Raw genomic sequence first — 71,791 nt, 5'->3', positions numbered from 1 at the left:
TGTCAAGGGAGGAGCTAAGAAAAGGCTGCACGACACGAACAAAAAACGCAACTGCTCAAGCGCGTACTTGGGTTACTTGAGGTGGATGAATAGCATCCATGTCAGGTAACCAAAAGGTAACTTTGGGTTACCTGAAGTAAAGGTAACCCAAATGTACCTAACCCAAAGGGAACCCAATTATTCATTGTTAATAAAAACATTTCCCACGCACAAATTTCTCTTACGTGGCACACTGTGCTGATCATTCTTTTGTATTTATTGCAGTATAAATGTTCGAATTCAGTAACAATTTCACTGTATGTATGAAATGCCATCTCAAAAAGTTTAACGATTTATTGCACTTCTTACACGCCTGCAGTTTTCAAAAGTTCTTACTGATTGTACACCACTACTGCTTTCGCCGCATTGCTTCCAGCATCTTGTTCCTCTTAATTTCTTCTAGGCTGCGCAGCAAGGCTTCCTCAGCAGTCTTGTCTAAGTCGTCTGTGAAATACATGGCTTGTTCGAGCTGCCAGGAACTGGACGACTTCACCCTGTGTGTGTCTTTTTCTGCGTCAATTCGTTGAGTTCCTGGCAGCGCGAACAAGCCATGTGTTCGCACCAACTAGCCCCCATAGCAGCTCTACTTGTCTGTGAAACATTCTTCGTGCCACTGGACATCCTGAGATGTTGTGCCATCACCCGGTTTATCTGCCTCCATGTCTCCGTGATCAATGCATAAGTTATGCAGTATGCAACAGGAAATAATGAACTGTTTCAGCCACTCTATAGTGCGAAGCTCAAGGTAGATGAGTTGACGGAATTTTTTTAGGTTGCTAAAACTGTTTTCTATCAGCACCCTCGTTGCTGAAAACTTTCTGTTGAAGTTCTTGTGCTAATTTGATAACCCGCCACAGTCTCTGAAAGGAGTCAACAGGTACGGCCTGAGGGGATAGGCGGCATCTCCAAGCAAGTGGTAAGCACCGTTTTTGCATAGTTTGGGAAGTTTCTTTGAAACCGATGAGGGCTGGAGCTTCCAATGGAGGTGCCAGTGAATTTTCTTTTGTGGTGATAGACGGCTTGAAGGGTTAACAAAAATTAGTGATGGCTGTCACAGTAGGTGGAAGCGATCTTCTAAGCTGGACATCGTATTTTAATATAGGAGCCGTCCAGACAGCCAACAACTCCAGGTATTCCAGACACCTGGAGGCAAGAGAAATGTTGTAGCCACCGATATGAACAGGAATGCATTAAAGTGCGAAAGTAATAAAACATGCTATAACACAAATAAATTTTAAAACATCTTTTCAGTGGACAGTTTTTCCAAGTTGGAAGGAAAGGACACAAGAGAGGGGCCCATGGCGAGGAGAAAGTCAGCCACTCTCAGACGTACTCTGTAAACGAAGCTCTCTGATAGATCAAAGTGGCTTGCCACCTCCCTCGTGCTTGTTTTATTAGCTGCGTACCTGCAAGTAATTAAGAAATCAAGTTATTTGCAGGGAAGAAAAAATCCGCTTTGGGTTGCAATACTTTAGAACTTCTTATCTGATAATAAGATGAACGTATCTAACGCTTCTGAGATAACGCATCTGGAAATAAGATATTTTGTTCTACGCTCACGCAACAGAGTCTAACATGAAAAACAAAGTTTCACATTCCAGCTGGTGTAAACGCGCCTATGCGGTGTCTGGAAACTGGTGCTGAGAGATTATAGGAATGGCATACGTGCGAAAAATATTTCTGCATTGTTTCAGCGTTCTACAGGCGATTACGCAACAACAGTAAAAAACAGGCAAAGAAATATTGACAGCGAAGCAAACGCCAAATGGCATTCGTGCGCAGTGCATATGACTTGGACGTCTTGATGCATCGCGAGCATTACTTCAAGAATACAATGCGAGTGATTTACATGTCGTCGCACAACAATCGCAAATTCTCAACGAGAAGGGGCGCATTACACCTGAGCTAACGGATTCGCCAAGGGGCAACCTCTGGGATAAGCCAATGAGCGCTGTTTATATTTTTTTCACTAAGGCACGAACACGAGAAATGGACATAGGCAAAATATGTAAGCACAGGTCAACTCACCAGATGAAAGCCAGCACGTGAGTTTCTGCAGGCTTTGCGGCCACTCCGCCGTCGCTGCTTGACGGGCAAGTAGGTGAAGCTGCAAATCTCGCAATGAGTTGCTCCGCAACACATCGCGACAGACGAAAGTGCAAGAAGACGGCGTTTAAAAAACATTTCTGTCCACGCTACCACCACCAGTGTTGTACGCTACGTCATCGTCCGAATATCGCCGAACTACTTCCTAGACGAAGCCAACCACCTTAGGCCTCTTGGCTGAAGATCGCGTCCAATGCCCGTTGGCAAACAGCAGCCTCACACGCGCTGTCTGTGTCCGAAGTGGACTCAGAACTCGTTGCTTCTGAGTCCGAAGTGCTACTTTCTAACAGCAACAACGCAAGCGCACGGCGCGAAGCGTTTTTCTTGTCGTCCGTGGCGGCCCGCGACCGTAAACAGCCAGCCATGACGGGAAGAAAGCCGGCGCTCAACATCCGTCACGTTGACTTCCGGTCAAATCCGCCGATTTCGGCGCAGCAAGAATTCTTGCTCCACGGAGCGATCCGTCATCCGCGGCTGCTCTGAATCTGTCATTGGAACACTCAATTCACGCTCCCAATCTGCCATTGAAATGTGATTGCTCCATGCAAAGCAGAAAAACTTGATCCAGATCTGCCATTGGAATTCAACACATATCTCCTACGCCGACGGTGCATTTAGCCGGGTTAAAAGTTAAGCCAGCTTGTTCGGCTGCTTGTAGCGCAGATCTTACACGCGCGTCATGTTCTTGCCGAGTTGCCCCAGGTAAGAGCGTCGTCAACGTAGACTTGGACGCCCGGAAAACCATCAACAATTCCTGTTAAGGTTTTCTGAAACACCTCTGATGCGGATGCTATACCGAATGGCAAATCTCAGGAAGCGGTACCGGCCGAACGGCGTTGAGAACGTGCAGATTTTAGAAGTCTCCTCATCGAGCGGTATTTGATGGATTCCCGAGTTTGTCTCTAGCGGGAGCACAGCATCGCGCCAGACAGCACGGCTATGTCCTCAGGCCTAGGCATCTCGTAGTGCTCTCGTTTCAGGCATTGATTTAGTTTTCTTGGGTCTATGCAAGTGCGTAGCTTCCCGTCTTTTTTACGAGCGATTGCAAGTGGACTCACCCAGTCCGTCGGTTCGTCAACTTTGGTGATGTGAGCCCGTTCCATGCGCTCTAATTCTTCCTTAAGTGGTTTCTGGAGCGTCAGGGGTACACGTCGAGATGGTTGGACCACTGGTACGGCTCCCCTGCTGAGGACCGTCTTGTAGGAGCGTTTGACGCTACCCGTACCGGTGAAGAGGTGACGGAATTCGTTGTAAATACTGCGTGTATGCGAGGAATCAGTCCGAGTTGCTCGCTTGCGTTTAAGCCCAGGTTGGCCTGTCCCTTGTGCACCGTGAAGAAGTCGAGTGCAGTGGTGTGGTCGTCCACTGTCACTTCTAGACGAGTCAGCCCTACGTGTTTGATTACTCCACCTCCATATGAGGGCTTCAGTGATGCCTCGGATGCATCCTGATGAACACTCCGAAAGGCAGCGAATTTGCTTGCGATCCCTTGTCAATCTTCAGTGTAACTGCGACATTTGGACTTCCACTTGAACCGCCCAGTCACGTTGACTATTCCAACGTCTTACGGACACATTCAGCACTTCAAAGTCGTCTTCACAGTCTTCTACCTCGTCAACTTGCGCTGCGCTTCTGCAACATACGGCAAATTGATTTTTTCGTTGGCACCGTCGGCATGTCCGGCCGTTTGCAAGGAAATTTCCTTTAGCGTACGTGCGTCTGCACTGGAGGCATGTACGGTTTCCTTGACCCTGCCTCTCTTGCGCACAGTTTTTACATGATTTTGCTGGTGTTCCCATATTCCTCGGCGAGCCGCTGTAGCCTCCACTGCCTTGCAAACTTCCTCGGCCTTATCTAAGGTTAACTTATTGTCACTGAGCAGCTTTTCGCGGGTTTTTTATCATCGTTGATCCCGGATCATAGAATCTGTTAGTGCGCCAATGTTGCACTCACGGGCCTGCGTTTTCAAATCCCGTTGGAAGTGTTCGGCTCACCGGGGCTTGACTCATGTTCCGAAAGACGTAGCGCTCATGTACTTCGCTGTACTGTGTAGCGCAGTATTCCTTGAACTTCTTTACAATCGTAGCATTATCCTTGTTCTCACCCTCTGAAAATGCGAAGGTGTTGAAAACTTCGTGTGCTTTTTCGCCGGCAACACTCAGGAGTAAAGCTGCCTTCATCTTGTTCGATCGAGTTTTTGCAGAGGGGTCGGAGGCGATCAAGAAAAGCTCAAGCCTCTGAATGGACAGCTTCCAATTCTTGCTGGTGTCTCCTGACAGATGGAGCGGGTCTGATGGCGCGAGAAAGTCCATGATTGTTCTGTTGTCGCCTTCGTCCGGTGAAGTCGTGGGCTTGGCTAGCCACTTCTGACACCATGTATCAGCTCGGTGATCGAGCGAGACATGACACGGCAGTCTGATGTGAACAAGAATATCTTGATTGGGCGGTCTTTATATGCCGGGCAGAACGAGAAACGGTGCGTAACCTCGCCGCGCAACCATATCTTGAGGGGCGGGTTTGACACGAGGCGCACGCCGCGCAAGATACGATACAGAGATGGTCGTAGCAACAGCGTGTTGCAGGATCTAAAGGCGGAGGCAATGAAGTGTTTCTTAGATGAGAAGCATCTTTTGCTCAGGGCTGTGTCCATCCTTCCCTCACGCGTACGCTCCCCACTGCGCATGCGCCAACTCTCTCACTCTCCTCGCGTGAGCGCGAGGTGGGGTAGAGGAGGTGGCGTGAGCGCTGCCTCCGCTTCGTTTCTCCTCTCCCGTTTCTCTCTCTCCGTCACAGCTGTGCGCTCGTATATAATGCGGCGCGCGCTTGCCCCCGTTGCACTCTCCTTCGCAGCGGTGCTATGGGAGACCAGCGCTGGATAGGTGGCACACCGAAAAAGGGCGCCTGGCGGGGAGTCGCAACACAACTCAGCCGCTCGCATGGCCTCCGCGCTGCCGGCTAATCTCGGAGGCCATGCCGCTCGCGCTCAGACGACCGGCCGCACTGTACCGCGGTGAGCGCACGCGCGTGCGCCGTTCCCGCCCTTCATTTTGGTGCGAACAGCTCGAGAAGTCATTGCACCAGTAATACTGCTATATAGTCCAAGGTTCGGCGAAAACTCGTCAGGCGAGGGGGATTCATTGGAAGAAATAAAACAGACACTCGCCTTGTTCAAGGAAAAACAATCATATATTGACGTTTCGGGGCCGCTATGGGCCCCTTGTTCACAATGAAGAGCATGCAAGAGGGCGTGACTATTTATAGAATGGGTGGCGCAGAGTGCGCATGTATATCTCGGGGAGATTACCCCTTGTCCGGTTAATCGCGTTTTCGGTCGTTTGAATGAGCAGTGATTCTAAAAGTAGCCGTGTCGATAGGCGCTTCTCTGTCGCAATTATGCTCGCAGAATCCCAGTCGATGATGTGGTTACTGTTTAAATGATGATCCGCCAAGGCGTTCGAGCTTGCATTGCCTTTCTTGACATCGTTCTGGTGCTGTTGAATTCTTCTATTAAAATTTCCAGTTTTACCTATGTAGGATGCGTCACAATCTTTGCATGGTATCTTGTAGATAACCCCTGGAAATCTTGAGCTTTCCAGACGGTCTTTCACGCGTACGAGTTAAAGAAAGAACTCGTACGCGTGAAAAACGCTCTACTACAGAGGCCGTTCATAGTAACGCAGACAGCGTCTAAACTTACGAAATGTGTCTAAACTTATGAAACGCGTCCACACTATAGGCTCCCCAAGCATCGCTTAGTGGTGCTGCTGCTCTTGACAGGCAGCGCCATCTCTGGCAGAAAAATAGAAACTGGGGGCAAACAACCCTTCTCTCCAGCGCGCTGCCGCTCGCTTCCGTGCCGTGCAGAGCTCTCGCGGTGCACTTACGGGCCTCGCAATATAATGCCTGCAGTGCGGCTTCAAAAAGATCTTCAAGCTGGACAGGCACTTCCGAAAAGCGAACTTCATAAAAGGAGAAAGCTCGGTAATGAGGTTTACGGTGAAGAGCAGAATATCGACGCCCGACGCAACGCGAAATGCATTTCCCAAGTCACGATTACACCGTGTAGGACGTATACCTCGATGGAAGTCTCATTATGTCATGTTAAAGATACGTAATGGTCCATATGACTCCGAAATGAAGCCGTGCATGCTATCGATGTTCTGCGTTGTGGACAATGAATCATATTATTGTTGTTTTCATACGGCATGCTTGCAGTAGCAGCCGTGTACTTTCGGGAACAAACGTTTGCCTCGTGCACAAAAAAGAACTTACACGGTCATGGCACTTTTTCCTGAGAAGGTTAGAGTCAAGTCCAACGTGCTGCTGAAGCATCACCCGCCGATTAAGACGCGAGACAGCTACCTGAGCTTTAACCACTGTGAAGCAAGTTGAACTGCTAGCCCCGTTTTTTCGGCTCTCGCGTCATGCTTGCGCTCTCTTTTTATGAGGATATTGACTTTACAGGCGTATAAAACCTGCTGCGCGAACGTGGCTACAAAATCGAGCAGATTCATAAGGTGGCTACTGCAAGGTAGCAATTGTAAAGCATGTATTAGGTGCCTGTTATATTTAGCGGCTTAAATATATATCACCCCAATAAAGTGATAAAACAAAGCAAGCCAGCAAAACGATGTCAAGGTTTGCTGGAAATGCACAGTCGTCCATCCGCCCTGATAAAGCAGCCTTGCCGATGCGTAAATTGCAGGCGCCGAAATTTTGACAATGTGCCGAGTTCAGCTCACTTCATCCAACCGCGCAACGCTAAACGCGGTATAAGGCGAGTGTGAATGTTGAACAACGACGGGTAGGGCTCACGAACACGCGCAATCAAAACACAGTGTTGTTTCACCTACAACCGTAACTGGAATTGCACAATTCGAGAAGACAGCGAGTAGGCATTACTGTAGTCGCTCCGTGCATGCGCCGCGTTACGTACTGGTTCAGGTAATCGAAACGAACGAAAGCGATGAACTGACACAGCCAAAACAGAAAGCGAGACAGCGCTCTCAGCCAGGACATACTTGATTCTCCTTACTGCGGTGATCCACGCTTTTCGCCTCTATGTTTCGTGCGACATGCCCAGGAACCGATAGTTTCACACGCGAATCGCGTGCCTTGGTGTTGTCTGAACTGATGTGGCAGGCCCCGACGCAGCAATACTTCGGGCCTACCTTCCGCGGGGTCGCTTCAACTAACGCGGAAATGCAGCTACGCACAGCAAGCCTCTCGGTTCAGCGTGCCAAGCTGTCGGCACGGCGCCCCAGTTCCCCGCACCGACTGAGCAACGCAGGCGCGCGCGTGCTCCCGCTGCCGACAAACAGGCAGAGTCGGCTGCACCTGCCCCCAGTTTCGCTAGAGCTTCTCTCCAGAGCCGCAGCGCGGCGCTGTTGTCGCGCCGTAAACTTGAGCTCGGGTTCTCTATAGCAGTAAAAACGTGCTCGGCAAGCCCCGCATACACAGCGCCTTGTGTTTCTTGTGTGCATTTCTTGTGTACGTTTCTTGTGTGCATTTCTACGCGTTCCGCGTCGTTGTAGCGGTGCCGTGCATTATTATACTCGCGGACAACTTTTCTTGGCAATGAAGGGAAAGCTACGGGGGCGGAGCGTCTGCACATCTACTGCTACGCGAAGCAGTCCGGTTTGGCGCGCGTCTCGTAACGCCGTGGAAAGTGATGGCTAGCGTTGCATTTCGACGCAAACGCTGCTTAACGTCTAAGCTACGGGTAAAAGGCTCGACTTTCTCACGCACGCAAAAACGCAATATGACAACACATAAAGTGAAAGAAATGCAAATATCTTGCTTGTGTGCGCTGCGTTCCGTCTCAAAAAGCTACATGTATAAAATGAAGGAGCATTTTATATATCTCGCGCAGAAAATACGGACGCAATTGTGGGACTGCATTCATTAGCGGTAGGATACGTGCATTGTGGCTCTGTAGCCTTCGCTTCATTGCCAGGAAAAGTTGTCCGCGAGTATAGACAGTTTTAGGCCCGTATTCACAAACCAACCTTAACTTAACGCTATAAGGCTCCCTTTGATAAGGAAGGGAAAAGTGTAAGGATGAGAAAAGGCCGCAGCAACGTTACTAGATACATTCAGTTGTCAAACTCTCCGCTGCCGCCATACTCCGCAGGTGGCACCATTTCTGTGCTTGTCGCCAGATGGCGGGACCGTCGCATCGGGCTCCAGCCGGCGCGGTGTCGTCTGCTCAGCGCAGGCGCGTTTTTTTACTTGATAGCGCTAAGTGTTTTTTAAAGTTTTTTTAGACACTAACCCCCGTATTCAAAAACGCTCCTCGACTTGAACTTGACTTGCAACCGTTTTGGGCAGCGCGTTCGAAACGCGTTTGTGCTGCCTTGGCACAGCCTAAAGTCAGCGCGTTCGAAACGCGTTGAAGGCTGTGGCAAGTCAAGTTCAAGTGAAGGAGCATTTCTGAATACGGGGATTATTGCGTTCATGGCTAGCAAACATGGTACGCTCTATTGCATTAAGCACGGGTGACATGCAACATTTTTTTTTCAAGTACTCATTCACTCCATTTCAAAGCAGATCCGACGGTATTACCTCACTTGTTTATTTATTTTGAATACCTGCAGTTATACATCATGCAGGTATTTATACATACATGCACTTATGCTTTTAACAGTTATACATCCACAAAAAATTATGCACATGTGCATCCCAGTTGCTGACAGTCTCCTTTTCATAGCAATTTAGCACGCTTTCTTGCTGCTTTCACTGGCACACTAGAGTCTCGCTGCTGGCGAAGAAACTTCGAATAGAAATGCATCCGTGTGGTCAAATAAAATTTGATGATTCGCGCACTTAGCTCCTCAAAATGCTCTGTGCGGCCTACCCGAGTCAGAGAACATCCAGACAGCTTTCCCATTATAGTCCAGAACAAATCTCCGAACACTCTGTTACCATTGGTCCTTTTTGAATTACACGTTCAATGCCGCTAAGCATAGATGTCAAAGCACCTGATGGATGCTGCAGTGCACCAGGCACAAAGGATCGCATCTCTGTTAAGGCTGCTGCTGCTGGTACGTGGTTATCAGATATACAAGTTGCAAGGCAATCTTCACAACTGGTGAACTTTCGCGCCTTCTTCACGACATAACCACCAAGGTAGTACAGCGCGCTTGCTTTCGCAGTCGTGCGGCAGTAACTGTGCTGAAGTGTATCAGCTGTCATGGCTCCTGCAATTCTATCTGTGAAATGACCTTGCTCAGCTCTTCCTCCCGGGCTGTCAATTCCTTGTCCGCACGTGGAACTGCTTTGTTCCAAGCTGCGCGAAGACTGACGTCGGTCGGAGCGTAGAAAAAATGTCTGTCCGAGCTGCTTGCGTCCTTGCGGTGTCCGCTCGCGCACCCCGGCACGCAACAAGTTGGCATGGTTCACCCGAACAGACGACACATGATGCGAACGATGTACGAAACGCCACCACAAATGCTGCAGAAGGCAGATAGAGAACGCGAACACGCGAACAGATGACACATGATGCGAACGCAGTACGAAACGCCACCACAAAAGCTGCAGAAGGCAGACAGAGAACGCGAACGCTTGTGCAGCGTTGGCCGGCGCGCGCGGTATTTTGAAGCCCGATGCGACTGCAGCGCCAACACCTAGCAAGTGTGGTGGCGGTTCCGCGCAGTATAAACAAGTTTGAAAACTGTTGGGCCGCAGTGCATTTCAGAAACTCGCCTTATTCGGTTTTAAGGTAGCCTTACGGAAGGCGGCCTTGTCGTGATAAGGAACGAGCATGGGAGCGAGGCTATGAACTTTTGCAGGCTTATTGATGGCTTATTAGCAAAAAAAAAAATAGCTGCATGTTCCTCTAAACAATAAAATAAATACAGGAAAGCATGCCCGTGCGAGTACCGAACAAGCTGCCAACCTTAATTCCGCGCGCCGCGTCTCGCCATGCCGTCTGCTCCATGCGGACGCGCGCCTGCGTCTCGAACCGCCGGTTTCCATGGCAACCGACGGACGCGCGGTTATTTATAGGTAGGTAGGTGTGGTTTGTAGAAGAAAAGGCGCCTAATTTCTGCAGCCCGGTCGGGAGCAAGGCGCAGCGCCTGGGTTATTTATAGCACCGGCAAGCGTGCGTGTGTGTTGCGCGCGTACGTTTTTCTCTCTCCGTTTTGTTATTGAGCGCGCAGGCATTTCTTTTCTTATTGACGTTGCTTGGTCAATTATTCGCCATGGCAGCAGAAAAAAAAAAGTGAATTTTACTGAAGAAGAGAGAGCGCTTCTCATCGACTTGGTTAAGAAGCATCGCAATGTTATAGAAAATAAAAAGACGGATGCGGTGTCACTGACAGACAAGAAAAAAAAAATGGAAACAGATAGAAGAAGAGTTCAACAGCAAGAGCGGCCGCGCACCGAGCAGCAGCTACGCAAGTGCTGGGACAATTTGAAAGAAAAGTGGCGCAGGGCCAAGGCAATTGACACGAAGGAGTTGTTTCGAACTGGTGAGTCGTTTTCGTCGCCTCCTGTTTTTCAGCAATTATAAATATACGTCCTGTAACGGCACGTAACATCACAATTATATTTAAACGTAGCGCAAATGATACTCATTTCGCCGGCTAAAGACTGTGGAGTGTCGACCGGTACGTACAAGACGCGCCTTGGCCTATTGGAAACGTACGAAATGGGATTTTTGATCTTATAATATTATAATTGTTTCACTTGATTTGATTTATGTACATTTGGATCATTGGATGCACTTATAGTCATATTGTGTTATACAATAAATTTTAAGAAATTTTACTTACGTAGTGCGTCACGGGCGTGTAGGATATAAGTAAATAAATAAATAAATAAATAAATGTATAAATAAGCAATCTCTGTAATTGCACTGCACGTCGGATACCAGTAGTTATGCACGTTTATGCTATCGGACAGAGCTGCAGCCAGAAATTTTTTTCGGAGGGGAGGGGGGGGGGGAGCTCAACCATACTTTATCTATGTTCGGGGGCGCATTTGTATGTGTGCGTGTATATATATGCAACCAAATTGAAAATTTTCGGGGGTCTGTATTTCGTGTATTTGCCACAAACTGCCCGATAGCTGTTTGAAATCATTACACCTGTGCACTTTTGGGAAGTGTATAAAGACAAAGAGTGTTCATGCAGCAGGCAATCATATCCACGCTCCGTATCAATTTGCTACCTGTTCTCGTCACAGAAACAAATCATAAATATTTCTCTCATCGTAATCATGTTCCATATATATGGCCAGTGCCTGCTGCAGTAATGTTGTGTAGTGATGCTTGCAAAGAGGTGCTACCTTGCTAATGTCAACTTCAATTTTTGTGTAAATATTAATGAACGCGAACGCTTATTGCAAAGAAAAATGTGTCTAAAATAAGAATTGTTTATTTCTTTCCAGCTTCTAACCACGCCGAAGATTTGGGCAGCCTTTCAGACACCCCAAGGGACCTGGATATGTTCGACCCGGATGTACAAGACGAACCAGCAAATGAAGTCGTATTTTCACATCCAACACCAACGCTAGAGCCATCCTCGAATAATTCGAACGCACTTCAACAAAGCAGAAAAATTTCCCACAGTACTCTCTGTGCTTCTGGTGAGACAACACGCACAGGACGAAAGACAGCTCGAGCATCAAAGCTGGAGGAAGAACTCGAGGCACGTCTAGAGGCTGTTGCGGAAGAAAGAAGGCAAAGGCGGAAGGAACACTTGTTTCGCATGCGCATGATGCGAGCAGATGGAAAAGAAAGAAAGGCAATTAATGACCAAAAATTGAAGAATGCAGAAGCAAAGTCCCTTCTCTTGAAGTTAAAAGTGGAGCTGCTGAAGAAGCAGCTACAATAAATTACATACTTTCCCCCCACCCCGCCCGAAAGAAACTGCCGGAGTGACATAGAATAAAGTTTATTCAGTCATTCATTTATGACAGGGTCGACTGCTTGCTTTCGATGTGTCCTTAGCGAGAGTAGTAGTCCCGAATAATGCGCCTGCGGGCTCTGAATCCGTCTTCCGTGTCCACTGGCTCACCTGGCGGCAATGCATCACTCGGCTGTGCGGCAGAGCCATGTGCTGCAGCAGGGGCGGGCGATGAAGACGACTGCGGCTGCACGACCTGGTCGTCTTGGGGAAGAGGGTCATGCAGGTGCCGGCTGAAATTGTGTAGCGCAGCACACGCTGTTATAACCAGAGCAGATGTAGTTGCTTTGATCTGCATTCTCATGTCGAGGCACGGAAATCTCCTCTTCCAAATGCCAAAAGCCCTCTGCACCGAGCATCTCGTTTTCTTGTGGGAGCGGTTGTACCTGAAACATATGCACTTTTAATTGAAGTATTACACATAAATTTTAGTGAATGCTTTGCACTACTACCGCCAGTTTATTTACCTGAACTCTGCGGCGTTTTCAGGGTCCTTAAGTGGAGTCATCAGGTAGCGACGGCATGCATAACCCATGTCTCCCAAAAGCAGGCCAGGAACATCACCCTGCTCATAGCGAACTCGAGCGTGGCTGTTGTCAAATATTCGGCTGTCGTGGTTCGAGCCGGGCCAGCTGGCCACAACATCAAAAAACTGCAGCCGAGGTCCCGTGATAGCCTGCAAAAACCAGGCGTGATGTCTGCTTGTAAGCCGATCCTAATATGTATTTTTTTTTATTTGTGCACATTCATCACAGCAATCAGGTAAACTACTCTCGCGGTGACGTATAAATGCGCAACCATAACGTCACTCATTTAGCTGGTGAGCCCTGGCGATAAACAATGCTGTAAGGCCATTGAAGTTACTGCGAATCACGGTTCAAATGGAGGTATTATGTCAAAAATAAACTTAGTTTTCAGTTTCAATACATGTCATAGCTTTTACAATTATGAAAAACCACCCTTGCTTCGACACTAAAATTCTATCCTTAGTGCATACGTCACTCGATCGGATCATTAGGCCCCACTTCAGTTGTAATGGCGAGAGGAAAACAAATGGTTTAAGTAAACACGGCGAGTACGGCAAAGCGTGCCGCGAATGGTTTGTTATGTGTATACTGTATAGCGTATAGTTTAGCGTATATATCGTACATAGCTTTAGAAGCCGCACATATATATTTCATCAAATATTTTAAAGCAGCAAACACTATATGCACTTTTTACGAACCTGCACGTTGATGGAAAAATATCCCTTCCGGTAGCGGAAGACCTCCGCATCGTCGCCTCCCGGGCTCTTGATATTGACATGAGTGCAGTCGATGCATCCCGTCACGCCAGGAAAATTGGCAATGCGATAAAATTCTTCCATCACTTGCCCTGCTTGTGTGACATCCGGCAACTTGACGAGCCCAGGGAACAACGTACCCGCAATAACTTTCGTCACTCGTTTAACGATGCGGGACGCTGTCGGCTGAGATAGGTTAACCAAGTCCGCCCTCACAACTTGAAAAGTGCCGGCGCCGTAGAATCGGAGGGCCACCAGAACCTGCAGAAGTGGCGGCACAGGGCAACCGCGACCGTCGAGGCTCGGTTCCAGCGGCAGCACGGAGAGAAGCTCGAGAACCGCTCGCTTCGAGAAGCGGTATCTGCTTAGGAACTCGTCCTCATTGAAGATTTCCGTGGGATTTTCGCGGTCCCTCAGCACACGCAGCGGTATTTGCGCGTACGGACGCGCACTGCGAGCTTCAACCTCTCTTAATAGCGCGACGAAGTCGATCACATCGGAAAAACTCCTTGCATGACCCGCCATATTGCGTCGCATAAGTGCCGCCTTAAGGTACCTGTCAGGCTACCTTATGAAGCGCCACCTTATCACGGTGATAAGGTTAAGGAAAGGTTGGATTGAGGCATAAGGTTTGTTTATGAAACGCGTTGAGGAGCCGAAAAGGTAAGGAGGGCAAAAGGTAAGGATAAGGTTGGTTTGTGAATACGGGCCTTAGTTGAGCGCCCGCTACATATATGTGGACGCAGCTTGTCATTGAGAATGGCTGGCAGGCTGCGTCCGCAGAGCTGCTGCGGATGCTCAAATAAAACTCTCTAACGCGTTTAACAGAGAACTTGTATGCCGTTCGCTTCGACTAACTTCCAAGGAATGTCTGAATGTCTGGAGTCTGAAACAACGTATACACGTAATTGTACCCGCGATTGAGAATAATTTCATTCTAATTTTAGGCAACTCGCACGCAGAGAGTGCGTGAGATCGAAAAGTGCACAATACGCTGGGGATGATAACTTAGTCTTTTATATTTGCGAGTCAACACATTAGAAGAAAGAAAAATTTAGGCGCTTCTTTCTACAGCCGCAGCCGTTTTCTTGGAAAGCATTGCTGTAACTAGCGTAAACTAAAACAAAGCTGTGGTTTTAGTCAACGTAATTATGTGCATGTCTAGGTGCAGCGGTTCATTTTCAAATACTTCGAAGCTTGGCGCTTCTGGTGATTGGAACTGTTGATACTTTTCATGAAAAAAATGGAGGCGGGTTGTAATATCAAATGCAGTGAGCTTAGCTGCCACATTTTCACAGTAGTCGGGGCAGCCAAGCCGTAGCGCCGTCTTCGCCTTAACCACCTTCACAGTATCAAGGATACTGTCTGCATGTAGCTCTAAAAGGCTGAAGCATGTTGTGAAAGCTTTTTCTAAGTCAGTCACAAACTTACAAAGGGGAGCTGCAGGATACAACAGACTGCCATTGTCTTTCATGCGAGTGAACTGAGTCATGTTCAGGTTACCTGTTGCTTCTTTCGTCATTAAAAGTGAATTCAGGCAGCTTTCGCACCCGGCCTTCAGCACGCATTTCCTAGCGACATAGCCAGCTATATAAAATATTAGTCGGCTGTCACTCGATGCTGCAACATAAGTGAAATGGTGAAGTGGTATTTTCTTGAGCAGCGCGCAGTGGCGTAGCCAGGGGGGGGGGGCACACCGGGCCCGTGCCCCCCCCCCCGATATTTTTTTTCGCCATGGCATACAGAGCTCAAAATGACACTCGATCACATCTACCTGCCCAGCCCCCCCTTCAGATCAAGGAGGTGACCCCCCCCCCCCCCGAAAAAATATTCTGGCTACGCCCCTGGCAGCGTATCTGCTGCTTCTACGTTACCAGCATCTAAATGTTTATCTATTAGTTCCTGCCGGCCACTGGGTGAGTTTTGCTGGCCATCATCTGCATGCAAATGGGCACTGAAGACGCCAGGCTCACAGTTTCCAGCAGCAACTGAGTGGGCGAGGTTTTTAAATGTAAGGCAATTCACAGTGATTACGAACTGCTGAGGAGTTGCATGCGTATTGCAACCAGAACATTGGCGTGCAATTCCGAACAGATGCTCGGCTGGATCTTGGCTCAGTCTGGCAGTGATCATATACTTGAAACCTATGCTTTCCGTTAGGTATGACAAGAGAGAGAGCACACCAGACTGTGTCACACGTAATCCTGTAGCCGTCGACTGGCCTAAAAAGCTCTGCTTCCTATTAGTGTGGCTTTCCCACGCACTCAGGAGCGACAAAAAGGAACAAAGCTTGGCAACGTACGAAGAACTTTGACGTAGAGCCTCGGCAGAGAAGCGGGATGTCATCACTTCATTGAGGTCACGGATAACTCTGAAATAGAAATAAAATCTTTAGCACACGCTTGAAATCATTAAACAAGGAGCCTTTCCTGTAATTATAATATGATGAAATAATTTTAAGCAGCAGGTAAAGCAGTTTTGGTACTCACTAAAAAAATGAATAGTTGCTGAAATGTCTCCGCAGGTCTCCTCGGTGCCAGCCCGGTACCATTGCAGTCCCTTTACCAGTTTGTCGCTGAAGAGTTGGAATGCAAGAGACACCCTCTGGACCTCAAAACTGTTGGGATTTGTGTGGCTCGAAGTGATTCCGTGCAGGGCTTGTAATGCCACATTTTTGCCATCGAGAGCAATGGTTCTTCTCACAATTTTCAGTGACACCTGCAATGTAAAACATAGGTTGCAATTACAGTTACTTTACCCGCAGTGCAGTGTGGAAAATAAGTGTTATGAGTTAAAAAAAGCGAACGCTTGCACAAAGATATGATTTAACCTGTCGGCGACACTTACACAGCCCTCCGGCAGACGGTAGTCGGAAGCCAGCAAGCCATTCCGCAGACACTTAATCAAGTGAGGGAAATTAGAGACGAAATAGAGTCGTCGTTCAGGTTGAACAGGGTGCGGTGCGCTACACTTCGTGTTAGTGGCAGACGCACGGATGCCCATCAGCGACCACATTTTCCTGTTCCACGTAGCGCCGTCAGATGTAATAAAGTCGACTTTCAGTCCTGCCTCTTCACACGGAATTACTGCTTCCAGCATCACTTTTGTGAGTAGGGTCCCCTTTATGTTGCCTTTTCTGGCCAATGCTACAAGTACCTCTGTCCATTTTTCAAAGAATGGGACAAAGATTACAACCATCCCATGGTCGCAGACAGTATGCTTATCTTCCACAGACGTAAAGGGGCCGAGATTTACAAAACCTTAAATTTGCCCCCCAGTAGTCACCGACAAATGCTCCGATAACTTCATTTCGTCAACAATTAGGCCTCCATGTCGCTTGAACTCATCCATTGAGTTAGTCTTCTCGTTTAGTACGTCACATACCTTGGTATTGAAGCCGAACCCCGTTTTGTATGACCTGAGATACTTCCTCAAAGTTGTCTTGCTGGGGATGGCAAGTATTTTTTCTTTTCTCATGTGCTCATACAGGGCGGGGCTCTTCATTTTCATCAACAGACACTCCAGCACCCATTCGTTAGAATATATCATGCCATGGGTACTTTTACGTGAAGCAGCTTTGAAAACATGATGCACTGCTTCGCGCTGTTTGGCTGGAAGGCTCTCTATCCCTTTGAAGACTTCTTCTGAAATCCCACCGTTTTTTACTTTCACTGCTGCGAGCTGCATCTCCATGGTTGATATGCGGTTTTGGAGGCGTGCTGCCTTTTGTCTCACCAGCCTTAATCTGCAAATTATGCCTTGATTATTTGACACATGAAGTTTCACGTTTGTGGTCCGCGATTTTCTAGTCTGAAGTCTCTTGCGTAAAGACCTGCACTCTCAGCAAACAACACCTGAAAAATAAAACTTCTTTCACTTGTATGCTGCTATTTCAAGTACTGCGAAAAATGTGAAAAGCAGTACAATTACAGTTAACTTACCTTGCTTGAAAGCCTTTCCCAGGCACTTAGTGCTGAAGGCATTGTCACCAAAAGTGATTGTAGCAGTCTGTAGCTGCGGTGTTAGGATGCGCGACATTTCACTCAGTTCCAGCCTCGTCAAGGCCCCGTTGCAAATCGGGCTCTAGTCAGCTTCTTGAAGCACACGACTCGCCACAGCGACTGAATGTACACTGAAGTCACCGCACAACACACCACATAGAAACATTTGCGCCCGCACCTTCCCTTCATCGTCACAGAATAGCACGGCTTTATCGTGAAACACTTCATGTTTCGGATTTTTCCGTACTGAAGTTGTTGCAAAGAGCACGCCTGCGTCTCTGCCGCAACTTAGGCGGCACCAGAGCTTTGATGGAAGTTTCACTTCTTCAAGCATGCCTACTGTGAAGGGTTCACACTCGGTGAGGCCTTCAGTTTCTCTTATACCCGAGTCACACGGACAATAAAAAGTCTTTTAAGCAAAAAGACTTTTTCCGAAAAGGAGTTCCACGCGCTGTCACACGACAAAGAGCGATCTCTTTTTCAGACGCGGTCTTTTCTGGAAACGGCGTTCGAGGAACTCTTTCATTGCGGTAAAAGAGCAGCCTCGAAACCAGTGGGCGCCAGCATTTATAAAGTGGTGAAAAAAAACCGACATAAAAATAAATTTCCTTTGTCCTAAGCAGCGTAAGAAAACCATTTAAACTTTATTTTTTGTGTACTCTCGTAAACAGGGCGAATGGGTTGGGGCTATGGCCACCCTCATAGACGCGAGCATGGACGCGAGTGAGCGCGGAAAAGAAAATGCCGTTGTGCCATCAGCCCAAGACAAAAAGAAGCCCCGGGTACAGTGGTCTGAGAGGGACACCTGGACATTAATTACGATATGGGAGGATAACCTGCACGCACTGCGCTCGCAGAAACACAACGGGGAAGTCTACGCCGACATCGCAGCAGCGCTCGAAAGAGCTGGCGTTTTCCGCATGAAGGAGCAAGTACACACAAAAATAGAGAATTTGGCGCACACTTACAGGTAAGGGAAATCATTTATGTAAACTTGAAGCGTCGTAAAACCTGAGATCACACAAAGCGGTCTCTTGTTTGCGTTTTAATACATAGGCTGTGGCAATCGGCACACTTTCGTTTTTTATGCGTTTCCCTACATAGCTCAGTGCTGCACCACTCAAGTGAACTGCGGGCGAAGGGCCAGTTTCTTTGCAACCGTTTGGCGTCAGAGAGTGTTGCAGCACGTGCTATTTTGTCGTCACGCGCGTTGAACTATTACAAACCTGCATAAAGTCTGTTGTTGCCTGTCATGACCGGAAACCTGTCATACAACACGAAGGGAATTCTCATTTCGTATGGAACTGGCTAACGTAACGAGGTACCAGGGCGCTTTAATTTTTCTCAGGCTACTTGCGGGTTGTGGATGTGAAACGTAAGGTGTACAATTTTCTCTAGCGATACGAATCTCTCGTGCTTAGCTTTCGTCACATCGCGCTGTGTTTTCCGTGTACTGTTAGTTTTCGCAGGGCGCGCATCATATCTGCCACGTAAAACTTCTTTACTGTTTTCTTCATGTTCTTATTCTTCAGAAAATGCCTGAAACAGCTCACAACTGGGTCCTCTCTGACAAACTGGCCCTTTTTCTTGGAGTTGCACAGGTTTCTGGGCTCCCTACCTGTGAATGACCTTTCTTTAATGCAAGAGGCTGGCATCAGCACAAGCCCCGCAAGCAACAACGCCTCAGTAGAGGAGGTTAGAAAAAAAATCAAAGGCAGCTATGTTCTTGCTAAGCGCACTCAATTCGATCAATTGCAAACAGAAAGAACATGTAAACGATTCACATTAACGACTTATTGCATAACGTATTCCGTTATTTCAACAGATATCACTAACTAGATTTATTACTTTCTCAAAGCATCTCCTTCATATATTTGTAAGTTACGTTATCACAATGAAGCATCATTTAATATGACATGATGGCACACACTTTAACAAATTTCACACAAACAAGAATAATTGAATGCAGTGTAGAATAAAGGCTACTGTGAACGTAAACATAGTGAAATGAATGCGCCTGTTTCGTAGAAAAGTTCAAATTAATATTTACAAGTTACATTATTGCACATATAAAGGCATTTACAATGATATTCTCAGAAAGCCGATAACACATTGGTCGACTCAGTGTTCAAAATTTGTACGAAGCAGAACAGCCATGCAAGAAAGAGCGTGTTTGTTTACGTGCTATCAATGGCTGAAATAGATCTGCAGTTGGCTTCGCTGCACGGATAGCATCTCAGAGCTACTTTCAGAGCACTGTAGGGTGACACTTTGTAGGGTGAGTACTTTGTAGGGCAGACATGACGGTGGGCGCCGCTAGCGTACCAAGCGGATGACGTCACGTGCAACCCTCCTATATGGGCCTCCGCTTTGTCATAACAAAAAAAAAACATTCTTGCCACCATGTCCATGTTTACAGAACTCATACATCATTAAGAAACACAAAACACTGCAAATGCATTTTTGTTGAGTTTTTGATATGCAGCTCATCCAAGGCATGATTGATCCCGCTCGCCGTCACCTGGAGGTGTTCAAGCTGACGTGCCCGAAGAATGTCTGCCATCAGGGTCCACCGCACCTCAGCTGGCAATCGGCCACCACGATGAAAGCTGTGCCCAGGACCGCAGAAAGCGTGCAAGTGACAGTTCAGATGGCCCACGCAAAAAGAAAAAGTCTACAACTGTTGACTTTCAGGAGAAGGTGCTCACGGAATAGCGGCACCCGTGAGAAAAGTTTGAAGCAGCACACAAAGAAGAAATGGAGGCTCGTAGCCAGGCACTCAAGTTGCAGAAGCTTGTAGATGCTATGGTAGCATTATTCAACAAAAAGTGATCCGACTTGAAGCACTTGCTTCTGTGGCTTAGGATGTAGGTGCATTTCCGTTCACCTGGCTGTAATAGTCAACAAGTGCGCGCCTTCTGGTGGTTGCATTTCCAACTTGAGCTTCCGTGGTGCATGACGGCTGTGGAAACTCGATATTTGACTTCTGCACTTCGTTTAGCCACTGTGCGTGGACGTTGTCGTTGAAGTGTTCACAAATGTTATTTAGCATTCAGCAAGCCTTTATTACCAAGCGGGCATTGTCCACATGGCACTCCATTCTCTTTGCAGTGAAACGGAACCTGGCCTTAAGCCTCCCGAACGCGTTTTTACAGCGAAAGCTGTTATGAGATCATTTCACCGGCCGTTTTTGGTGCCGTAGTTGTCCGCCGCCGCCGCCGCCGCCGGTGTCCGTAACCAGTATCGCTCGAAATAAGAAAAAAAAACTAAAGAAAAAAATTCCAGGATGGAACGAGGTTCGAACCTGGGCCCTCTGCGTGGGAGCCCAGTATTCAACCTCTGAGCCATGCCGGTGCTTGAAACTGCTTTGCAAAAAGGTCCTATACAGGCTTCATGTCGGGAAGGAACCACATTAGCATATGCAATATAGCGTGGTAAAAGAGTAGAGTAAGCACCAAGCGTCGCACAGTGCGAATTCTGTAACCAGGCGTCACACAGTGCGAATTGCGCAACGAGTGGGCTGTTGGATGCTTCCAACCCATTAGAAGGGGCTCTGCAATAATTCTTCATCGTCATCACGCACAGCATCAACAAAGTGCGCATAACGCCTTACATGCGTTTAGCAGGTACCACGGCTGTCTGTAGAATGACGAAAACTGGCACAGTGCCTACTGCCCTACTTCTCAAAAATTACAATGATTTAAGCGTAGTGGGTTCCTCGCAAGTGCACTTCTGTTGGTTGCCAAGGAAGCCCATAAGGCTCCCATGCTCCATGATCAATAAAGTCAATTCTCTCTCTCTCGCTTTACGTTTCTCCGGTTAAAGTGTGTAATAAAGCGTGGTGGGACAGTTAAATAACGACCGGGCGTCACACAATATGCATTACGTAACTAGTGGGTCGTTTAAAGCTTCCAACCCATTACAAAGGGTGCAACCATAATTATTCATCGTCATCAACCGCCGCATCAACAAACTGCACATAATCGCTTACATATGGTACCTCGCCTCTCCGCAGAACAACGAATAATGTCGTGCTCGGTGCTTCCCAACTTCCCAAAAATTACGCTTTGTGGCGTAGTGCGTACGTTGCTAATGTACCTGTATTAGTAGCCACAAGAGAGTTTATAACGGGCTCTAGAAATGCCGCTCTTCCAGCTTTCGCTGTGACTGTGCTACGCTTTCCGCGCAGGCCTGGCGTTTTAGGGGCGAAGCTCCTTAAGGCGGCACCCGTTCGTCCCTCGTAGTCGTCGTGGTCGTAGTAGTGAGTAACAAGTCTTACGCTTTGACCTCCAAGGTGGTGCCGGTGGGAGATTTCTCCTGTGCGTTGTTGAACAATAAAAAATTCGCAGCGTGCGCGTTAACTAAAAGCCGAATTCTTCTGTCTCTCATTCCCCATTAGCAGCCATTGGCATGTTCCAGTAGGAAACGTTAGTAGAAGTAGAAGTGTAAGTGTTAGCTAAAAGCCGACTTCTTCTGTCTCTCATTGCCATTAGCAGCCATTGTTTACCTCCAAGGTAGTGCCTGGTGAGATTTCTCCTGTGCGTGATTAAACAATAAAAATTTTGTTCAAAACGCCGTTGATTGATGAAATAAACCAACGAAAGACGCCAGATGTTTTGTAAAAGCAGAACGAAAGAACGCCAGATGTTTTTCTTAAAGTGTAGTAGTAGTAGTTGCATGTAGCCACCTCGCCCGATCGTCAACGGGTGAGGTGGACCGGCAACGGCGCGAGGACGCTGCCGTACGAGAGTTAAATCACACTAAAAGACATACTTTGCGGGCGATACACTCTAGTGAGCTTTCAACTTTTCGTCTTAATGTACATGATAAAGAAATTATTTCTACGAAAAACGCAAGGCACACCTTGAGCAATATGTTTGGTTTTGGGACGCTAAATGGAACCATGAGGCGATGCGAAGCCGGAGCACTTGCACGATCGCGTTCCGTTGGCTTTCGTTGGGCATGCTACCGACCTCGCGTCGTGGAACGCGCGTCCTGTCTTCCCTCTACCCTTGCCTTTATTCGCACAGGGCGAGCGGGGAATGCGGTCGCTCTTGGCGCTCTTTCGCTCGGGAGCGGACTTCTTCCTTGCATTTCACCGATCACAAGTGATAATGAAGGGACCACGTAAACCAACAGTACAATAAAAGTTTGATGTTTAATATATACACGATGTTTCACACTCTTTATATTATGTACTGGGCGCATTTCACGGAAGAGTTTCACGGTTTACAGATGATTCCCTCCGTAGCTTCGCCCCACTCATCATCATTCACCCCGTGGATATGCTGTGATTTTTTTTTTACAGCGAAAGCTGTTATGAGATCATTTCACCGGCCGTTTTTGGCGCCGTAGTGGTCCGCCGCCGCCGCCGCCGCTGCCGCCGCCGGTGTCCGTAACCAGTATCGCTCCAAATAAGAAAAAAAACGAAATAAGAAAAACATTCCAGGATGGAAAGAGGTTCGAACCTGGGCCCTCTGCGTGGGAGCCCAGTATTCAACCTCTGAGCCATGCCGGTGCTTGAAACTGCTTTGCAAAAAGCTCCTATACAGGCTTCATGTCGGGAAGGAACCACATTAGCATATGCAATACAGCGTGGTAGAAGAGTAAAATTTAGCAATAAGCATCGCACAACGCGTCGCACAACGCGAATTCTGTAACCAGGCGTCACACAATGCTAATTGCGCAACGAGTAGGTTGTTGAATGCTTCAAACCCATTACAAAGGGATCTGCCATAATTCTTCATCGTCATCAGGTACAGCATCAACAAAATGCGCATAATGCCTTACATGCGTTTAGCAGGTACCACGGCTCTCCGTAGAATGACGAAAAATGGCACAGTGCCTGCTGCCCTACTTCTCAAAAATTACAATGATTTATAGCGTAGTGGGTTCCTCGCAAGTGCACTTCTTTTGGTTGCCAAGGAAGCCCATAAGCGCATGAGCCATTTCCTCGGGGTCTCAGTAAAATTACAATGATTTAGAGCATAGTGGGTTCCTCGCAAGTGCACTTGTACTGGTTGCCAAGGAAGGCCATAAGCGCATAATCCATTTCCTCGGGGTCTCAGTAAAATTACAATGATTTGGAGCGTAGTGGGTTAGTCGCAAGTACACTTGTATTGGTTGTCAAGGAAGCCCATAAGCGCGTGATCCATTTACTTGGGGTCTCAGTGAAGTTCTTCGCCCCCCCCCCCCGTCTCTCTCCCACGTCAACGTATGTTATACAGCATGACGGGAGAGGGAAATAGCGACCGGGCGTCACCCAATGCAAATTACGTTACTGGTGGGCCGTTTAAAGCTTCCAACCCATTACAAAGGGCTGAGCCATAATTCGTCATCGTCATCAGTCGTCGCGTCAACAAAGTGCACATACAGACGTGCAGCTGGTGCCTCGCTTCTGCGCAGAATGACGAATAATGGCTTAGTAGGTGCTTCCCAACTTCACAAAAATTGTGATTTATGGCGTAGTGGGTACCTTTCTAGTATACTTGTATTGTAGCCCCTAGCCCCAAGAGAGCTTACAACGGACTCTAGAAACGCCGCTCTTCCAGCTTTCGCTGTGACTGTGCTGCGGTTTCAGCGCAGGCCTGGCGTTTTTTTTACAATTCTCCTTGCTGCACTTAAATGATAATTAAAAGATTTTTCATCTTCACTTAATGCACCACGGTGTCCAAAGAGCTTCATCAGGTTGGGTGCCAATGGAAATGGTTTCCCACGAGGAATTCGCACTTCGGAGCCATTAACCACGTGCACATAATCCCGCAGGATGCACTCAAGTTCAAAGTGGAGCTCATAGATCATTGATGATTCTGTGAAAGGCTTGTCGCCCCTTCTTATCGTGAGCTCCCACTTTTCTCTCAGTTCACTATCTCTGGGGGCAGCGTAGAAAGACGCCTTAGGAGCACCAGGGAAACCGCTTCTGCATCCCGGAACGAAACAGCGAGAATCCGTCTTCCTCTTCTGCATCGTGCGCCTTATGTCTACATAGCAGCACTTCACAAATGGACACACGCGAGATGATTTTCTAAGCAGTTTCTTGAGAAACCACGCCGAAATACGTTAGTTAACATCTGGAAAGCATTTACAACTACGCGATGTCGCGGCAGCGGACACATTAGGTGCTTTGATGCGCACTTTCTCCGCTTTCGGGTGAGGACGTACAACTGCGGTGTCTAATGGCGTATGTAGTGAACTGGAATCGTTATATTTTATTGTCATACTCTTATATTTTTCTTTATATTTCACTCAGCTGCTTCGGTGCAGCTACCATATTTCAGACGCCATGATATACACCAGCTCACGGCGTCTCACCGTTCTTCAACGGCGGCGCCGAGCAGTGCTGTCAGCACTGGACGCTAGTAAAAAACGGGAAATGGGAAAGGGGAGTGGAGAGCGAAAGTGTAGTGGATTGGGCGAGAAGAGGAGGTGTGGAGGGGTTTGCGCATGGTCACGCCGCACACGCAAGGGTGGTCACGCCGCACACCGTTTGAGCTCCGCCATAAGATGCTCGCATCTAAAAATAGAAGAGGCGCTGTTTAGATCAATAGGTTGTCTTGGCGCTGCTAGGACTAATGAGGCGGTGCCGAGCCGTAAAGTGGTTTGATGTCAACTGAGCAGATGTCGCCACAACATTAGCGCCGGTGATAGTAATGGCCGCTGAAAGTGCGTCGATTGAATCTCCGTAGCGCTATCGTCAAAGATCCAGTTTTTTCCGAAAGAATCAAGGTTAGTAGCGCTAAATGTGTTTGGTGCGGTCAAAAAAGAACTCGGCGAAAGCTCCAGTATGAACGCTATTATAACAAGAAGTGCGTTTTTTCATAAACGCCAGCAAACACTCCGTCTACAAATGTGTTTCTGAACATCGAATAAACGGCGAGGTAGTGTTCGCGAAGAGGTTTCTACGTGGCTGGACAAAACAGGCGAGCCGATGCCATAGAGACGCGGAGCAGATGACGCGTCGCGGATGAACGCGTCTTGAGAGCCTTTCGCCTTTCCTATTGGCTAGCAAGCCCTGCAGCTTCCACAGTGCTGCAAGGTGATAGAGTATAGCATTCGTCAGCGTCTGGAATGGTGCCAGAGGAGCAGCATTCCGCGACCACTAAAATGCGAGTTGAACAATGAATTATCGCAAAGTACAAGTTTTTCTGATGTGCACAACCCTCTATATCGGCTTTGCGTCTTGTCGCAGAGAGGGCTTTTTAATGCGTGAGCACGTCTCTGCCGACTCAACGGGGAAACTGTCTGTCCGTCCGCTCCTCCGTCATGTAACACGATCATCGCTTTACGTAAGGTATTGTATAAAACAAATAAATTTTCTTGGCATTGCTCGGTATGAACCCAGGCTTTCAACCTTATATGCACTCAATGAGTGCCATTCATAGCGACATTGTTTCACCACATTCCAGCAACGCTATTTGTTTGACAGTTTTTCATCACTTCAAGTGTGTCATCATTTTCTGAATTCCTACCATGTCTGGCTTTATATCATATGTTGTTTATCGCTTGACTATTCATAAGCACCAAGTATATTTAGTACTTAGCAAAGTAAATATTGTTCACGAAGCCTTCACGCAGTCGTGTTGTTCATCTTTGGTCCACCTTCCATACGAACAGATACAAAAGGGTGAAACTGTATAAGCTATACATCGACATAAAGTGTTTCAGCTTTTTTAAACGCGCCCGCCAACTTCGGTCTCCTTAGCTTCACGTGCTTCATTTGTTCGTTCTCGTTTGCAAGAGCATCCTTCGTTTAGGGACTTCACGAAGAAGCGAAGGCGCAGCAAGACATAAAATTTGAGGACTTGAAGCATGAGCTTCTTGTTCTGTGCGCTGCAGCCAAGCTTGGTCTGTTTCACACTTTCGAGAAAGCACGCGAAGTCGGACATGCTTGCCGCCGTAATTATCACTGCGGCGAAGAACGGCGTCAACGAGTCTTCAAGCACGCCAACTTGACGCGCCAGCCAGCCAGGCGGGTATATGAAACCGCCGAGGTGCTAGATGAATTCATTTCTTCCGTCCATTGTTGCACCCACTATAAACACAGACAAACATTCAGCACGATCTCCGCAGCTGGTTTTCTGCAGAGTCGTGCGGTCCACATACCCCGCGATATAATGGCTAAGACGGTGAAAACTATTGGTGATTACGTACTCTCCATGATGTTCAGGTGTAAGAGAGTTCAGTGTTGGTTCAACGTCACTCATGTTCTTCTCATCGATAAGCTTGCCCAGTGAGCCGAAGGCACGTTGCCCGGGAAGATCCGCCACTCTGCTTTGACCGAACAGTGAACTAACGACCTCAGATCGACAGTTCTCTGCCTTAGACGGCTTTGCCAAATTGTAAAAAGGTAAGTGCACTTGAAGTGAAAAGAAATTGTGTTGGAGTTGGGTGGTCGTTCGTGTTGTTGGACTGTCTTACAATATCAAAAAGGTTTTCCAGCTTGTCTTGGCCTTATCTTGAAGTGATGACGTGGTGAAAGCTGCACTTTAAAGACAGGTATTGTGCGATATAAAGCGTAGACCACAGTGTCACACGGAGGAGCCCTTCTGCTGTGTTTTTGCTAAACCAATCGATTTCCTGGAGATTAGTCTTTAAGGTGTTCAGGAAAACGAGAAACTCTTTCAGAAAAGCCGTTTCGACTGCATCAGGTTTCAAAGCTATCTTTGATGCACGTAACATCATTATGTCGATTACTTCATTTCATTTCACTTATTTGGGCATTTCGCAAAACACCCACGAAGGGGCAAAATGTCTGTCTGACTTGGCCCACTCTTCGTGTTGGAAGTCTGGACATTCTCTAAATGAACGCTTCGGCTTCGCACGCTGAACCATATGCTTTGTTAACTTGCTTCCTCTAAAAGACCTAGCCTTTAAGCACTTCACTGAAAAGGCGTAGTGCGGGTCCAACCCTCATTTTCTCGAACGCATTTGGCAAAAGGTGTACTCGATTGATGTGTGGCATGACCTTTAGTGTTAAACTCTTATTGTCATTGATACATGCATCCCTAAAGAAGTCTGCGTGAACGCGGCCTTCTGGTTTGTTGAAACCCATACCCAAAAACGCGTTGGGCACGTTCTTCAACAAGTGCTCAAAACCAGAAAAAGAAAAGCTGGAGGGCCAGGCTGTCATCCACTGGGTGCGGACATTTTCACCAAACGTCTGCAGTAGAACCTGCATGTAACGTGCAATAAAATATTCAGCTGACGCAATGCTGAGAAGCTGCGCAACACCGAATGGAACATATTCTGTCAAGCAAACATATATTTGTGTCCTTTCTTTTTTTCCGGGGAGGGGGAAAGAAGTGGAGGGAGTGCTTGCACCTAGTATTAGATTTAGAATTTCCCTCATGTAGGCAGGAAGATTACTTTGGCTGTGCCGTGGCACCGCTAGATGTGGTGAATGGCATAGAAATAAGTTATATATACTACATATAAAAAGGGAGAAAAAGGCGAACATTTTATTCCCGAAATCTTCCACATGCTCCTGTTTGAACTCGCCGCGTCACATGTCAGCCCGTCTGCTTGAAGTCCTTCCTCCGGGCACAGGAGCGTGGCTTGCAGCAGGATTTTTGCCAGGGCAAGCGCCTTCGCGTTCCTTTTGGAAGTGAGAACTCTCAGTATTTGAAACCAGTTTCCTGCAACAATATACAACGTTCACGTCAATGTTTCTATTATAACTTGAAATATTAGGTAATAAATGTCGGACGTATTTAAGTAAAGGATGCACGAGAATTTAATTCAGGAATGTTTACCTATGAAAGGCTACAATAACACGAACAAGCCATGGTCGGCAATGTCGCCGGAGTGCTCTTCGCCGAATTATGCTTGGTCAACAGGCCCTTCAATAAGACCTAGATGTAGTTAAATAAAGGAAGCGAAAAGCAAACGGTCCTCTCTATAATTTCACGTTTTTCGTTATTAGAACCAGCATGTCGTTTAAAACAAGTAAAGCGTACGTAAAACATAGAGGGTATAGGTACGAAATGTCATACCTGCAGACTTGACGTCGATGTGCTCACTTTGTTCCACTTCTTTGAATGCTATTGCACCGTGTCGGCTGAACTGGTCCAGTGTTATTTTTTTTTTCAGTTTTCTCAACCGAAAGCCACTCCTGAAGTGCTGTATGGCCCTTATTATGCAACTCACACCGGGATGCAGTAGGATTTCGAGTCTCCTCGAGTGCTCATACAATTGACGACTCTTCATGAGCATCAGTACGCATTTATTATTTTCGGCAGGCAGCTTCAAAGCACGCTGTACGCGAGCTTGCTGTTTTTGCGGCAGATGTTCGTATCAGCTTGCGAGTGCATCTTCTGTTAGCAGATCATTCATGGTTGCATTTCGCTAAGGCTTATGTTCACTTCTTTCAAGCGAGAACACATCGTCTTACTGTCCGTAGAATGGCAGTGTTGTTCTCGACGGTGACTTTCCAACGCCTTCGTCGAGAAAACTGATTCAACAACAGCTACGTTGGCACTTGCGGTACATGGGCTGCCTGAATTTGTGTCGACAGAAAAAGAGCACGTTTTTGAAAAGAAGCCCCGTTAAATGATTCACATTTCCCGGTTATAGGTTGTATTCCTAGGCCAAGGTACAGCTTCAGCTCGGCCACAAGGTCAGGTGACGCCTCGGCCTCTACTGGTGTAGCAACCTCTCTGAAACGGCTTCTTGCCTTGCAAGTGTACGCCAGCCACAACGACACCTTCATTTGCGTCAGAATGCAGTACTTCTGTTTTGACGAGTTTTGTGAAGGCTAATAGTAAGCTGCGTTGTATTTTGTAAGCTGCATTGTGTCCGGTACGTAGCGATGGGTGGAAGCTGAAGGTTCCAAGAGCACAGCAGCGAAGATCGAGTGTGTCTTTTGTCACTCTTTTCCTTCCTAGAGCGCTCTTCGGGAGAAGTGGCTTTGTGCAGTGCGGTGCGTCAACTCGCAACCCAGCAAAAATCCTTTTGTGTGGGTTTACCCTACGGCGCGGTACGATGCGACATCATTGTGGACGTTGCATGAAGCATCTGCCCGTTTCGGTTTCGAGGCATCGTTTTTTTATTTGTTATTTAAATTTTTACGACTCTCTAAACAAATTGAACAACCCTGGCCGCTACATGCCTGGCAATGCCATCTCAAAACAGCAACATCCTAATATGGTGAAAACACGCTGTAGTTCCCCTTTAAGCGCCGTCTTCTCGACCAATCACCCGTAGTGGGTAGGCGCCATTTATCGAGGAGCAAGCAGCCGTTCTCTCTCTATGAACTGAAGTGGAGGCAGAAGAAGAAAGCTTGCCGCGCGGGTTGCGTGCACCACGAGACAGGGCTCCGCGCTCAGCAATCCTCTGCCGCCAGGCCCTGATGTGCTACCAGACTGCCCTCTCAACTGCAGTGCTCTACGAAGGAACCACGGCAGATCTTCCTCTCGCACAGTTCTCTCAAAGGTACGCTTCGCACGTCGATCTCTAGGCATCGTCAGTACCCGCTGCGAGCCGGTACCATTAGCGTGCGTGTAGCATGTGGAACCGAAGACTGTACCTCGGCACGCTATGCAAACATAGGAGTACGGCGTCGCACCGCACCTGAGTGTGCACTAGCTTGTTCGGTGATAATCATGAGTGTGTACGTAGATTAGCTCAATATCGCCTAAACAATGTACACGGTTCTTTGCATCTCGTATATACGGCGGGGCATAAGGAATCATCGATGCCGCCATTACCTCGCAGTCGTGTGGCTCTAGGAATGCAAGAGCTTGTGGCGCCAACGGCTTGGGGTCCCGGTACGGAAGCTATCTATTGGAGATATTTAAAATAATTTCACCAAGCATTGCATTCGTCGGATTTACTTCAAGTATCGGTGAATCCCTTAGAATATGGTCTGTCTACCTAAAACGCGAAGGCAAGTAAACTACGCTCGCATATTTACAACAGGGGTCGGCAATCGTTTGAAGCCGAGGGCCCAGTTGCATAAAGCCGACACGGCGGGGGCCGCACGGAAAAGCACTGAGGGAGCGGGGAGGGGTGTTGCTTGGCAGGCAAAGAGAAAAAATTCCGCGAATTGTCAATTTATAAAACTGCAGTATCAATTATGGTTATTTTGAGCACGCAAGTCACAAGGCTGCAATTTACAAACATAGGTTACAAGAAAAAAAAACCTCTTTCAATGCGATATCTGGTGCTGATCATTGTTAGCTAAATCGCAAATGCCTATATCAAGGTTGCTCACCGATAGACGCAGAAATTCATGATTGTGTTAATGGGTTAGTCAGGAGCGCAAGCTTGATTTTATGAACTTCATTCTCGAGAAAGTTGTTCGCAGACGGAAGTACTGCCGAACACTGTTATCATGGCTGCTGCTAGTTTCTTCAAGGTCGAAAATTTTGAGTTTGTGAGGCTAGCTTAAAACTTCACGGTGTCTTCGGCATCACATGCGTATTTTAACTCATCGTCTGTCTCCAGATCAGCCAGTTCTAACACAGTACATATTCCTGCCTTAAAAGGATTGTGAAAGAATCGAATGCTACTCGAATGTTCTTGAAAATCCGAGAACCTAACTTCTAACTCCCTCTTTAAAGACCGTAATATTTGACAGAGTTTTTTCTATGGGAAGCAGTGTGCTCGTATCTCCCATAAAAGCTTTAGCAGCAAGGAAAGTAACAATGATAAGACCCACTAGCCTTCTGTTGGAAAAGGTTGAGTTTCAGCTCAAAATCCTCAACGTCTGCGAGCATGCCAGACACGAGTTTCGCGGTTCCTTGTACGAAGGTCCTTCCTTGACCTAGTATTTCCACAAGGAATCTTTCTTCCCTCTTTTTGGACCTGTGCAAAGAAAGGAAACGATGACTTTATTTGATTAAGTGTGAAGATGGGGGCCAAGGTCAGCTGAAAGCGATCTTTCTTTGTTCCTATCTCGCACCATTTGAGGTCAAAACTTCCATGTCGGCCTTCAGGTAGGAAGTGACAAGGGGATGGAAGGAGGGTGGTTGTGATGTCTTGCTGGGGCCGCATTGTTATGCCCCGTGGGCTGCATGCGGCCCGCGGGGCGCAGGTTGCCGACCCCTGATTCATAAGACCAGACCGATGGAGCACTGGGGATGGCTGGGTTACGCAGGCTATTTTCAAAATGAGGGAAACCCTAGACGCCTAAAACACCGCAAGAAGAACGAAGAAGCACAGGGCGCGTTTTTCATGCGGTGTTTTAGGTGTTTAGAACTTCCCTCATTATGATCCATTTTAATAAAATTCATTGCCGACGTTCTTTCCAAGCGTAACGGCGTGGCTTCCTGCTGGTTATTGTGTTTCGCAGCGAACGTCTGAGAGGAGGAAAGCAGCGAAAGGAGAAGAGGCCCAACGGCCATGGCTTCGGTCAAAGAGGTGGTGGTGCCCAATCCCGCCCAGTCCGCTGGTGCAAGCACCAGCGACACCGTCAGCCCCAGCGCATACACGTGAGTGTTTTCGTCGGCATCTAACCTGCGCTTCCTTGGTGTCAAAGCACCACTTTCTGCGTAAATATACTAGCGTGGAGCTTCTGCATATTTAGTAGCTCATTATTTAGTCGCAGATTAGTTTCATGCGGTAGCTTTGAAAATGACACCTCGTTGGTATGAGCTTTCAAATGAAGCGGCGGCTAGTAGGCACCTAGCCTTTATCGCATTTCTTTATCTGCGTCCCGGTCATTTGGCAAAACTAACGTATCGACTGGACATCAAACCGTGTATGATATCGCACACACGTTCACAACGCACATAGAAGTCAAGGTGTATCTTTAGTATTTTGGCGGTATTGAGTCAGCACAATTTTCTGAACCTTGGTACGGTTAATGTCTGGCCCCCGGAGAGCTAAATGCACATAATTTTTACTGATTAAGCACTGCATTAAGCACTTTTTTCTATATTTTGCTGCAATTTCGCCACTGGTTGCTGATTGTTGAACTAATCCTCTGTTAAATTTTTGTTAGGAGGTCCCCCTGACAGTTCTTACTTTGGGACCTCTGATTGTTCAATCACAATGCAAAACGAATGTATATCAAAAATGCATATATTTTGTATAAACTTCAACATGCTTCAACTTCAACAACATGCATTGGACGTGTAGATGCCTTACAATGTACGACGTCACATTAAGTTGATACGTCAACCTAAAAGTGGCGTCCCTGCCTCCATTTCTTTAGACGCGTTTCCCCGCTTAGCAGACATCTTGCACTTAGGTAATTATACAAATTAGCTTGAAACTTCCCTTGGTGAAACTTCCCATTGTGAAAAGCCAACATAGCGAGCGTTTCTCTCGTTGTGTCCTTTTAAGAAATCCTGTTTGGAGACGAGAACGTTCAGGCGCTTGGCGCGTATTTCACCATGCTGAAGATGTCCTTAAGTTTCCTTCATGCAAGGCAGAGCGTTAAGATGCTTGGCGCGTTTTCACAACGCTGGTGGTGTTCTTTAGAATATTCTTCGTGCAAGGCAGCGCGTGGACACACGTGACGCCTTTTCACAACGCTTTTAATGTGTACTCCAGTTGTCGTTCAATCGCATGCGCGGATAAGTAAAGGAACTCGCACTTTTGTCCAGCAGGTCACTTTGTGTCCGCCAACACGAAATATTTCAATGTGACCATAGCGAGTGCGCTGCTTCCCAATTGTTTTTCGCATCGTCGGTAGAACGTATTCGTATGATTCAGTTCTGTTCCCATTGGTCAAGCATGGACGCCTGAACTTGTCGTCAAGGCACCAGCTTTCTGGTCGGGGGCATCCAGTTTCAAACCCCATGCAGCCTCGGAAAGAATATTTATTTTTACTTATTTATTTTTTGGTACCCACCAACTGTGGGTGAGGAGGACCTTCGCTTGAAAACAGCAGTAGAAGCCGTCTGGCTATGGTTGGTTGGGTCGAGGACCTACATCAATGTCGTTGATGAGGTGGATATTCAACATGCTGTATACACGCACATTCGCCAGAATGCTCCGAATGTCTTAACGCGTTTGCTTCCACGAAGGAAACTTAAGGATACCATAAACGGTTAGTGAGCTTAGGAGTTCGGTGGTTGGCCTTCAGTTCTCATTCCGCCGTCGGAATAGCTTTGCTTATACTTATTCGCTGTACATCTCTGCTTCACTGACGTCGCTCACGATTGACGTCCGATGGTTGGTTGGTCGGCCCAAGTAGCCCGTAGGTAGCTCCAGAAATGTGCATTAAAAGCACAGTAACGACTAACATAGACTTTTTATCTATGCAATTCAGTGATGCTCTCGCACATATAATTTAATAAAGACAGAGTTACCGTTGTAGGCAAATGTGGCGAGTGCTCACTTCGGAGTCAATGTGCGAGGCACTGATACTTTCTGCCGCTAGACTTGCGGCATTTACTACGCGCTGTTTGCTTAGTCTGAGAGTGTCCCTCGTTGCTGCAACCGCTCCCGTGCCACTTCGAGCCTTGTTGTTCAGCTCTTTGGTTGGTTCTGCTCTCCATCGTGAAGTTCAGTAATAATGGTACTGTTATGCTAGTGCATTTTGGTTGAATCTTTATACCTCTGGGTGATAGTCACCCCCCTAACCACTACCGCAATGGCGTCAGACGATTGCAGGTGTGCAAAGGCACAAAAGTAACCATAGCTGAATATTACACGGTTCGAATGGTGACTCTTGTACGCACACACCTGCCCCAACTACGTTGAAATCTGCATGCGCTAGGGAACAAGTACCGGTAGCCATAGAACTCAGTCGGTTGTGCGCAATGAAGCCTGTGTTCTGTTTTGCAGGAGGCAAGTCGTGGAGGTGACGCCAGAGTTCACGTAAGCGCAAGTTGACCTTTTGTGACCGTTCGAGCTGCTGACTTGCGTTGGTTTCCACTCATTTTCTTTGTGGTGACATCAAGACGACTATGACGTTATTCACGTCGAGCACACCTTGCTACCCGCGTTTTCCTTTGTTTTAGTCGGGGTGGACGCGTCCTTCTTTTGTTTTCTCTGGGGCATCTCTAAAAGGGTGGGATGAAACTGAGATTGAGATGGACAGTATCTGCTCAGACGACGTGGAATCACAAATGCATCCTTATAATGGCTAAAAGCATCAAGCGATAAAGCCCCGTAACCACTGTGCCGCCGGCAGCTGATAACACGTGACTTGGCCTCACCTGTTGATGATAACAACGATACGTAAACCAGCGTCGAACATGCACATGCAGAACCAGGGGCGATGTGCGGTTATACTGACCTCCACCCAAACTTTGTGCCGAAGCGCTGGTTTACTTGACATTCATATAGTTATCCGGGATGTTACTAGTACTTCGGTCTTGAGAAAGAAATGTTAAATTATTATTTAAAAGGAGGCGCGAGTGCATAAAGAACTCTCCGCAATATGCACGGACGTCTGACTCGGGTCTAAATGTGAAACCATTCAAATCTGTCATTTACCGCTCAGTAGGACGCAAATAACTTGTTAGTATAATTATGACAGATCCTAAGTATCCGTGTAGTCATCAATAACCATATCAGTCATGCGGCACTCCTTCCCACTTTTTTGTTTTTTTAAGAATACGTGATTTTTTTTTTATTTTCGTTGGAGTCCTCCTGTGCATTCTTCTCATCCTAATTACCTTGACATAGTGATTTATTGCTGTGTAAATGGCGTGCACATTGTAACTCGATAACCACCCACTGCAATTCTCCTGCAGCTCGGTCACCAACAGCCGCGAGCGCTTCGTTGTGGTTGCGATGAGCGCCTTGCTCCTGCTAATCAGCTGTACGCTCTTCGCCGTCCTCTTCACGCTGCTCTCAGACGACAGTGAGTGCTCCTCTACTTTTCGCTGCGCGACGTTAATTTGCACATTGCTACAGCAATTTTCTGAGTTCCATCTGAGCTGTATAATTTTATCACCGAGTAATTCTAGGACTGCAGTAGGGTCACCTACAGGCGACAGCAATCATGCCTACTTGACAGTGTGATTCAGTATCCGAGCTTTAAGTCTCGTATACAGAACGGCGCCCTTACGTTGTATGGTTCCTTAGGGATGAACTGAATTTACGTAATTTCAAAAATCGAACACTATGTCGAGATAATCGCTCAATACTACACTGCGCCACAAGCGCTACACTCCATCGTAGGTTCAAGCTAATAAATAATAAAAAAAGAATCGACCCCAAAAGCATAGACGTATCACTCACCGTTTCGTTTAAACACCTCTACACGCAGATAACATTGCGTGATTCACGAGAGATCCACACGGGTCAGAAAATTTATATTATACTCAGCGTATTGTATCTCATGCAAATACCACCCGGTAGCCCAAAAGTGAACTTTATTCTATTTATTAACTGCATAATTTAGGAGGAAAAAACAACGAACCTATGATATATGAAGGGACCAATTTAATCACTTGTTCTTCTGGAATGTTCACGACGATTTAAAAACGTAAGTGTTACCGTTACAAAGACAAGATATTTTCAATAAAATTTAAGCGTAATGAAGAATAAGGTAGCATTGTCTTAAGCTTTTGGATAGAAAGCAACTATTTTTGAAAAAATGTCTGAATATGCGACATTTCATAAAATTTTCTATATTTGCGATTTTTTTATCTCCTAAGCGCTAGAGTTTCGAAACTTGACGATCTGTGAGAGCATAATTTGTTGAATAGTTTGTTTAAATATTGCCTCTATACCAAAAATAGATATCTTATAATGGCCTCAAACTTCAAATTTGGCGAAAGGTAATTCTATCGAAAAATGAAGATAAAAAAACCCTTCTTTGATTTTTCTTAAAAATTCGTAAACTGACCATTGCAGACCATGGAAACAGAGTACAAAGAAGCATACTACATTATATTATTTGCATCGACATTACTGTGGTTATACGTCAGAGCTTTTCGAGGATGCACTGAGGTGGTAACATGAGAAATTGGGATGAAAAAGTGGGTATAAGCTTGTTACTCGTGTGAACGTGAACATAGCAAGAGAAAAAAAGGTAGTTTTTGTCACTGTGACGACTACTGATCTATAAAGGCGCAATTCTGAAGCGCATCGCTTAGCTTTAATAGGAAACGCAACACAGAGTGAAACAGTCGCAGTCCATTCGTGTATACTTGCAGATCAAGTGATGCGTTAAAATGCTCCAACATCAGGGTAGGGCCTCGGAAGATAGAGCATAAGCGCTTGGAGTACCCCTCTTCCTAGCCGAGAAATGCGTAAACAAAACCGAAACGCGCTCAAAAATGCTGCATGTTTTGCAGGCGACCTAAAGCAGTGCGTGACACTAACAAAACGCGACCATCACGAGCGTAGCCGGGGGGGGGGAGGGGGGGTCGTTCAGCTTCCGCTCTCCCCTTCGGAAATTTTTAATTTTGCATGTGTATATACAGGGTGTTTTTTCCTTAGAGAATACAGTTTTTTTATAAACATTGCATGACAGTGGGGCTCCTGTCATTTTCGCACACGAACTCCGCGTCCAGGCGCAAATACTTTGCCGCCGGTGAAATGACACTGTGGAGACTAATTAACAAAAAACTCGTTAATTAACTTCAAAAATCAGAAAGTTGTAGTGCATGGTAATTTATGGCGTACCTATTTTTTTTTAGAAATAGGAAGACTTGCACGCAGATCGAGGTATTCATCGTCAAATTTGAACGGCAATATGAAAACTGTCGGCGCCCGGCGCGTACGAAGCGTGACCCCTCTGTTACGTCAGACCGGAACTACCCGTGACAAGGAAGTGGCGAATTTGGATGAAGGCGCGTCACGGCCGCACTTTTTCGTGAAAAGCGGCAGGTCGCCTCACTTGTCTAGCGTGTCGCATTACGCTTGCGCGTAGTGTTTGGCGCTGTTTCTTTCGAGCTGTGCGCAAGAAAACCGCAAAATCAAACCTTTCTTTCTCTGGGAGCATAAGAGTTTCTCACAATAGTACCTAGAGGGAAATCTGGCGCCACCTTCTATGCGAATTCTTAAGGGGCGCCGCTACCACGATGGGAATGACGGTGTATGTGCCTGCAAGGCTTGCGTTGGCTGGTGCTGCGCGGTGGTTTCGGCTAAAAAGCGGATACGATTTTCGCAAATAAAGCTTCTCTAAAACAAAACTTTTATAAACGGATCGTATTCACGCGTATTATATTCTAGAATAAAAGTCACTGAAATGTACGGCATAACGAAACAACGAGAGAAACAGACGACAAGCAGTTGCAGAGTGAACGCTGGCCTTGTCGTCTGCCTTCGAAGTATAGCGGCGGTTCGTTACTTTTTACGCTTCACAAATTGTATACCGACGCAGAAGTTTCTGGCGTTAATAAAACGCGTTTCTGCACCGTGACCAGAAAGAAATAGCTTACTACGTGCTCCTTTAGTACGAAATCAACCATTTTGACTCAATAACGCGTTTGAAGCCAGATGCGTCTTCAAGTGTCCGGGCTTTTCGTGAACGATACCAATCCGAGCCAAGTCCGAAGCTCACATATCCCAGCATTCCCATGCGTACAAAAGCTCGCAGCGCCAGTTTTCCCTCTAGGTAATTGTAAGAAACTCTGTCTGGGAAGCATAAAATTCAGGGGCAGCCACTGCGGCACTTCTTCTTGCAAAGAGGCGAAAGTTTTTCGCGCTTCTGCATAGTTTAGGAATAAAATAGATAAGCACCACGGTGCATCGCACGCACGCAATAAGCTGTTTACTTCTGTATTTCAGAATGCTTGGCGACTTTCTTTGGTCGACCAGAGACTGCTGCGGCGCGCCTTGATTCAAATTTCGTCACTTTCCTGTCACGAGTAGTTCCGGTCTGACGTAACCGAGACCGGGCCGCATTTCCTGCGCGCCGGACGCCGTCAGTTTTGATTTCGCCCTTAAAATTCGTTTAGAATAACTCTAATTACGCGCAACCTTCATGATTTCTAAAAAATGGGTATGCCATAAATTTGCCACCCTCAAGTCAATAAATAAAAATTAATTAATGGGTTTTGTTAATTACCCCATCGTGATTGTTTAGGTGCGGAAAAGTGTTTCCGCCTCGACATAGTGTCAATGTGCGAAAAGGACAGGAGCACGATTGTGATAGAATTTTATTTAAAAATCTGCATTGCCTAAACAAATTCCCACCATATCCACGAAGTGAATGATGTTAGAAGACCTTGCTCGGAGATAATCGGGTGAATGTTCCGTGCAATTCCTCTACTGTCATCTCAAGACGTGACACGTTGTTATAGATATATCGCATTATATACACACTGTCTATATATTTTACATTTGATGCAGTATATACACAATTTACAATTTGATGCACAAGCGGTCGCAGACCTTGCGGCTGGGGCCGAACGTGTGGTCGAGGAAAGCGCGCTTCATACGCGCGTCGGCGCCACCAACTTCAGGTAGCGACCGCTTTCGGCGCTTGGCCGCTGCATCCGCACTCGCACCTCTTCGAGATTCTCTTGCCGCCGCTTCCGCGCTGCTTCGGCTTCGCGGGCTTGTATCTCTGGGTCCGCACGACGCTGACGTCTCTCTTAGGCCTCGCGAGCCATCACCGCAGGGTCTTGACGGCGAGCCCGCACTGCTGCTGCCTGCGAGCTCTCACCGCCGCTGCCTTAGCTTCCTGGGTGTTCATGACTAGTAGCGGTAGCGAAGTGCACTCAGAGAGCTCCCGGCGAAAAGAAAGGAAGCGCGCCAAAAGCCAGCGCTTTATATAGGCTCATCTAGTGAGCACTCTTGAAATCAGAGTCACAGCTGCGCATCTAGCGGGAGCAATGAGAACTAGCGGCTACGGCGATGGACAAGCCCCGAGCATAAGGAGCAAGCTCCTAAAAGCACGCTGTATAACGCACAAATACAAGAGCCCGTCATAGCGTAGTTTAGCGCAAAAAACAGGCAACAGACGAGTGAAGGACAAGGACACAGCGCATGCGCTGTGTCCGTCCTCTCACTCGTCTGTTGCCTGTTTTTTGCGCTAAACTACGCTATGACTGACTCGTTCCAACTCGCCAACAAGCAACGTTGCTAAGTTACAAGAGCCGCACGAAACCTACATATATAGTTGAACCCCCCCCCCTCCGACCAAACATTCCGGCTACGCTACTGACGACCATAATTTGTGTCGTCGAGACTTGCTTAACCAAGCGTGCCGAGAACGTATGCCTGGAAACACGCGGCAACGATTTCCACTGGTTCTTAAAACCAACGGTTGTAGATCGCCTGCATTTGCATGCAGCAGTTTCCATTCTTCAGCTTTACGTCCAATTTCGCCACCATTTAAGACGCTGACTTAATCACTGCACAGCTCGCGCTCTTATGTTGTAGAGCGTGGCTTGGCACTTTACAAGGCCATCAGTACAGCATCAACGGAAAAGACTGGCACAAGTGACGGTTGCCGGAGCGGCAAGATTGCGACATGCGGCGGTGTTTTTCCCGTGCACGCCGGTATCGAGAGTACCAAGCACATTCCATTTTCCAAAACAGGGGTGGCCGGCGGAAAGCTTTCCAACAAGCAGCCTTTCTGGGCAACTGCGATAAAGATACGGTTGCTCGCAACTTCAGCGAAAAACAAAACAAAAAGGATATCGTGTGTATAGCCACATCTGGCGATAAGCAAACGAACAAGCGTTTCTTTAAGATAAGGGCTTTCAGATGGGCCAAGAGCGAGATGGGCTGCTTTCCGACGGTCCGCCGGCCACCCCTGCTTTGGAAAGTGGAATGTGCTTGGCAATCTCGCTTTCGGCGTGCTCGTGAACATCAGCGCCGCGTGTCGCAATTTTCCGGCTCCGGCCACCGTTCACTTGTGCTAATGTTTTTTCCGTGGAGACTGTACCATCACAAGAGTTCTTGCTACGTCCCGTGGACCACATATCAACAAAACCACTTTGTTGATATGTGTCCTTTTGAGACAACTTCTACAGCTGGTACTTATTCTTAAAGTGACTGCTGGCGCCATCAGAAGCATAGGTAACATGCATGTCAGGCTGTTGTTTTCGTTCATGCAGTCATGGATTATTTCTAGAAGAAAGCAAGCACGTGGTGCATCATGGCGTGTATTGTCACTGATGACGGCAAAGCTTTATAATAATAATATTATCTGGCGTTTAACGTCCCAAAGCCACGATGATTATGAGAGATGCCGTAGTGGAGGGCTCCGGAAATTTCGACCACATGGGGCTCTTTAACGTGCACCTAAATCTAAGTACACGGGCCGCAGACATTTTCGCCTCCATCGAAAATGCAGCCGCCGCGGCCGGGATTCGATCCGGCGACCTCGTCAGCAGTCGAGCCCCAAACTTTGAGTAGAATGCTTGCTTGTGACGACACAAGTAATATATACTTCGTTTTTTTTTGTGTGTGTGTGTGTGTGCCGACAATACGACTGTACCTCGTTTGGTACAATGGCTGTCCAATTTTCGCGAAATCAGAGGAGAAACGCAGGATGCTTTTTGTTGATTCTCTTTGCCATCACGTGTTGTCCATGCTTGAATGTGCCTTCAAGCACATTCAAGCATGGCCATTGTAATCATGGGCAATCCACTTTACAAACCATACGCTGAGCTCTTGCAAAAGAGCGCTTGCCCGTGCTGTATTTTTGACCAGATATCCATTTTCCCACACTGCATAGGCTACCTCCATCTCTCCAGAGATGGTCAAACTTGAAGATGTCAGCATTTTCTTTGTCACGTGGTTTATTCACGTACAAACGTGAAGGAACGACGAGGAACGTCGAGGGGCCAAAATCCAAGCAAGCGCAAGCTCGGGTCGCGTGGCTACCACTAACGCTGTGGCTTGCTTTCTTGGCTGCTTCGTCGTCGTCTGTATTGTTCACTACACTTTGCACAATAATAACAATCGCCTAGGAAACAATCAGTTGTAGACGAGCTGCAAAGACATAGTTCCTTGGTGTAGTCACCGGTGTTGGCCATCTACGAGATGTAGCGCAGAAGCACATTCTCTTGCACTGGCACAATAGATACAAAGACAAACTTCTGTTGTGAGGCAAAGAGAACCCATTTCGGCCGCAGGGAATAAAACGGCGAGAGTCGTATAGTTGTATCAGGGTTAGCCTCCTTGAAGAGACGGCAGGCCTGTCGCACCGAACGGGTCATAAACATTTTGGCAGCATTCTCCTTCTTTCCGTCAATCGAAACAGATACATCCTTTTTGTTGGGACTGCCGAGAACATCCATGCTCATCTTTAGTATAAAACACACCTTTCCGATGTCTCTTGGGTTCAGCCGTGGCCTTTGGTGCCATATCCCGTACTTCTCGCGCAGGTGTCGCGATCTGTATAACATGTAGGCTGACAAGGTTCTCGGAACTCGATTCGGCTCCGCAGGAAGGTGAACAAGCGCATTCGCTCTTCATAGGAGGAGCACGCTTCGTAGTCTGCTTTCACGTTGCTGAACCATTGGTGCACACGCTTCATTTGCAATCTGAGGGTTCCTAATGGCGTTTAGACACTTTTCACACTCGCCCTACAGCTGCTATGAACTTGGTTTTGCTGCTCTGCGAATACGACTTGTCAGGCCTCATGCGTGCCGATGCTTCAGGTGTGCTTTACGTGTTGCGCTTGGCTTTCGACTTCATCTAGCTCTTGTACAACTTCCTCGGCCGGTTCAGCTGAGGCGGCGTCACAAAAAGTATTTTTTGAGTCATCTGAAGCAATTTTGGCAGACCTGGTCGTCGTCATGTGCACTGCGGGCAGCTTTCGGCAAGAGCTCTTGCGGGACATAGAGGCCGATGTTCTCAACCCTGCGGAAATTTCTTTGATAAGCTATCTTCTTTTTGTTTAGCAACAGGTACGCATTTAGCTAAAACTGCTGCTTTGGCGAGTTGGTTCATGTTTATGACAAATTTTGCCAGCGCAAAAAGACGGATCTTTTTTAGATGCGAAGCAGCTTTTGCTCGGGGCTGTGTCCGGCGGTGGTGGTGGCGTCCGCGCTCCTATGCGCATGCGCCTACTCTCTCTCCCACTCTCCTCCTTTGCGCAGGTGTTCGGTCGCCTTCTCTCCTCTCCTACCCCGCGCTGCAGCCATGGCGCAGCCTCTCCTCCCACGTGATGCAGCCGCGTCGCAGCCAAATACAGCCTGTAACCCACTCTCCCTCCCACATTTCATGTGTATATAAGCGCGTGCGCTCGGTCGGCCTCCGTCATTCGCGCTTCGCTCCCGTTCAGATGAGTTGTAACGTCAACGTCGGCGCCACTCGTTCACTCGGCGCTATCGAAAAGCAACCCACAAACACAACGTAATGATAACACAAACACTAAATACAAATCTCACACACTAACGAAAACGCCGAGTGAACGTAACGAAAACTTGGTGTGCGCCCCGAATGCTGCTTCGCATCCCTCATGGTTCCCTTGAGTGGGAGATGGTGTAATGTTTTCACAACTTATTTATTGCTTTGAACGCAAGGCCTTATTATGGCGCGCATAAAAGCAACGGAAAAGATTACGAGATGAAATGCAGCGATGAAAAAGCCTCGTGACAACAGGTTGGCGAAAAGGTAACAGCGCAAAGGTGACAGCGCAGTTAAAAATCTTAGAACATCAAGCACGATCCCGATATACAAAACGAAAGTACAAAATATAAATTAAACCTAAAAATGACTGACATCCACGATCAAACCAAACAAGCCATGACAGTTACACGAGACAAAAATAAAAACGGGGTAAAAATGCTTGCACTGAGCCGCGCAAAGCTCGATACACAGCGAAGCTGATCGGTCTCATGCTTATTTATTGCTGCATCTAGAGAACTTGGCTGTAGCGAGGTTGAACTTGGCTTGCACTTCGCTGTAACGTTATTGAACTTTTGCTTGAACTTGGCTGCAACATTCTAAAAAGACAGGGCGTGCAAACACGGACGCAAGGAAGAAGTCAGGACACCACAAACGCTGACTAACAACTGAAGAGACGCACAACGGCTGAAAAGAAAGAAGGCACGAAAACTTATCTGCGCATGCCCATGCAACAGGCGAACCTATCAATCCGCCATGCGTGGCGGTCTACGTGGAAGATAACTGTTAAGGCATTTGATTTCATCTTTATGCAAGTTAATCGACGGGTGGCTCACGCATGCGCTACCACTATTCTTGATATGCCATGCTTCAATCATCAGGCGCGTTTCTTCATTTCTATGACGGTACAACACTGCGCATTCATCGAATTTTGGCGTGCACTTACAATCTCGACAATGTAAAGATAGATTAGAAGGTGAGCCTCCTGTTAGCGATCGCTTATATTCCAACAATCTGTGGTTAATGCATCGGCCCGTTTGTCCTACGTAGAAGCGGCCGCAGCTGAAAGGGACCTTACACCACACTCGTACGGTAATCAGTGAATTTGTTGGTGTGTTTTACGAAACAAATATCGGTCCGTTTCTTGTCTTTTACTCGCTCATTCTTCCTCTGCACAGCGGCACAAATCTTACCTAGCTTATTGGCAGCCGTGAAAACAACATTAACGCCGTATCTACTTCCTACATTCTTTAGCCTGTGAGATACGCAATGAATGTACGGTATACCTACGACACGTTTCTTCATATCGCTTTCTGCAACCATGCTCGGACTTAACGCAATAGACTTCTTTAAACGTTCAGCGACGATGGCCACTGCATCACAAGGATACCCTACATGTAAAAGACGCGTAACCTGTGCGTTAAAGCTATCACTCATTTTGTGCTCACACGACTTGGTGAGGGCTGATTTAAGGCAAGACATGGCGATGCCGTTTTTTACAACCTTCGAGTGCTTCGACGAAAAATTTAACAGCGGTTTCGAAGATCTAGGAGAATACTGCCAGCACACGTGGTTCTTCTGGAACGTTAAGGAAATGTCTAGAATTGTATTCCATTATTCTGAGGCACCTCTTTAGTAAAGCTCAGCTCACCTCCATTTAATTCAAATTTTTCGCTCACGGAAGTTACCACCTTTTCAAAGTCCTCATCACTACAAAAGATCAAGTAATCGTCCACATAACGAAAAACCTTAATAACCGAATTACCTAAGGCGCCTTCCAAAAGATTGTCAATCTTGCTAAGGTTGTGAGCGCGGAAAGTGAATGACTCTTCCTCCTCTTTACATATCATCATGACTTGTGCATCTTCGTCATCTGTATATCATCATCAATGTGATTTCGGCTCGAGGACGGCTGAATAAAGCGGTTCCTCATAAGTATGACGCTACGCGACGACCCGCGACGCGGGTATGACGCGACGACCCGAGCGAAGCTCCAGCGAGAACGGGCGAGAGGACTTGAGGATCGAAAAGCACCGTCCACCACTTATGAGGAACCGCTTTATTCAGCCGTGCTCGAGCCGAAATCACATTGATGATGATATATACAGATGACGAAGATGCACAAGTCATGATGATATGTAAAGAGGAGGAAGAGTCATTCACTTTCCGCGCTCACAAGGTATAAATCACTTATAACCGGAGCAACCTTAGAACCAATACATATCCCTGATTTCTCCACATAAACGCCTTCCTTCCAACCTACAAGCGTCGACTTTAAATACATGGAAAGGATTTCTAGAAATGCCCCGGTAGAAATACCAGATTATGGTGAAAACCGTCTGGTGCGCTTGTTCGTTTACATTCATTAACAAATTTAACAAGTCCTCATGCGGCAAAGAATAATACAGGTCTTAAATATCCATACTAAAAGCTTTACAACAGCCGGGGTTCTCCTCTGAGAGGAACTGAACTTGCGCGTGAGAATTACGCATACAAAAAGGGTCTGAAAGACTCAAAGAGGTTAAGCAGTTCTGCAAATAACTAGATACAGCGACTTGTCAGGTGCCTTGCTCTGAAACATTGCTCGAAATGGGATCTCGTTCTTATGTGTTTTGGCTGAAAAAAAAAACAATTCTAAAGTAAGTGATTTAGCCTTCTTGACATTACAAGCTATTCTCTCAAGATTATGTCTTAACAAAAGGTCGACAGCACGTTGCCTAACTACCGATGGCTTAAGTTTTACCGTCCTAAAATTCTTCTCTATGGCTGTTAATGCTTTTTCTGAGAACAAACTGTCCGGCATAATTACAAAATACCCTTCCCTATCTGAAATTACTGGCCCGAGTTTCTTCTCGGCTATAACGTTGTTTACCTTTTGGTTTAACTTGGCTGTGGCGGGGTTGAACTTATCTGTTACGGCGCATGAGACCGATAACTGTGTTTCGCGGTGTATCGAGCTTCGCGCAGCTTAGTGCAAGCTTTCGTTCTCGCGTAGCGGCAAGCCTTGCTTCCCCTATCGCGGCTTCTTTCTCGGGAGTGCGATTTAGCTTCGCACGACCCATGGCAGCGTATGGTTAGGCGCGAGCTGTACACTTCATTTTTGGACCAGTGGTGAGTAGTGGGATTTACCCATCTTCTGTGGCACTTTTGTTGAGCTATCTGTGGCCTTCATTTTTAGTGGACCGGTAGTGAGTAGGGATTTAGCTAATTGCTGTGGCACATACCCGTTTAAGATGATGGTAGTTTTTTTTGTTCATCGAATAAGGAACGATTTGCTAAACAGCTTCGCTGTTAAGAGAGCTATGGAAAAGACATATGCGCTGTAGGTAGTGTACTTCCTTCTTCAAGAGGGAAAGGAGGGGCCTGCTTACACATCTTGCACCAAGAATCTCAATTACGGCGGCCTCTAAATCTTCTCGAACGATTTGCTCGCCATGCCTGGCTATGACAGTGACTCCCTCAAAATGCGGGAGTAGCCACAATCGCGGCAGTGCATTGCTAGATGACTGCACGCGACCGCTGACAGGTTCTGCTGGTGCCCTCTACGACTGATATTAGGGCACCTACGAAAAAAAGGAGAATGACCTTATTTTTAGGTGTGCCGGTCCCATTCAGCCAGTTCCCCCGGGGTGGACTGTGTACTTCGTTCTGCCAAGCACTAGGCCGGAAGTGCGCTTGTGCCTATTTTACCGGTAGGTACTGGGCGGCAGCGATTCTCTGCTCCCACAGCAGCGGTGGATGCTCGACTATTTCACCAAGGCTGTGGGGGTTAAGGTGCGTGGGACCACCTTGTAGATGAGCACCCGTGAGTAACAGAGTGCCAGGTCAGGTACTCTAGCCCTTCAGAAAAAAACGGTGGGTTTCCGGTCGGCACTGAGAATCGAACCCGGTACCTACCGCAATAGAAGCGGACGTTCCACCATGTAGCCACCGCTGCGGTCAACTAGGGTGAAGATGATATATCGTATTAGCTTCCACAGGACTTGTGAGACAGGTCCTTAAAACTGCTAATTTACTAAAGAGTAGAGTCGGCTGGTACATGAAATCCCAGCTTCGAGTTTTGCAATATTTCATCGTGTCGGCGGTGACAGACAGATAACGGAGATCATTGGGATTGATGCTTGAAAAACCTCCACGACTTTAATGGGGAGAACGGTATCAATGAACTGCAGTCCCTATTGGGTCGCTTGATCGGGTCTCCGGTGTCCATTCTTTTCTTGTAAGAGCTTCAAAGTTTATGTAGATTGAGCGTGCGAGGTCGGAATCAGGAGATACGAACCGACCTATATCACATTCCTTAACCTTGTTGCCCGAGTCAAAAGTGGCAGTTTTATTTCTCCCAAGAGCGGAACAAGATGCTCGTCTCTGTGGTGTAAGATTCCAAGTAGGGAGATAATGGGCCCGAAGAGTACAAGTTCACATTTAGGAGGCCTGCGCTGGATACTGTTACTTTGTCTTGTGTGCGTGAGGAACCACCATGACATAAGTCGCAATGATTCACTTCCTGATGAACCAGTTGCGATTACTCAAAAGGGTGAGGGACTGTGGTCCCAACAGAAGTCGTAACTTGTCGGCCTTCTGAGATGAACAAATCTAGATGGAACCTTTTCTAGGAGGATGTAGCAAAACTGCAGCGGCGATCTCTTACTTACCTATGAAGAAATTGGACTCGACCGGCAAATTTGTTTCGAAACTGGCTTCTGATTGTTCGTGAGTTTTCGAACAGAGACACCATTGACTCAACTCTACGGATATATGATGTAGACTTACTCTGAAAGAAACCTTGTGAAATTTGGACTAACTGCTACCAAAAAATGTTTAGAGAACTGGACTCCATGGAAATGTTTTCTGCAGCTTCTCAGAACACGGGATTTTCAAGTTGAACTCACTTTTGTAAGTTGAGCCTCACTTGTTCCTTCATCAATGTCAGTGCGCTGAGACCTCTTGGGAGGTTGAGGGAAGTTGGGCATTCAAACAGTCTTAAAAAATCCTTCTCTCTGAAGCGTTTCAATTTGCTATTACCAGCCTGTGTAGCTACTGCACGGACAAGTTCTTTTCGCAGTGAGTTCCTACAAATTTCCAAAAAGACAACGACTCAGTCAATGAATCAGGAAACTGTCTAATTAAAAACCGTGTAAGAGGAGTCCCTGAAATTCTGCCCAAGGACGGGTTCAAATACAAGGCCTTCAAGTAGAAAGGCTCCAAGTTGGTTCGGCCCGGCGGTGGTTCTCGATTCAAGAAGGAACCTTGAAACAAAGGCTTGTGTATTGCGTGATTGAGCAGGCAAAGAGGCCAAAGAACACATAATTTATCATGTGATCCACGATTGAATGGCTCGCTTGGAAAACGGTTAGATCACTGGCTGATACAGAGCTCTTAATGTTAAAAAAACTTGGCGATTGGTCATTGGTTACTCAGGTCGTGAGTGACCATCTCTTGGTCTCAAAAGGAAGCACGTGACTTCTCACGAAGGGGACCTTTGCATAGTTGAGATATTCTGACATCATGGTTTCTTCACGGCTGAGAATTAGACCTAACTTTTTAGTCCGAGCACGAACCACACTCATGATAGCCTCGTTGTTAACAAACACTTGTCTCAGCGCTTTTTCCAACTGATTGCCGAAAAGTCGTGTGGGTAATCTGGAACTTGTGCTCACGACTTGGCTGTCGCCTTGTGCTAGGACGGTGACTTTAGTGTTGCGGATCCGTGACTCGCGTAAGATAAGGTTGACGAGAGTTCACGCCTTCTGTCTTAAACGTTCTAACCCGCCGGCTTGCCCGTCCCAAAAGAACTGGTTCTTGTCTGAACAAGGGAAAGGGACTCCACGATCAATAAAGTACATGGCGTCTCCTCTGTCCAGAAAGTAGACCCAAGAATTACAAAAAAACTCATGGATTCTGCATAACAAGTTTGGATAGTCAAAGAACTTTCCCATGACTTCAAAGACTGGGTCTGTGGCTGCCTTGCTCTGATTGTTCCACGCGCTGTAGTCTTAAGTGATTTGAGTAACAGACCCGAGAATAATCAGCCAGTCCTTGTCCATATGATGAGGTGAGCAGTTTCCTACAACAGTAACGTAATCGTCAGCCATGGTGAGGCCAGGAAAGAGGGGTTGGTAAAAACGCCTAGTTAGTCAGTAATAACAAAGTATTCACGAAGCTTCCAAGACAATAAGGCAAAAAATTCCCTCGAGTTTCATCTATAATTCTTTCGGTTTCCACCCGATGATTAGGTGATCCCCTTCCAATCCTTTTTCATCAATCTCTTTTGGGATTTCGCTAACCTTCGTCGGTGGTTAATTAGTGCGGTTTCTAACACCCTCTTAGAGGGAATGGGAGTCCCAGGGAAGCATCGTAGGTGTTGCAATAGCTCGGACCGGGTGATGGAGTGGCTTTTATCTCCATACATCAGACTAGGGTCTAAAAAGTCTGGGACTTCACATATCACCTCATCAGGTGGAGTTCATGCCATGTCTCCATAGTCCTCGAATTCGGACTTAGTCGGCCAAGTGTTGTTTGCTATGTGTTCATGAAATGGGAGATTCCTCATCAGTTTTGAGAGATCTACAAACCATCTTTTCTGTTTGCCGAATGCGACACTCAACACGCTGTGGGCTAAACCACTAGCCAACAGTTTTGCATATCCGACGTCGATATCTTTGACTTCGTGAACTCGCTCGTACAGCTTGCGAAGACCAGCTGTATAATCTATGAACGGATGGCCCCAGTGGCGGCAAGACCCATCGAAAAGAAGAATGGTCTGTACACTCTCCTCGTCAAGGATGACTTTCAAGAAAGGGAGGCTTTTAATCCCGTCTTTTTTTTGTAGTGCTTTGATCGCGCCATAAACAAGGGATTCGAAATCGTCTTAAGTATTTACTCGTGGACGGTATGTCTGACTTAGTATGATGATCCGGTGGTTTACGCAGGGCTCAGTCAGCTTAACGACTTCGAAGAAGGCGTTCCCATGTTTTTGCATGAGCAGCTAGCCTCTTTGCAGAAGTGATGAAGCGATTTCAACTGAAGTTTCAGTTTGTACTGGGGCCGCCCAACAAGTGCCAACTTTGAACAGGAACAGGCGGCAAAGAGATCTTAGAGCATTAGGACCATGCTTCTGTCTAGAAGTCGTCCTTGCTTTGGAAGAACCACAAGTTCTACGGTATAGATTTTGAGGCCCAAATGTGGCAAGACACCTTTTGCCACAAAGAACCCTTTCTTCTGTTCTTCTACAGACCACTCGAGATTAGTGCCACTTTGAGATGTTAAGTTTACACGTTCAATTGAATGCGAACTGTGAAGCACCAGACTCACCCTATGGCATATCCAAAACAACTCCAGCTCCTTGTAGGATTGAGTTTCTTATTCCAACCCTCTATCAGCAAAGCTTGTGAACTTGGTCAAGCGGCGATAACTGGGACTCTCAAATTTTGCCCATCTCGACAAGAAACATCCAAGAGCCTCATAGCATGGCTCCCAATTGAGGGACGCCTTCAGCAACAGGTCAAACAGGTTTTGGGTACGACAACGGGTTTTACCAAGAGGGAGGCTACCCACGAATGCCAAGTCATGAAACCCAGGAATCCAGACCAGGAGAGCCCCTCTCGCCTCAGCGCATTTATCGAATCTTGCTGGAATAGTTAATTCCTCGTTTGGGGCGGCAGTGGAGTGTCCCTTTTGAGAAGGTTAAGGGAGTGCTCAACTTCATCTGGAATGAGAGGAGAGTTTAAGTTGTAGTCTAGCTTGATCATCAAGACATTGCTAGTTGGTTCCGGCGCATAATACGACTCCCCTAGTCCGAGGTCAACCAAGTCAAGAAGGTCAGGCTCTCCGGAGGAGAGATCAAGTTGCTTCGGTTCATCCCAAATTTCTCCTTCGAGCACAGCATGATCATCAAACTCCCACATCCTGAACTTCCCTAGGAGGAAGATGAACACTCCCAACTTGAAAAGTCTGATCAAGTGCATTTTCTCTCTGTGCCGTTGTTGGGGTCGGATGGGAGAGATGTTACTTTTTTTCGAGGCTATAGTCGAGCCAAAATCATAACAATCAAAGACTCAATCTTCTACCGATTGTCCCCACTCTTTCCATGATTGGAAGGCCTGTTCCGGGACACCTTGTGGGGGTAGGTTTGTGTTACTCAGTTCCGCCCGGAGTATCATGATCACCCTTTGTGATTAAACGCTCCACGTAGAGGAAATTTGATAAATCTTGGTCGCCAACAATCGCGTCCCAGGATCCTGTTCAAAGAATCAAATTCCGTACTCTTGAGCAAACTCCCATCTCTAGTGAGGACGTTCCTCAATTCTGGGTGGTTCAGAGGTGGCTGCGATGGCTATTCTGAGGATTTCTGTCGGAAACTCTTTCCCTCTTTATAGAGGAGGGATATTTCGAATCAGCTTGGGAATTTAACTAGTTCCGACTCAAATGGCAAAATTGTTGTAAGTTCTACAATACATCTAAATAAGACATGATGGCTTTATCGTAGGAGAGATGTTAGTTTTTTTCATGAGGAAGAACTCTGACGAAACTGTCGGATCTCAGCTTCAATGGGTTCCACGGCATCCAGCTTCAGAGAGTCCAAGAGAGCGTCCATTCCGGCAGCCATGTGATCATCAATCTGCTTCTCAAGTGGGGTCTTATATCTCCAGTCTTGGAGGAGTGAAGCAACTGTTTCCTGGCTGAAGTGGAACAGAATGTCGAGACGAGTTGGAATCCAAAACATTCTAACGTCTCGACCGCTGGCAATCCCATGACGCCAATTAACCTGTATTCCTGCATCATATCTTCATCGGAGCCAGCATAGGAAGGTCTGTGCGAGGAGGAGGCCGCCTTGAGGGGTGTGTTAGCGCCTTGGCCGGGGCCTGTGGAGGTTTGTCCGGGAGAGGATTTTTAGAAGATCCCGCCTTTCCTGGGTCGTTGGGAGATGGGGCTGGTGTGGCCTGGGTGCTTCGAGATCGCTGACCGGCGGGTGAGGCGTCGGATGGGTTATATCCGCAATTCTTGAGTGTTTATTGAAGTGGAGCTCAATCGGTGGGAGATGATACAGCTGGACGACTCGTTCAGGAACTCCTACCAAGTACGATAAACGACCGCCTGCATCTGACGGAGCAACCAAAGGGATAGAACATTAGGGAAGAATTCCGGGTTTCGGAGACACTGAGAACGTCTTCCCCTTGCCTTCTAGAATCGGGAAGTTGAAGAGGGTGTCGGAAGCTTGAATAAATACTTTTTCCTGAATGCTGATTGCTCCAGACCCAGGGCTGTTAGCCGCGAAGGGGGCATTCAGACAGAAGAAAATTTGCCTTCTTCACCCGACTCTACCACCATTCCTTCATCGAGGACTGACTCCTGAGAGGAGACCTTCATGACCGATTTGGGTTCTTCGTCGATTGGATACCCGGTGGCGCGAGTTGACGCCTTCTATTTAGTGGCCCTATCTCGAGGCCCAGAGGCTTGCCCCTTATCCTTGGACCGAGTTCCGAGTGCAGCAGCAACCAGAGGGACCACGTTATCTGTTGTGACGCCTGTAGCAGAAACTGGGTTTTCAGGGCTGCCTGTCTCTAACCCTTCGTCCTTATCCATTTCCACTCCGCAAGAGATCCCAACTATATCTCCTGCAATGACCTTGCTGAGGGTTCTTTGCTATTCACCAGCACATTTAGCTTTGACGATTTTGTTCTATCTGAGAAAAATCTTCCGGTTGACTTTCTGACTCCATCTCTCAACTTATGCGACGCTTGCGTCGAAATTATAGGAGTTAGTTTTTTTCAAAATATCACAGCCTTGTGACTAGAAGAAAAGCACTGCCAATGTTGAGGATCCAAAGGGACCTCGAAGTTGCCGGAATGTCTTGGAGCTTGTGGCCAGTTCTTGTCAAGGACAGATGCGACAAGGTCTGTATTCCGCTTCAGGGCCTCGAGGACGATCCCAGGGAGGCCTTGCATTCAAAGTTATAAATGATTTGTGAGTTCAGCGCTTTGTGTGTGTCTCGATCCCTAGGTGTTCCGTCTGTATGCGCTAGTGAAATTTGTCATAAACAGGTATGAGCCATTGCCAGGCAACTAGCGGCCCAAAGCGCTGTTGGCATTTCCCTATGATAGACTATGCATGAAATCAGCACCACAAAAGTGACCCATCGTTTGTTTCTAGGTATTTCCCATTCATGCGACGAAACGTAAAACGAGTGCGGCTATATCCGCAGTGCAGATGCAAGAGCTGAAGTGTACTGTGTTCAAATGAAGTTCATAACCTGCTAAAATAAAGTGAAGCTTTGGGCTAGTTGGTAGGTGGGCTAGCTGGATCTGCTAAGATATTTTTCGCTGAAATTAGAGATAACCTTACCGTTGTCTACACTTTAAACCCCATGATCTAAGACATTGCCCCGAGATGGGCCGCGTAGTAATTAATCAGTTCCGCACGACTGACTACAGCAGACGCTAAACATTGTTCTGTTTGAGGCGGCAGCAGCAGCGTGACTGATTTTTAACATTTGTTATGCTTCGCTTGTTTCGTTCGCGGTCCATTCCCGTTTTAGTCCACTTAACCAAAACGTTTAAACCAGATGACTATCACAGCAGCCTCATTCGAGAGCGCCGATGATAGAGAGCTAGGCGCCATTAAATTTGGGGTCTCAAGACTCTACTTAAAAGCGAAATATTACACATTGTAGAATGTCGCGCTTGACACGGTAATTCCTATGTACCAAACCTGCCTTTTTTCTGCAATTATGCTCACATTCAGACTAGTCAGAAGCATATATCCACATTTTTATCCCGATTTATCACGTTATCGCGCCAGTGCATCCCCGAAAAGCTCCGACTTGTACCAACAATGTCACTGCAAACAAAATAACGCAAGATGTTTCTGTGCATTCTTTTTCCACGTTCTACAAGGGCCTGTTTACGGGATTTTACGAAAAATCAAAGATGAGTTTTCATAAATATTCATTTTTAAATAGGGTTAACTTCCGCCAAAATAGTAAGTTTTAGGCGATTTATAAAAATATCTATTTGCGGCACAGAAAAAAATAAAAGAAACTATTGAGCACATTATGCTCTCACGGGTAACCAAGTTTCGAAACGTTAACTACAATGGCCTAGGAAAAAAATCGCAAATACAGCAACGTTTATAAATTGCCGCATATTTATATATTTTTCAAGCACACTTTCCTTCTGTCCACAAGCCTAAAGAATGCTACTTTACTTCTCACTACGCATACACTTTACACGAAAAATGTTTTCTTTGTAACGGTAATATTTGTGTTCTGATATCATCGTGAACATTCGAGAACGACGGATGATGAATTTGGTCCTTCCCTAATAAACATGTTCCATATTTTTTCCCTCCTAAATTATGCAGTTTATATTAAAACAAAACGAAGTTCTCTTTTAAAGTTTTGTATTAAAACAAACTTCTGTATTAAAAAAACGGCTACCGGAGGGTATGTGCACAAACTATAAAATGCTCATTCAATCTAAATGTCCATTTCGGACCCTTGTCGATGTCTTGTGGAATCACCCAGCTCAGAACAAGGAGAAATGAGGGGCTCAATTTGAAACATTAAATTATACGAAACCAATGAAGAATGGTGGTTATAACAATACTGAAAGAAAAATATTTAACCTTACCTATTAAATTAATGAAGCAATGGAATAAGTAAGTGAATGCAAGTAGGCTACAAACCGTGTGGCTTCGCATTACGCGTGCGATGCCCTTACCACTAACAAAAACTGTTTTGTTGCCACTATCAAAATAGCCAGGTAGTTGCAATATAGTCAACAATAATGCGCAAAGTGGCAGTCGGTACAGCCTATTTGCACGGGGTACTCGGATAAGTAGCTGATCTCAGGAAATTCGTTTTCTTTCATAAGTGCGTTGGTGCTGCCTTAGTGTTTTAGTGTAGAAGCTAGAACGAAGCAAGGACGAGGACCATAATGGTTGACACAATGCGAACACTCTCTCTGCCGTCTTTCCATGCTCGAGGTTCTACACCAAAAAGGAAATACCTGCTAGCGCGCATATTTATCCTGTAACGATGTGTTCATGAAAGCTGGCACGATAGGTTGATGCTTGCATGTGTGATATTGTGTGGTAGAGGCGAGAGCTATTGTATAGTAAAGCTCATGCAATGTTTTTCTCTCCTGACAGTCTTTTCGCTACCAACGGTAGTAAGTAAGCATACAGAATTTTTAATATATTTATTTCGGTACTCGTAAGTAATGATAGCTCCATCTTCGTAGTTAAGATCGAGCGTGACGCTAGCCTACTCGCGCTTGTAATGCAACATCGGTTCACAACGTGTGCACGCAAGAACAGCATCAAGGGCTCGGGAGAGCCCCTGAAGTGTTCTCGCTTTACAGCTTGCTGAAACAACTCGGTAGGCGCCTGTTTGAAATCGGTGAAATTACTTTTTCGTGGAATACTTGTTTTGCAGGGATGCCACGCCAATTTGGGCCGGGACATGTGTTCGTTATTGCCTTGTGTGCTAACCATTCTTGCGGAATCTCGTTACAGGAACGCCGGCTAAGTCCCTGGAGACGATAATGATGTACACCGGGCGTTCATTCTTTCCAAAGGGTGGTCCATTCGTGATATATGAGCGAAGGTCCTACATTCCCATGATTAAAGAGCGAAAAAAAAAGTGGAATATGTGGAACTATGAATATCTGCACTCATTTAGGCTGGCTGCTCGACCGAAAGTGCTTTACAGAAACCTGCCCAGCACTAGGCAACCATGTGTGCTCAAGTGGTACGCGACGACACCAAGTTGACGCTCCGAGTTCATTCTATCTTATTATTGTGTTTTTTTTTTTCGAAAACATAAGTTGTTGGCAGGCAAAGCTACACGGTCCCTCGAAGATGAGTCTCTCACTGCACCTGACGGGTTGTTGCACTCCCTACGAAATCGGAGAACCCTTGACCAATCCACGATGTCATGTCAGGACGTCACAGTGGCGTCATGATGACCTCACATATTTGCCTGCCGACTGTGACACCAAATATGATGTCACCTGTGGTAACGTGATACGTTTGGACCGTGCTATGTTTGCGCCGACGGTCATTTCGCGCTTCATTAGGCATCTGAGGCTTTCGCCTTAAAAGTAGCCCATTGTATTTTCAAATGTATTGTACCAGATTTTACGAGGCTACTTTGAAACTGTATCAGGGTGTCAAACCGAAAAGCAGCCTTTATTGCGTTACATATAAATGTCAAACCCTGTGCTTTGTTCGAGAAAAGAGGCTTCACCCTTCGGTGAGAATTGTTTTGTAGAATAGTTTGCAGCACACTTAAGCTTCGCATTTAAGAGTGGAAGGCGATAGTTAAAAATGAAATGTAGCAATAGCGAAAGGAGGGACTCAACAGAGGAGACTGCTGGTGCCACCAGGAATTGCCAAAATCAATCAATCAATAATCAATCAGAATTTTATTTCAGTTGCAAAGACTGAACGACGCATAGTGGGTGCAGGCAAAACAAGCCATATATCAGGTTTGACAGGTGTTTGTACTCGGGCTTAGCAAACGTGGTACAAAAATACAGAAATGGAAAATATGCACGCGGTTCTCTTCCTCGAACGTCATAAATAAGCTAGTAATGAAAAAAAATGGCTATGACGTAGGTTTGTAAACATCAATGAATAAAAGAAAACACAATAAATATTGGCCGCGTATCTGCGTGCTTCGCTGCAAATGTCGTGTAAAGACGATAGAAGAGGCGCTGTGTGAGATATGGACGTTTATTTAGTGCCTACTGTTCCGTATTTCGGTATGTCGTCTGCAAAATCAAGTCGTCCCGGTTTGGACTTTGTCCCACTTACGTAGTCGATTCCTACTGGAGCGGCCCGTGCCTACGGGAATGTCGCACTCTGCAGCATGATACTGCACCTACTCTATCTACTGAGCAGCCTTTTCTAAGCAATGCGCAGCGCGAACTCGAGCGACGGGCTTCTAAATTCTAGCGGTAGCTTCTTTTTCGAGCTCTTTCGGAGATTACACGCTGTAATTGTTGCTTGTAGGCATCATCTATACATCACACCCGATTGTAGTTGTGTATAACTATCTCTTGACAATACGAAAGATGGGCAGTTGTTCGAGAGGCTTGTTTCTTTGTTAAATACAAACAGTGGAAACAAGTAACAAACCATGGAAAGGAAATAGATTACTTTTAACTGAAGAATAATGATAACGACCTGAAGTACACGAAACAGCGTTATTCGAAGGCTGTGTGTTCGGTTTCCACAGACGGAAATGGTGCTTTTTCGTCTACTTTCAATTTAGTTCGTAATCATTGATCTACAGTTAAAAACAACAAATAATGTCTCCTATGCTTTCCTTGTCTGTGCCTCTTGAGAAATCGCCTTCCCTTGACTTTTGCTTTTCAGCCCAACTGCCCGACACACAAGGGCTTCGCCATGGTCATCCCCAATGCTGTTCGTGGCGAAGATTACTCTTAAGTATTCTCGGACGTATATATAAGAGCACAACTGGTCTTATACGTCCGAGAATACTTAAGAGTTGGTCTTCGACCATCTGCCATATCAGAGGGAACGATGTAGGCTTTGAAACGCCCCAGAAATGACCTTTTGGCCACCAGTGAAGAAAAAACGTGATCCATGTTTTGTTCCTGCTTACAGGAACGAAAAACATTACGTGAGCCATATGACATGAAGTGTCGGCCGAAAGCGTCCGCGTGTTTGCTTTTAAAAAGCCTAAGCTTGTGTATGTTCATTTGAAAGGATTGGTATGCCCTGACTATGGCCAAGATTGCAACTCAAGCTGAACGTGAGAGCGGAGAGGACTCCAAGAGCCACGGAGCCCTGGAGTCTACACGCCCCGACCATTAGCAAGGTCCTCTTCGGTGGCCATCCAAATAAACTCTTATTTTTCATTAAAGTTTATTTCTCTCTCTCTCTCTCTCTCTCTCTCTCTCTCTCCTCTCTGTGGATCGGTCGGGAAGCTTGTAAGATATTTTTACTGCTGAATATGAACGGGTAATCTGGTGCTGTCCACCGTAAACAGTTCTGAGGGCAGACTTTCGAAAAAAAAGAAGCCTGCCAAGCCGTAAAGGTAGCGCACTAAAACGGGGTCACAATTGAAAAATTCCGTCAGATCCCCCGCACTGTGTTATTCGATTTTATGAGCAACAATCCGCGAGGAGCTGCTTATGCCGCAGATTGAGCAAGTCTCGCAAGCTGTATCGACGTCTTGAGTAGTTGTGTGCATATCTTGAGATTAAAAAAAAAGAAGCTGCCAAGCCGTAAAGGTAGCGCACTAAAACGGGGTCACAATTGAAAAATTCCGTCAGATCCCCCGCACTGTGTTATTCGATTTTATGAGCACAATCGGCGAGGAGCTGCTTATGCCGCAGATTGAGCAAAGTCTCGCAAGCTGTATCGACGTCTTGAGTAGTTGTGTGCATATCTTGAGATTACTAGGTGTGTTGCTGGCCTCTAAGGGACTGCTTATTGCATGACGTAGCGCCGGTAGTCACGTTATAGCACAGACGTCACATTATTAAAAGCAAGTGTAAGCAGCGTTTGTTGGCATATTCCCGCGAGGAAGAGCCACGCTAGACTAATGCTGCTTGAATCGAAGTACGTATGTAAGCCTTGGTGCGCCACCTAATCAACTGTATAATAACCATCGCCAAGTTCGACGGTGTATGTTTCTCTTGCTTAATCCAGACAGCCACTTATAAGTTTTGCACGCTTATTTTCGCAGGCCTGCGTCGATACAGACTGTGAATTGCCTGTCGCACATACCCGCCTACGATGGCCCTTGGCATGCGGGTATATCCCCTACGTGACTGGAAAAGGCTTTCATGACGTACGCGACAGGGGTGCCTAATATTCTGCCATGACACTTCGGTCATGTCTGTCATACACGTACCTTGTGTGGCAATGTTATATACCAAGCTAAGGAGGCGAGCAAGACCTAGGTGGCTAGATGTATAGCTATATAGAAACGGCGAAAGTGCGTGTGGTTCCCAATGAAATGCGTCGCATTTACAAGGACCTATTGTTGTGGTGCCAGTCCCCTGACTCAGTGAAATTTCCGCAGAACCACCTTACCATGTACATAATATATATACAAACACTAGCTTTCCAGCGAAGAAAGCTTGGAGGAGGCTTGAGCTCCGCCTTCAAGAGTAGAACGCCATAGATTCATCGGGCTCCGTGCGCATCGCCTTCTCAATTCCTAGCCTAGCTTCGGTTCTCAGTGCATGCTTCAACCATGCCGTAAGGAAACTAACGACTGTGTGCGTAACGCTGGTCGTTTCAAAGTATCCTAGAATGCCTACTGCAGGTACAGTTAAGTGCCCACTACGCCATAATATTCCTTTTGCGAATCAGCAAAGGGCCCACTACGCGTCCGTAAGGCAACACGCGAAGCTACGCAGCTGTTCACTTTGTTGATGCTTTTGCTGCTGATGATGATTAAATATGTCAGCGCTTTGTAATGGGTGGGCCTTTAAAGCACTCAGACGTTGCGCTATTCACATGTTTTGACCCCTGGCGCGATTCTACGCTTCTGCCACGCAATGTTATGCAATAAGGAGACCCCATCCACTGCATGTCGTTCATAGAGTGTTTTTTTACGAAGCAGTTTCATGAAATAGCGTAGCTGTGTGGTTGAACACCTGCTTGCCACGAAGACAGCCTGGGTTTGATTCTCACTCGCACCTGAAGATTTTTATAATTTATTTTATTTGCATCTGTCTCGATTTTTCGGCCGCGGACAAAATGACGATTTTTCGCTCACAACAAACGACGCTGTTACCGACGCCGACACCGGAATTTCTGCGAAAAGAACTCTTTAAAGCTATCGCGTTGAAATGGACACCGTAGCTTTTGCAAATATGCACAGCTCTCTGGCCTTGTTCCATTCAAGTACATTGTAAGATTACGTCCTAATTATACGAAGGCTAAAGTCTAGTTCGACCCATAGCGATGTCGAATGAAGGTTTGAGCTCACTTGGCGATGCAGAGGCACGGTGCAATAGAGATTTGATGCCGGGCCGTATCAAAGCAGATTTGGAAGCCCCCCCATAAGTTTCCCAGGTCTCCAATTAAGCCGTCTTCGCCGCCTCTATGCAACAGGCCTCGGGCCAGGCCGACCTTGAGCATTGGATCGACGGACTTTGCATAGCTCACTATTGCACTTCCTGCACCGAATCAACTCTGCCCGTGTATCTCTGACATAATATACTATGCCTATCGAAGTTAACAAAATAAAAAAAGAATAATACAGTGGCGCAAGAACCCACAGCTAAGTAATAAAGTCGTAAGATTCTTTTTTTGAAGCAACAAATCTTGGGACCTTACCCACTGCCTAGCGAGCAGAAGCAGCCAAACCGGGCCCAGCCCTGGCTAGAAGCGAACGCGACTCGCCCGACCTCCCCGTCCAGACCGTGCATGCCTGGCAGGGCCATGATCGCAGCAGCGGTGTGGAGCACGCCTCTTGCCCTTCTTCACGTCACTGTTGCGCTGCTTGCTTGCTTGCTTGCTTGTGCCCGTTTATTGGCTCTTACCCACTACGGGGGATCGACCATGAAACCGGCGGTTAATTTAATAATATTTTTTAAAGAATGAGGAATAAATCAATTGCCGCAGGAATAAACGAAATTTTAAGAATGACTAGTCGATATGGAATACGGAGGAGAATAATACCACAATATGAAAATAATTACCGAATGAATGAAAGGAATTCTGGAGTATCAAATTTTGTTGCGCTGCTGCTCGCTCGAACGGCTCAAATACGACGTGGACGAAGTAGACGTCGTATCTGTTTGCGTGCTTTATTTTTTTTTTTCACTCATGCGAAGAGGAGGTGGACGAAGCAGATACGCAGCTCGCGCGCTCACGTACTTTTCTAAATTATGTACCTGGCACGACCTTGAAACAATATTTGAGTCTTCCGCCTTAAAATTGTAGGTTTGTGGCAATACTCATTTCTGGATTTTAACATCAAAGCTGCTTAGCAAGTCGTTCCTTGTCCGACGAACCGAAAACTTCCATCATCATAATCGGGTATCTACAACGCCACCTAACAAACTTCGTCAAGGCCTGGAAGCTGTTCGAGTGACGTGTCGCTAGTGGGCTGACGCTCGACCTGCGTGAGCTACGGTATTCGTGCTCTAGCGGCCTTTTAGTTCATTTAATATACAGCGAAATCGGTATGGCGGGACAGGAGTGTATGACAAACAGGACTCATAGGATGTAAACATGTATATTATGACATGCATGTCATGTTAGGCTTGATTTACATGACACTTTTGGAGCGCTCGCTGCCGTTTCAATAAATGTATGCATACCAAAATTGGTATAGCGTGACATGGTTGTATGACGAACGCAAATGACAGGTTGTAAGGTAAAAATCATGACAGTCATGCCACGTGCGGCATGACTTGCATGCCACGCTCTTGGTGGGCTCGCAACCGATTGCCTAGCAAGATGCGTATCAAAACTGGTATGCCGTGACGTGACTGTATGAGGGAGCATAAGTGACAGGTCCTAGCATGCAAATCATGACATATTTGTCAAGTAAGGCGTGAATTATATGATATTGTCTAAGTACACTTCCGGCTGTTTCGCTAACTGGATTTATACCAAAAGCGGTAGGACGTGAAATAAGTGCGTGACGAATATAAATGAGCAACCATGTATTGTATATACCAGAATGTAAGTTCTATAGCATGGTATTTAACGAAATGTACATGCATGAATGCGCGACACATTCAGTAGTGAACCCATTGTTATGACATGAAGGCCTTCATTTGCCTCACAGACAAATAACGCGATATATGCAGCTCCTTGCTGACTGCTACGCTTTACATCAACTCCCACAGTGCGTGACATATGGCGACTTCTATATTCGATTGGAACCCCCATTATTTGCGTGCCAAATGTTCTAATAATGAAAAACAACGCATGCGTCAAAGTATATAAATAAGCATACACATCTCGTTCCGCTTTTGTGCCTTGTTTATTGCAAACGCTTGTGCACTGATTTTTTGGTGAGCGTGGAAAGTTTAATTTTCCTCGTTTTGTCTTCTGTGTCTCGTTGTTTCTCATTAAGGCGTCGGCAAAAATTTTTCAGCAAGATGTTCGTGCTGCACCAGAGTACACGTTTTAGCAGAAGCTCACTGTCATGGCCATTTTCACATTCATCGAAGTCTGGGAACTCTTGATCTGCCAACAAGTCTAGTCTTAAGTCCGTCGCTATCTGGCACTGCCCGTGTGCTTTTAAAAACTCTGGCTTTGTTGCGAGTTGCTCCACAACAACATAGTTGTGCGCAACAGCATTCACGGCTGAGATTGCTGGATAAACAAGACCACCTCTGTCCATTTCTTTTACGAGAGTGTAGAGAGGAAGTGCGGATGAAACAATTATTGTCCTGTTCTCGGTTAAGGCATCTTTACAGCTGTCACATTTTACCTTCTTCAGGGTCACATGCACTGCGTACCCTGCAGCGTATGCTATCACCGGTAAAACGTCTTTTAGTTCGACAACGTTCCAGTCAAGTTGGTGCGTGCTTGCTCGTTCTTGAAACACCTCCCAGTTTTGGTCTTCGTCGGTGTGGTTTGCGGTGGACGTGCTAACCCGTGGCTGGGTGCTTTGCAGGCGAAGCTTATTTTCGCTTTCGTATGTATAGCTGCCTGATAGATACGTGGTAATGGGACCCGGCCAGGCGCCTGTACTTCCCAAACCGATCTTCAAGAAGGTCTGTCTGGAACTTGCCAAGGAGGACAAAAGACAGGTGAAGCTCATCGAAACAGTATATCTCGCGATCTCCACGAGTGCCTGTGTTGTCTGGTAAAGAGCACCGTGGGTCTCGTCGGTGAGTCTGCAGGGATTAGTATTTTTTTCCTGCCGTGCGCGCAGCCAGTCCAGAAGGTCGTAGAGGAAAGAAGCCTTTGGGTCGCGTGAGGAAGGAAACACCGACTTTTGGAATTCATCCCTGAATCGGAATCCTTTAAAGGGTGTTTTTACGTTGACTACCTTCCACCACTTCACAATAATATCAGTGAATGTGGCAGTTTCTTCGTAATGATTTAGCTTGTGCTTTGCACCCACGACACGGAGGGCATTAGACCCAGATTCAGTGAATATTTGCAGAGCGAGTGCCACATTCTGCTTTTCAACGTCAGTGGGCGAAATAGCCTTTCTTGATATCGTGTAGCCACACCGCAGGAGCTGGTCGCACTCTAAACTGTAAGCGTCCTTAATGGTTTTGAAGTACGCGCATAGCATGCGGGGTGCTCCAGTCACATCTATTTGAAATTATGGATACCACAAAGACGGATCATTTTGCTTGAGCCAGTTATTCCGTACATATTTCAGTATATGCACAGGATCAATCACGAAAAACAGTGGCCTTTGAGCATCACAAGGGTGTGGAAATACGAAGTCGTTGGGAGCCCTCGGGAGGGTTCTGTGAGCCGTTGGGGCTGCACAATTTTTGAAGGGTAGCATGGCTTTGCGATTGTTATCGGTCACAACACACATGACTCGGTATCCAATGTCCTTCAAGCCACAAATGACATCACGCATCAGCTTCTGCAAGAAATCTGCTTTGGCTTTGTGAACAGGAACAATGTGGGCTACTTCTTTGAATTTTGGCATAATACTATGAACCATAAAAACGAACGTACCTTGCGCTGCCTCTGAGCAGTTTGTCGCGACGCCAGCAATATTCCCCGCTTTGAAGTCAAAGAACGGCTTGATGTGGATTTCATCCACCATTAGCGTGACATATCGCTGATTGTTCTTTAGGTCGCATATTCTCGACATACAGCTTAGAAAAGCTGCACCCTCCTGTTCCTATTGAGGGTTCATTCGAAATGACGAACTTACAGAACGGATTGTTCTAGGACTCGGTAAAGTGATACCACCGTGGCTTCGTAAGTACCTGTACCCGTGAGGCGAGACAGTGGACAAAAGACAGGAGAAGATCATAAAATCCGGAGAATAACGCCGTCGCATGTTTTTCTCGGATAGAAGTTTCACTTGCTCTATTAAAAACTGTACACACGAACGGTCTTCTTCTTGAGGTACAGCTAGTTTGGCAAGCAGATGTGCTACGGTATTGCAGATCTCCGCCTCCGAGGTATCGGAAATGCACAAAAGGTTCTGATCATATTCCTGCACACTTTCAAGGAGTTGCACCAGGGCGCGTTTGCTGTTGGCTACAGATGGTACAACTACACTACGGCCAAGTTGCTTCACTGCCGTTTTTTCGAGGTTTAGTGTGTTGACCAGGTCAGCTTGCACCACGACGGAGTACTTTATCCACGGCGATGTACCTCCGCCAAAGTGAAGCAGTAAAAGGTGCTCATTTGCTTCCACAACATGCCAAAACGCAGACGGCGAGTTTCTCATGTAGTGAGCCAATTCTCCTAAGTTATGAATCTTGTGAGCGTCTTCCTCATTACGCGAAGTCACAAGAGATTCCCCTTTGGCTCTTTGCAGTGCGGATGCCTCCAAACGTTGTCGCTTGGAGTACGGGTCTTCGCGTCTGTGTTTCTTTTTTGATAAATATCGAGGACATCCAGGAAAAACGCGTGGAATTGCTCCCGGTCGAAGCCGCACACGCGAAAGAGGTACTGACACTTCACGTCCGGTGCTATCGTCCGTGTGGTTTACTTCTCGTAGAATATCGTCCGGACTGAAGTGTTTTTCGCACACCTGCAAGTGACAAGAAAGTGACAACTTTACGATTCGCGTTTCTGCAGTTCACCCTAACATACTGCGAAACGCACGCACGTGACAAAAATGAAACGTAATACCATCATACTACATGAAACGGAATGCACGAAAAACAAAAGAGAAGGTGTGTATTTACCTTTGAATGCTTTGTCGGGCTGAAATTATCCCTTGGGACAACACGTATCCATGCCTTCCGCGTGTCTTCATCGGTTGGAAATCCAACTAGGTGTACCTTGGGGCTCGAGTCGTAGTTGCCACAACAATGTGGAACACAACACTTCCCTGGCATCGCAGGCTAGTCGCTCAACGACCAACACGCGCACAAACACAAGCAGCACACATCACAGCTTCGAAGGAACCGACGGCACTCAGAACAACGCAGCGTTGGCGTTTCTCGCACTGCTTTCAACTGAACTCGGCATCGGATGGCGGCAAGCGCATGAGAGATTCGATACATGTCCAGCTTCGAACTCTTGGAAGTGACCAAAACGCCGATGCGAACCAAATGTGCGAACGCGCCACCGAACGCGGGCGTAGGTTATGATCCGCCACCAAGCACAGCGCACAGCGCAACCAGCGTCGCAGCCCTGTAGTGATGCATGGTTGCTAGCGTCCGCCGAGCAAGAGCGGCCCACTGAAAAAATTCGGCAGATCCCACGGTTATGCGAAGCATGCGGCGGGAAGGTGACTGTGGCGTAATTTTTTTATTAACTGAGCGAAACGTTACAAAATGACGCTAAAGATTTGTATAAATTTTATACGCACACATATATGTTGAAGAGCCGCATGTGTGTTATATAACCAGATGTTTACAGTTGGCTAACGCTACCAACGGCAACGTGGGTATTACCAACATCAGAAGCGGTAAGCTGATATGTGGTGCTTATACTTGTCCCATGTGATGGAGAACGCCCGCACATTTCACGAATCCGTCTGCATGTGTGGAACAGGTTCTTGACAGTCCTTGAACGAGGTCAACATCACCGTGATCAGTGAGGGCCAGCAGCTGGTCATGACTTGTTATCGTGATAACGGTGACCAAGGGTCCATGTGTAGTGAATTATGAGGTACACAGCTGTGGGAAATTGTGAATGCGTCTGTCATTTCGTCGACAAATTGTCTGTCGATATAGGCCGTCGAGGCTGGTAGGCCTGGATAATGCTACGTAGACCAACATCAGTGGATGGCGCTTGTCGTATTCGTAGATTACCTGGGCGTATGTGGCCTACGTGGCCTAGTCTACAAAGCGGCTGTCAATCAATCTGGCACCATCCTCAGTCAGCATGAGGCCAACGCCGAGCCTTGTAAGAAATGAAGAGGACGCTGCGTCGTACTGGCGGACTAAGTTCACGTTACGGTGCGATGATGTGAATATCATACGTACTTTCGTTAATGTATTCCTCCGGGGTCGAGCAATGCTTCAATAGCTGGCTGAATCATAGGAATACAAATTCAATGTTTGTTAGGCTGCTATAAAAGCGGACCCAACATTAGAACCACCGACGTTAATCTTATGACGCCTGTATCGTAGGAGCACACATGGTAGGAGCAATAAACATGGTGTTTTGCTTGCGAAATTAGATAGCCAGCACCACAACCACAATTGACATTTCACCGACATTTTACGCCTGCATAGGCTGTTTTTCTAAACCAGTTTATAGACCTGGCGTGGCTCTGTGGCAGAATACCTGATTGTCACTCAGAATGCTTGGGTTCAATTCCTGCTGGGAACCTAATTTTCATTCCATTCGTCGGGTCAACGATGCCGATGTCGGTTTTTCTTAACGCTCTCGCATTTTGTTACCAATGTCTGTTCTCGCCGTTCCTGGGTAGATATAAACTGTCAATCACCTGTGCGCATACCCTACACCGCGGCCCGTGGTAAACGGGTATGTGCCACACGTGTCTGGGGGAAATGGTTTGACGACGTAAGCGACAGGATTTTCAAGGTATTCACGTCATTACCCGACAGTCATATTTGTCAAATCCACTTACCCTCCCATGCCAAGTTTGTTCTACACCAAGCTAAGGGGGCGATCATGAGAACATCTAGACGTAGGCGCTAGATAGATAGATAGATAGATACGTAGATAGAAACGCTCAAAATGTCAAAGGTTCGCTAAGAAATGCTTCGAATCTAAAAAGTCAGCCGGCTACCTCTGACGACGCGTGACAAATGGAGTTTAGCTTCCCGGCCTTGACGAAGTTTGTCTAGGTGGCGTTGGTATGTACCACAGAAATTAGGTACATCCCACAGCTCACAAATGCTCCACTAAAAATGAAGAAGGTAACAGATAGCCCTACAAATGTGCCACAGAAATTGGGCAAATATCTATACTCACCACTGGCTCACTAAAAATTAAGTGTACAGCTCGCGCCGATCAATACGCAGCCAAGGGTCGCCAGAAGCTAAATGGCACTCTCGAGGAAGAAGCCGCGATCCGAGAAGCAAGTCATGGCGCTACGCAAGAAAGAAATCGACGGCGCCGAACAGATCCGGAATACGTGGCCTGGGAATGGGAACAGAAGAAACAGCGTCGGCAGGATCTTGATTACAGGGATCGCATACGCGAGCTGGTTGCTTCTTATAAGCGTGCTCGACGGCAAGATCCAGCCTACCGAGAAGCGGATCGAGCCCGTGCTCACATAGTTCATCCCCGCTACAGCCAAGTTGAAGCAACAGTTTAAGCCAATTAAAGCAACACTTCAACAACGTTACAGCTAAGTTCAAGCCAAGTTAAAGCAAAAGTTCAACAACGTTACAGCCAAGTTCAACCACACTACAACCAAGTTCAAACAAAGTTCTTCCGCGCAACAGCAAAGTTCAAGCCAAGTTCAATCTCACTACAGCCAAGTTCAACCTCGCAACAGCGAAGTTCTGCCTGGATACAGCAATAAATAAGCATGAGACCGATCATCTTCGCTGTGTATCGAGCTTCGCACAGCTTAGTGCAAGCTTTGAGGTATTTTTGTAAGCAGCGCATATCGGGAGAGAACAGTGTTACTCTAGTGTCAATACCAAGTCCCATTTCACTGTTTAATCGCAATCCAAGACTACAGACTGATGCTACGAACAGAGAGTCACAGAAAATAATGCACCTCCGTGCTTTAAAAGAAAAGACTAACCGCGAAATTGGCGTAACGTCAGTAGTTCAGGGCACCGGCCTCTGAACTTCTGCGGCGAATACAATTTGATGGGACACCACTCAGTTATACATGTTATGTACCAACGAGAACTAATGTCACTTGTGAAGGTGAGCCTGAGGCTAGTAAAGGTGAAAAAAAAAATCGCGGGTTCTATAGGAGACGAATAATACATCTACCACTCCGTGCCGTTGCCGCCAGGCAACTACGTTCCAGGCACCGCCGCGACATGAGTTCGCACAGTAAATCGCTTCGCATCAAACTGACAACCACCAAAGGAACTTTTTGCGTGGATTTTAAATGCGTAACATTTCAACGGAGCTCCCGCGATGCCGTAAAGCACCTCGAGTAGTAGCTCCCCAAAGGCAACTAATCACGCGATAACAACAGGAGAGGGCGTACTGTGAGGCTGAGCGCGAAGGCTAAGGCGTCAGCAGAGGATAATAAAGTGTTTATTGTGTAGTGAAGAGAGGGCGACGACGAAAGCAGACGAGCAAGCTAGCAAGCAAGCAAGCCGCCGCAGTGTGAATAGTAGCAGGGACACCAGCTCACGCTTGCCCGGATTTTTGGCTGTTTGATGCCCGCCGCTCTCCGACCCCTACTCTAGACGTATGTCGACATTGCTTGAAGACGCGTCAATAAACCACGTCATATTTAGTGGAGGTACGTGGATTCCCAGTACCAACCTGGACCTTCGCTCCCGGAAACTCCGCCCGGTTCGTGACCACATTGCCAACATGGCCGAAGAGACCCCTCTTCACCTCGGCAGTCCACGTCACTTGCGGCGTCCGTGTATCGCAAGCAAGAACCGCCATATTCACCGGATCAGGTGACTCGGACGTCGAAGAATGGCTGTCGAAATACGAACGTGTCAGTGACAGCAACAAATGGGACAACCAAATGAAGCTGGTTACGTCCAGTTCTCCCCATGCGGGCATGGCCCAACTGTGTATATACAACCACGAGGGCGACTTACCACTTGGTCCGTCTTACGACTACCATTACGGACGTATTCGGTCGGCCATCGGCTCGCAAGCTTCGGGCAGAGCAGCGCTTGCGTCAGCGGGCGCAGCAACCCGGCGAGAACTTCATGGGCTACATTGAGGATTCGTTGAACCTCTGCAACCGCGTGAACTCAACCATGACCGAAGAGGAGCAAGCACATCCTAAACGGCATCGAGGACGATGCTTTTCAGATGCTCCTCGCAAGGAATCCTACCACAGTCGCTGCACTGGTCTCATGTGTCAGAGCTTCGACGAGTTGCGTCGGCAGCGCTCGATCGCAAGCCGAGCCCTCACGACGATGTGGAGCTCACTCAGACTCACTCATGCAATATATTTTGCCCTTAGGGTTCATTCAGACTCAGACTCACCAAAATATCCTCAGCCGGACCCACTCGGACTCAAACTCACTAAACTTTTTCTCTACCGGACTCAAACTCACTTAAGTATTACCAGTCGGACTCACTCACACTCACGACTAGATCTGAGTCCTTGTGAGTCGACTCATGAGTCCGTTAGCATAGAATAAAATTTTTTGATCAGGATGTCACAGCACCTAACGCGAATATCTCGCATAACCGGTACTCTACGATACTCCCTTTGAACTACTCATACTTTCGCATACGTGTTATCTCTAATTGCAAGCTACTAAGGACATTTTTATTGAAAGACGCGACTCGCACGAATTATTTTTATGAAGAACTTCTTTTGAAAAATTTTTCGTGGGGGGCGAGAGTGAAGGCACGCTTCTGATCAGTAAATATTGAGCTGGCGTATGAACGCTAGTGTGTTAAGTATCTGTGAGCATAGGCGTGCGCAGGGTGTCCTTCAGGGAGGGGGGGGCGAAGGGTTGTCGCAGCGCCCCCCTCTCAATTATGTCAATGCATGGCGCTGACATTGCGCCCCACCCCTCTTAGGTGAATAGGGTGGGGCGCCCCCTTCCGCCCCTGTGCCTGTCTGTGAGCAGAAGTGAGTATCAATGTGAGCCGCCATAACGCTGATAGTAATGCTGAAGTTGAGTAGCTACCACCAGAGGTCGGCAAAAAGATTTGGAGCTCACTCAGACTGACGAATATACGCCTTCTGCACCGCCTATAGAGGCGCCACTGATAGCCACCTAGCGGCGCCGACGACAGTACGTGCGGGAAGCCGAGCAGACGACAGCGCTCTGCACAGCTTTGCTGTGAGGAGATGGATGATGTCGCGGCTGCTATCTCCCCTGTGCGGGTGCTAGACAACTAATTCTGCACTGGCAGCTGCAGGAAAGGCGCGGGCCTCTACGAAAGTGGACTTGTGCACGATGTTTGTCACGAACGAGCGCTTAACTAAGCGCACGTCGCCGATTTCGAACGACGGCATGAAAGCCTGGCTGGCCTGGCGCCGACGGGTTGTGCGCGACAGAGCGCGCGCATCGAAAAAACAAGTATAAAAAGGCGCCCAGAGCGCGCCCCTTACCCTATCCGCAGAAGACGCCACCGACACAGCCAACGTACGCGAAAGATCGGGATATTCGAGAAAGCAAAGCAGCGCCAGCACGCCGTCTGATTCCGCAGACGAATCGGTGAGAGAATCTCGCCCTTTCATAGCTTTCACTGTGCTACGCACAGATGAATCATACGCGCCTTCCCCCTTCACGAACCCAGGCGCGATCCGATACAGGCAATGCAAGCGCGCGGCGACGGAGAGTCAGTCAGTGAGAAGTTAGTCAACGAAGAAGTTATGTCTTTCTAGTGATAGCATCGTTCGCTCGACCGCAGAAGGCGTGTTGTTTGATGATCTAGTGCTGCGAGTAAAGTATCAAGAGATAGAGCGATAATCGATGCCAGCAAGGAACGTGAGCCGTGGCTTCGCGCGCCACAGCCTAGCACCTTCCCTATTTTCTTCTTTCGCCATCGCGCGCTCTCTGGTTTGCACGCCGCCCGAACGAGGGCGCTACAGGCGTAAAGGATTGACACCATGATCTTCAGCGGACTCATGAGCGACTCATTCAGGCTCACTCAGACTCAGGTGAAACCGTGAGTCTGAATCTGAGCGAGGCCGGCTGAGTAATATGTAGGTGAGTTTGAGTGTGAGTGAGTCGGGTTGAGAAAACGTTTAGTGAGTCTGAGTCCGAGTGAGTACGGTTGAGGAAATTTTGGTGCGTGTGAGTCCGAGTGAACCCTCAGAGCAAAATCTATTTCTTGAGTGAGAATGAGTGAACTCCAATTTTTGCCAACCTATGGACACGACACAGAGGTGGGTTCGGCCGTCCACTCCGATGGATGCCGTGGCTCTTGGGAAGTCTTCGCCCCAGTGAGACATTCCGTCCATGACTCCGCCTCTGCAGCGGAGGGATGTGAGAAGGCTGCCTTGACAAAGACAGGTCTGCTCGGCGAGATTTCGGCTCTGGCGACATGACCTGACATGCCGAATACGGTCGCCTAGCTAAAGAACGTTGTATGCGGTTAGGAAGTGACTGAGCGTCCACAGACATTTCGTTGCCCTTCTCGGCTTTTGGAACCCTCCGTGCAGCGGTACTAAGACCCCTGGTCGTCCCTTTTTCGTCCTGTGTTCCGTGCAATTGGCGCTTTGCTTTTCCTCCTTTTAGTTTATTTCGGCTATTAACGGTTTTTCTTTCCTAACTGAGATTCTTATTCAAGATACCACTTTCCTTATGGCCCATCTCAAACAGTGGTTGCGTGCAGGAAGGAGCAAGTAATCGTCATGATTACTGTACGTCGCTCTCTTGGCTTTCCGCGCTCAAGCCCAGATGCCGCTATCTTTAGCGGTGGACATGGTAAATGTCGGGGTAAATACTTGCGGAGTGTAAGAAAGCTCCTTGCATGTATGTGCCACAGGAATTGGCAAAGCCGGACTGCTCACCTCCGGTGCACTAAAAATGCAGAAGCTGTCTGTAACAGCCTAGCGAGTATGCGCCGAGCAGCTCCTAGCGGGTATGTGCCAAAGATATTGGTCACGCCCCACTACTCACAACCGGTTCACTAAACGTATAATTAAATAGCAGTATGATGCCACCAGCTCCGTTGTTTAACCAGGCTTCGCGACGTTACGTTAGTAATTTACTAAGGCGAAAGCCTTAGATGCCTCATCAAACCCGAAAGTAGACCGTCGAAGTCAACCGTCGTCCCGCAGCGTCAGCGTGAACACCAGTGATGCAAACAATTTGGGGAGGGGCGAAGTATGTAGGAAAGGGTGTGTCAGCTCCACTAACGTGAAACCCGTGGAGGGCGGAGCATGAAGTGTGCGCCGGTTTTTCCCACAGCAAAATCACTGCTAATGGACAATGAGAGACAAAAGAATGCTTAGACACAGATACACGCAGTCCGCTTTTAGTTAACGTGCACGCTGGTAATCGTTATTGTTCAACTACGCATAAGAGAAATCTCGCAGCGGCACTACATTGCAGGCCAAGATCCAGTGCCTATATACGGGCGGCCGGTGA

The 71,791-nt window shown here is 47.1% G+C and overlaps 2 protein-coding genes across 2 annotated transcripts; one reads left to right on the top strand and one right to left on the bottom strand.

Moving 5' to 3' along the window:
* Positions 1-11,842: 11,842 nt before the first annotated feature.
* LOC119389084 (putative nuclease HARBI1) lies at positions 11,843-13,863 on the bottom strand. The gene is made up of 3 exons (XM_037656352.2): positions 13,282-13,863; positions 12,524-12,732; positions 11,843-12,442 (listed from the first exon to the last, which is right to left on the bottom strand). The coding sequence occupies exons 1-3, from the start codon at positions 13,861-13,863 to the stop codon at positions 12,097-12,099; spliced, it is 1,137 nt and encodes a 378-aa protein (XP_037512280.2). The 3' UTR covers positions 11,843-12,096.
* Positions 13,864-31,643: 17,780 nt separating this feature from the next.
* On the top strand, positions 31,644-57,338 carry LOC119391785 (uncharacterized). Its single transcript, XM_037659436.2, has 6 exons — positions 31,644-31,768; positions 34,074-34,106; positions 34,988-35,097; positions 55,011-55,195; positions 56,877-56,924; positions 57,231-57,338. Exons 1-6 carry the CDS (start codon positions 31,680-31,682, stop codon positions 57,336-57,338), a joined length of 573 nt encoding a protein of 190 aa, XP_037515364.1. The 5' UTR covers positions 31,644-31,679.
* The last annotated feature ends 14,453 nt before the right edge of the window (positions 57,339-71,791 follow it).

The sequence above is a fragment of the Rhipicephalus sanguineus genome, chromosome 4 (assembly GCF_013339695.2).
Source record: "Rhipicephalus sanguineus isolate Rsan-2018 chromosome 4, BIME_Rsan_1.4, whole genome shotgun sequence".
NCBI lineage: Eukaryota > Metazoa > Arthropoda > Arachnida > Ixodida > Ixodidae > Rhipicephalus > Rhipicephalus sanguineus.
The sequence above is the reverse complement of the archived record's forward strand: the minus strand, read 5'-3'. Positions and strand labels throughout refer to the sequence as shown.

Excerpts from the sequence above, each read along its gene's own strand:
- LOC119389084 (XM_037656352.2), bottom strand. The coding sequence starts at position 13,863 with ATGGCGGGTCATGCAAGGAGTTTTTCCGATGTGATCGACTTCGTCGCG. Across the intron at positions 12,733-13,281 it reads ATTTTTCCATCAACGTGCAG|GCTATCACGGGACCTCGGCT; the intron begins GTTCGTAAAAAG and ends TGGTTTTTGCAG. Across the intron at positions 12,443-12,523 it reads GAAAACGCCGCAGAGTTCAG|GTACAACCGCTCCCACAAGA; the intron begins GTAAATAAACTG and ends CATATGTTTCAG.
- LOC119391785 (XM_037659436.2), top strand. The coding sequence starts at position 31,680 with ATGGCTTCGGTCAAAGAGGTGGTGGTGCCCAATCCCGCCCAGTCCGCT. Across the intron at positions 34,107-34,987 it reads GAGGTGACGCCAGAGTTCAC|CTCGGTCACCAACAGCCGCG; the intron begins GTAAGCGCAAGT and ends ATTCTCCTGCAG. Across the intron at positions 56,925-57,230 it reads CCATGGTCATCCCCAATGCT|GATTGGTATGCCCTGACTAT; the intron begins GTTCGTGGCGAA and ends TTCATTTGAAAG.